The 60,948-nt window shown below is 45.8% G+C and overlaps 2 protein-coding genes and 1 long non-coding RNA gene across 7 annotated transcripts; 1 reads left to right on the top strand and 2 right to left on the bottom strand.

Annotated features, from left to right (window-relative positions):
• Positions 1-5,710: 5,710 nt before the first annotated feature.
• On the top strand, positions 5,711-10,541 carry LOC144314798 (group IIE secretory phospholipase A2-like). The gene is made up of 4 exons (XM_077899361.1): positions 5,711-5,883; positions 6,612-6,750; positions 6,866-6,972; positions 8,603-10,541. The coding sequence occupies exons 1-4, from the start codon at positions 5,844-5,846 to the stop codon at positions 8,743-8,745; spliced, it is 429 nt and encodes a 142-aa protein (XP_077755487.1). The 5' UTR covers positions 5,711-5,843; the 3' UTR covers positions 8,746-10,541.
• Positions 10,542-14,694: 4,153 nt separating this feature from the next.
• Positions 14,695-45,954, bottom strand: OTUD3 (OTU deubiquitinase 3). 5 transcript variants are annotated; one of them, XM_077899363.1, is made up of 8 exons: positions 45,674-45,954; positions 37,297-37,445; positions 32,914-33,026; positions 28,372-28,494; positions 22,861-22,992; positions 22,264-22,360; positions 20,745-20,923; positions 14,695-19,757 (listed from the first exon to the last, which is right to left on the bottom strand). In XM_077899363.1, exons 1-8 carry the CDS (start codon positions 45,892-45,894, stop codon positions 19,581-19,583), a joined length of 1,191 nt encoding a protein of 396 aa, XP_077755489.1. In that variant the 5' UTR covers positions 45,895-45,954; the 3' UTR covers positions 14,695-19,580. The 5 variants fall into 5 exon arrangements, with proteins under 5 accessions (XP_077755489.1, XP_077755491.1, XP_077755488.1 ...); XM_077899365.1 differs by having other exon boundaries at positions 20,745-20,929; positions 45,740-45,950; XM_077899362.1 differs by having other exon boundaries at positions 20,745-20,929; positions 45,674-45,949.
• Positions 45,955-46,809: 855 nt separating this feature from the next.
• LOC144314803 (uncharacterized) lies at positions 46,810-54,919 on the bottom strand. Its single transcript, XR_013380660.1, has 4 exons — positions 54,678-54,919; positions 50,573-50,646; positions 50,071-50,143; positions 46,810-48,445 (listed from the first exon to the last, which is right to left on the bottom strand). It is a non-coding gene; the product is annotated as an uncharacterized LOC144314803 (long non-coding RNA).
• Positions 54,920-60,948: the final 6,029 nt, after the last annotated feature.

Raw genomic sequence — 60,948 nt, forward strand, 5'->3', positions numbered from 1 at the left:
CAAGATGTGATGAACTTTCAACAAAAATGCTTCCAAAGAGTCAACTTTACTCAAATCATTTTAAATTTTATATATTCATTGGCTATAATTTGTATTTTGCCTATTAATTGTTCTAGAGAGTTTAGAGTATTTTTTTAAGATTTATTTATTTATTTATTTATTTATTTATTTATGATAGATACAGACAGAGAGAGAGAGGCAGAGACGCAGGCAGAGGGAGAAGCAGCCTCCATGCCAGGAGCCCGATGGGGGACTTGATCCCGGGACTCCAGGATCGCGCCCTGAACCAAAGGCAGGCGCTAAACTGTTGAGCCACCCAGGGATCCCCAAGAGTTTAGAGTATTTTAGAAGAAAAATCTTTTTGAAAAGCATATCAAAATAATTTTTTCTCTTTAGCTTTGCTTATTTTTTGTGAAACATAGATTTTACAGACTTTGAATACAATTACACTTTAAGAATCGTGTAGATCATTACGATCATTACGGTCAGAGGAGCAGAAATCATGTAAAACTGTGATTAAAATGTAATTGGAGATTTTGCTGAAATGAAAGGAAAAGTACGGGACAAAGGTACAATCACTTATGAAAGTACATATGTCTATACTCCATAATACGTCATTCAAACATGGCCAGCCTCATCAACAGAACACCCAGACACGCACAATAATAATTAAACTCGAGCAATTTGGACATAACTTCTGACTTTCAGCCATATATGAGCTGTGGCTTTCCATACATCTTTAACCTGTTGTTAGGAAAGCATATTTAGATGGGAGGATAGAACATACTTTACTTCTCACCTTGGCATCTGGATTGATAATTTTGTAAAAAACATTTCACTTATTTATTCACGAGAGACCCAGAGAAAGAGGCAGAGACACAGGCAGAGGGAGAAGCAGGCTCCCTACAGGGGGCCGGACTCGGGACTCGATCCCAGGACCCCAGGATTACTCCCTGAGCCGGATGCAGATGCTCAACCACTGAGCCACCCAGGCGTCCCTTGATTGACAACTTTTAAATATTTAGACACACGGCATGGGGGTCCCCACGTGTACTCTTGACCCAGACCCTACAAACGTTAAAGTGTTGGGGGCGAGCCTGACCACCACCACCCAGAACAGGTTCTGGAGGCTTCCAGGAAGGAAGGGATGGGGAGGGGGAGCTCCAAGCAGGAAAGGGCTTTGCAGGGGAGGCCCGCCAGTGCTAACTGGCGCTAACTGGCGCTAACTGGCGCTAACTGGTACAGCTGCTCCTAGCAGCAACAACAGGCATAACCGCTGTGCTTTGCAGGTTCCTGGTGTAAGCACTTCACAGGCACCGTTGGGTTAACTCCCAACCATATCACTGACGGTGCCATTAACATCCCCATCGTACGGGTGGGGAAACTGAGACCACGGGAAGTGAAGTCGTTTGCCCAAGAGTATCCCGTTAGCCAAGGGTAAAGGCGGGCAGTCTGACTGCAGAGCCCAGAGTGTCCTCTCAACTGGGACACTATGGCACCTGGGAGTAAGGGGGGGGGTGTCCCTCATAGTGGGCGGGGCCTACGTGTGCCCCCGCCCCCCCAGGCTCTCAGAGACACAGGCATGGGTGCTTGTTTCCCACCAGGCACCTGCCTGCCCCTGTGCAAGCGGCCCTACTGCCCGGAGTCCCCCCTCTGCTCCCCCTCCCCTGACCTCCCGGGGTCAGCCTGGGGCAGTGGAACTCTGATGGGACGAGCGTCCACGGCACAGCCCCTCCTGTCCCCATGTGGGCCCGAGCTGTCCCGGAGCCTGCGGCACCTGCTAACTGGAGCTGCTCCTCCTGCTGGGAACCCTCCTGCGGGGCCCTCGGCAGCCAGCACCGTCCTGTCCAAACACAGGTAGGAGCAGGACACCTCCTGGCGTAAAACCCTCACCGTCGTTCCCCTGGCCCCTGAACAAAGAGCAACAAGGCGCAGCTATGCCATTTTACAAGGACGTCGGCACCTCATAAAAGATGACAGCAGCCCACACCGGGGACCCTTGTCCAGCACAAATGGGAGAACCCAGCTCTGTGATGACAGCTGCGCAAAGCCTGCTCCCAGTGGAGGGACGGGTCTCTCCCTGGCTTCCGGGTGCTCACAGCTTCTCCCCCTTGGGATGAAAATACCACAGATCTCTCTCAGAGAGGGGCCTCATTCTCACGGGGGGGCTCCGGGGCCCTCTCCAGCATTCTGCAAGCTCTAGACCACCTGCCCACCAAGGTTCAGGGAAAAGGCTCACCGTGGGGTGAGTGGGAGGTCAAGTTCCCAGGGTCAGCTTCCCAGTGAATCATGCCCTTTGAGCCCCGCCCACCAGTAGTACAGCGACCTCACCCCCTCTCATCCCTTCCCGGATGGATGCATGTCCCTCTGACCACAGGGCCTTTGCACAGGCTCTCTCTCTATGTAAACTCTCTCTGCTTCTCTCTTCACCCCGATTAACTTGTTGAGATCCCCGCTAAACCACTTCTTCCACAGATGAGCCCTCGCTGGCCCCCTGCCCGGATCAGACACCCCCATAAATGCTCCCCTAGGCCTGTGGAACAGCCTGTCAAACCACTTAGGCCTATTCGGTGTATAATTACTAAGGTCTGTCTCCCTGCTGGACTGTGGGCCCCATGCGGGCCGGGATCACAGCGTATGGCTCTTCCGTCTATGCCGCAGAGGACACGAGATCAGGCCATGAAGGGCTGTCAGCCCGGTGCCTGCAGCACGTGTGGAGCTCGGGAAATGGTAAGATGATGATGGTGATGATGATGATGACGACGACAGCTTCTCTGCTACAAGGAACAAGTCGACACCAGGAGAGAGAAGACGTTGCTTCGACATTGGGCTCTGTTCCTTCTGCTCGCCTCCCCCCGGCCACCCTCCACCAGGGAAGTTAAAATCTGCCACGCGGGGGTCCTGGCCTGGCTCAAGCGCTGGGGTCCTGGCCTGCCCGCGTGCTCCACCCCCACGAGGGGAAGTGCAGGGAGCTCCTGAGACACCAGCTGCCTCCCCAGTGACCAGGTAAGGAGCAAGGGAAGGAGGGGCCGGCATTTGTGGGAGCCTCCCGTGGGCACGGCATCCTGCAGAGAACTCTCCACCCTTCACTTCCTTTCTGTCTGGTCCCAAACTCTGAGAGGTAGTTCCAATCATGCCCCTATTATGGATGACAAAGCCCAGCCCAGAGAGGTGACAGGACTGGCCAAGGTCACACAGCCCCTAAGTGGCAGAGCAAACACTCAAGTCAGAGACCCTGGCACTGTCAAGCACATGTGTCACTGTGTGAAAACTCTAAAGCCAACCACATTTCCCGAAGGCCTGAAACTCTCCTCCAGGTCCGAGACCTCCCCAAACCCCCGCCCTCCCCGGAGCCTCAGCTGGGGACACCGCTGCCAGCCGGCCTGGCTGGATCTCCCTGCCTGGCTCTGTTCCCCCCGCCGCCCCAGTCCTCGGTTTCCTGCCCCAGGTACACATAGGCAGGATCCGCCAGGGGCCCCATCCTGGGATGGAGATGGCTCACCAAAGAAATTATCTCCGAAACCCGGCCCTTCCCGGGAAACACCCTTCTGCTGCTGCGGGAAGAGCTGGGGAATCAAAGCTCATTTCCAGTTGTTTAGACTTAGCTCCTCAGTGACTCACCGTTTGGGCTCCCATGACCCAGGCCGGGAGCCAGGGGCTGTCAGGAGGTGCCCTCGTTAAAATCAAAAGGTAGTGGTGAGCAAAGGGGAGCCCCCTCTCTGGAGACCATGACTCATGGCTGCTGGGTGATCCCAGCCAGGTGCACTCGCCGCCCCCCCAAGTCTCGTCTAGGGGGGTGAGTTCCAGGAGGAGTCAGGAGCAGGAAATGGGAGAGGCGCGAGGCAGGGCTGCAGGCGGGCTAGGTCAGTGTTCACCCGGCTTCACACTTGGGTTAAAAACCTTTCATCCCAAATCACTGGCGGTCGTCCCGCCACCCAGCATCTCTTCCCTTCCGTGGGTGGCACCTGTCCAGGGCCTGTATCCCAATCCCGATCACTGTGTCACGGAACCTGCGTGGGGTGTGCGGTGTGAGACCCAGCCTCCGCACCACGTCAGCTCCCAAGGGCCAGCTCCCAGGGTCAGTCTCGGGTGGTGACATGACTTTTGCTTTCACGAGCGCTTTCCTCCATTAAAATAGAAAAAAAATAAATAAAAAGTGAAAAGCAGATGCTAGGACCACACCGGTAGGAAAACAAATATAATCCGGGTTGGATGATAGTCATCCTGATTTTAAAGAAATGAAAACATCTTGGGAGCCCCTAAAAATAACACGCATGCTAGGCACCAGCCCTCCCGGAGGCACGAGGTGGGCCCTTTGAACTGCCTGCGCCCAAATCCTGGCTCTCCGTGGACTTAGGCGTGTGCCTCAGTTTGCCTCTCTGCAAAATAGGGATGATCAGAGCTGTGGTGTCGTGGGGCTGTTTGAAGGCTCCATGAGATCTTGCCTGAGGAGGGCTTTCGGCACCATCCTGGGGCATAGTGAACACCCCAAGGGGGACAGCCGCCAGCTGCATTTAAGCTTCCCATCCTGCCAGGAAGGAGGCAAGGTGGGATGCCTTCCAGCCTCATAATGCAGACAGGAAAACCGAGGAGACGAGCAAGGCAAAGGACCTGCCCACAGCCATGGAATAAGTGGTGGAAGCAGGATCACAAGGCTGCTGCAGGTCGCGCAGCTCCCAGGTCCCCTGCGGGTGGAAGTGGCTGGTCCAGTTATCCCAGCTGCAGACCAGGAACAAGCAGGTGGCAGGAAGCCGCAGGCCAGGACGGGGGCATCCTCTTGCTTCCACTGCTGCCTGCTTGGACTCAGGGGTGTGGGCAGCAGCCAGCAAACAAGCCACTGTGAGCCCATGACTGGTGGGACTTTGAAATTTCTGACCACGACAGAGCTGGGGCCTCTCCTGGGCAACCCCCCCCCCCCCCGACCTGTGGCCGAGCTCTGAAGTCGGGCCTCCGTGTTCTGACCCGACCTGGGCCAGGGGCTACTGTCTCCCCATCCACATCCCCTAAGAGAACATCAAAAGGATGGAAGTTTCCAGTCCATGCTGGAATGTGGGTTTTCCAGCTGACTCAGAGCCTATTTCTACGGCAGCCACACACTGCACCAGGGGATCCAGGGAGACAGTCACATCTGGGAGCATTTTCACTGCTTGTCAACAAGCAGGAACCTGCCCAGAAAAGAACAATGAAGAAAAATCCCGAAACTCAGCTGGCTGAGCTCCCAGCCTCCGACCTACTGGATCTTGGACAAATGGCCCTCCTGGATCTTGGACAAATGGCCCTCCGGGTCCCCAGGGTCCTGCCCCGCAGTCAGGCTGCTCCCCACACGCTCCCTCTGGGCAACACCGAGGCAGGGGTGGGAGACGGGGAGCAGGGCGCCGTGCTGCAGTAGCTGGCCGCATGAAAACCAACACACCTGGCCACGCGCACTTAAGTTTCTCAGCTTCTCTGGGCCTCAGTTGCTGCATCAGTAAAATGGGAATGAGGAAAAGAGGCCAAGAATGAAGAGCCCTTGGCACAGCCTCTCGCTCACAGCCCAGCCGGTGGTTTTTGGAAAGGGAGTGGGTGAAGGGAGAGGCCGGGAAAAGAGAGAGCCACACACTGGATCGTGCAAACCGCCTGGAAACTAAGTCCACGGGGCCCCAGGCTGGCCCCTCCCCTGGCGACTTGACCAAAGGCCGGGAAGTGTAGTTGCATCACTGGGCTTTCAGGGGTTAATGATGGGGAGTGGACAGGGCCCAGTATTTAACTAACTGGGGAGGTGCCCTGAGATCAGAGCACCCCACTCACTTCCTTCTCCTGCAGCCCAGCTCCTCTGCCCCCTGCTCACCTCCCCCTCCCCCAGGATGAAGCCTCCCCCTCTCCTGACCTTCCTTTGCCTCCTGGGTAAGTGACCTATGTGACCTTCCCTCTTCCTCCTCCCCAGCTGGAAACCCAGAGCTCCCTGGAGGCCCCAGAGGGCCTGGACCCAGGTTCTAGGGAAGGTGTGGTGGGTCATGGCGAGGTCATGCCCGAGCCAGCACTGATGGGGGTTCGGGAGGCGGGGATGCAGGCTGGGTGGCCTGGGAGGGCACGGGAAAGGGGCCAGTGGGGACCCCAGATAGCACCCATGAGGCTCCTGCCACCTGTGCTCCACCCGCTGCTCCCCATTAGCATCCATTTTTGGTCCTTACCTGCCCTGGGTGGGCAGCGCCCCCCATTGCTGTAGCAGCAGGGTCTGGGGGCATCCGGGGAGCCCCAGGTGGTCATGAAGCCCACCCCCTGGCTTCTGGTGGGATCGGTGGGGACAGAGTGCTCTGGGGGCACCGAGCTGACGTCTGGGGTCTGAGGAGCAGTGGGGAGCAAGTGGGAGGATGAGTGGAGATGAGGGAGGGGACCCGGGGGGAGGGCACTGCGTGCGACGTCACGATGGGGTGAGCACTGAGGATCAGGGTGGGTGGACGTCGTGGGAATATTATTACTGCTTAGCATCGCTGTTATTGGGGGCCAGGTGCTTGGTGAGGTGGGGTTAACTGCACGGTCCAGGAGGGGAGGCGTCTGGCTCAGGTGTGAGGGGACCTGAGGGTGGGGCCCTGACGTCGCTGCCGGCCCGGCCCCCCCCCCCCCCCCCGCAGTGGCCCCGGCTGGCGGGAACCTGGTGCAGTTTGGGGTGATGATCGAGCGGATGACGGGGAAGCCGGCGCTGCAGTACAACGACTACGGCTGCTACTGCGGCGTCGGGGGCTCCCACTGGCCCGTGGACCCCACCGACTGGTGAGCGGCCGGCCCAGCAGGGGGGCCCGGGGGCGGGGAGGGGCTGGGCGCCCGGCAGCCCCTGGCCCGGCGCAGCCGCTCACAGGCCCCTCCAGGTCGCCCATGACCCTTCCAGGTGCTGCCATGCCCACGACTGCTGCTACGGGCGTCTGGAGAAGCTGGGCTGCGAACCCAAGCTGGAAAGGTATCTCTTCTCCGCCAGCAGGCACAGCATCTTCTGCGGTACGTGAACAGCCCTGGGGTGCCCCAGACCCGGGGGCGGAGGGGGGGGTCCAGGCAGGAAGCCCTCCTGATGGTGGCCCCTGGTTCGTCATCAGGCCCGGCCCTGGGCTAGAGAGACGGGAAGGTGGGTCTTCCTCCGTCACCGAACCGTAGAGAGGACTGTCCATCCACCCAGACGCTCACGGGCACCCAAGGGCTCCTGCCCCAGCCCCGGGTGCTTCTCTCCACCAGGGGGGCCTCCCAGCTCCAGCCTCAGGGCAGAAGAGCCAAGGGGCAGAGCTGGAGCAGGCCCAGAGGAGCTGGACTCACACGTCCTCTCCAGGGCGAGGTCCCCGAGCTGGAGCTGCCACTTGGGACAGCAGACCCTGTTCCCAAAGGCTGACTCCGCCCAGTGGGGCTGTCAGGCTGGACCTGTTTGCTCAGCTTTGCCAGATCCAAGGCCCCCTCGGACCCATCAGGTGTCCCCTGGTCCCTGGACCACGTGACAGCGTGGAGGCCTCCGCGCTGCCGGGCCCAGTGGAGAGAGCACCGAGCTTCTGCGCTGCAAAGGCAGGAGCAGCCTGGAGGGAGGGCAGGGCCGAGTGAGGCAGAAGGACCCAGGAGGGTCAGACAGCTCAGGTCTCTAAGGTCTGACCTGGGGGCGGGGCTGGGCCAGGACCAGAACCGCTGGAGGCAGACTGGACTCAGTCTCCAGCTCCTGCAGCCTCTATGGACTCAGCAAGGTGGCTTTGACAGGTAGTGAGCTCCCCGGCACTGGAGGTTTATACGTAGGAACAGGTCACCTGTCAGGGATGGCCGTGAGGGGATGACTGAGGACAGGTGTCCAGAGAATAGGGTCAGAGGCTCAGGGCTTCACCTTCTACCCACTGTGTGACCTTGGGCAAGAGAGGTAACCTCCCGAAAGCCTCTGTTTCTTCATCTCCCTCCCCCAGCTTAATCCAGGCGCTCTGCTGGCAGAGCAGATGGGAGCAGAACCCTGGTGGCAAGTGGAGGCTGACCTTTGAGGGGGAGCCCTGGGCATTTCCGAGACATGTATTCTTGGGAACAAGGAGGAGCCACCAGAGCCACTGAGGGCAGACAGAGGCCGTGGAGGGTTGGGGAGGCTCTGGGGCCCCGGCGCCCACAGAGCGGTGCCCGGCTGGGTGTGAGCCCATAAGCCAAGAGGGGGCCCTAAGATAAAGGCCAGAGAAACGGGCTCTGCCTCCCCGGGTGGAGGCAGGCCCAAGGCCCAGGCAGGCCCCAAGCTTCCTTCCCAACGGGCTCCGGCCGGGGTGCACGGGCCACCTGGGACTGAGCCGCCATCATTTCCTAGTTGCCCTGTCACCTTGGTGGCTGCACTCTACCCCCAGCCACGTGTCACACAGGGAAGGGGCTGCCTGGAGGTGCCCCCGGCGCTGGAGCAGATGCCCTAGAGAACCAGCCGGTCTCGGGGCCGGCCAGAGGGCCGAGGGGCGTGCGTGGGCTCGGGAGACGAAGGGCCAACGGCTCCAGGCTTCCCAGCGCCCTGCCCCGGCTCCCACCCACACCCCAACGTCCCCCGTGGCACTGGGCTTCCAGCAGAATAGGACAGAGGCCCCCGAGGGCGGGAGGCCTGAGCCACAAGGTCCCTGACTCACCTTGTCCCCATCAGCCGGGAAAACCGCCTGCCAGCGTCAGACCTGCGAGTGTGACCGGAAGGCCGCCCTCTGCTTCCGCCACCACCTGGGCACCTACAACCGCAACTTCGCCCGTTACCCCAACAAGCTGTGCAGCGGCCCCACGCCGCCCTGCTAGGGCCGGGCCCACCCGCCCCACACCCCGCCCCCAGCGGCCCTGGGCAACGCAGACACCAAAGGCCCTCCCTCCAGAAGGTTCCTTTCCCGCAAACCCATCCTTCCCCGAGAGCTCGTGGACTGCGGCCTGGACCATCGCTGGCCTCCCAGGCCGCACGCTGCCCCGAGGAAGAGCCAAGGGACCCTTCAGCACCCAGAAGATTCTATCACCCGGCCCTGAGATCTCAGCTCCCTCTTCTGAATAAGTGAATAAGGTTGTCCCATAATTCTAATATTCTCTGATTCTCAAACTCTACTATTATAGGATTTCATTAGTTTATGGTTTCATACACTCAGTTTTGTTTTGGTTTTTGTTTTTTTTTTTTTTGAGCCTCTACCATGTGCCAGCCACGTGCTGAGCACTGGGAATACAGCAGGAACCCGTCTGACACGGTGGCCCCTGCCCTGTGTGTGATCCTAATATCCTCTCCTTTTCATTTCCCCTTATAGTAAGTTTCTGTGACTCTTTTTTTCTAACATTCTACAATCTTATGCAAGACAATAATGGCAATCTCCAGAAGGAATGTATCTGCCCATATGGTGGAATCTGAGAAGCATGAAAAATACCAACCTAAAAATATTGTCCCCACCATGTCATCGGGCCCCAAATCCCTCCCATTAGCAGCCTGGCTGAGTATGAAAAGAAGCTCTAGAATCATTTTATCCAAACCCCTCCTTTGATGGACAGGCGACGGCCAGGGGTCCGAGGGGGGAAGTTCTCCCCAAGGGGGATGTCCTCACTCCCAGCCCGTGTGCCTCTGTTTCTCCACGAGCTGGTATCAGCCAGTGATGCTCTGGTACGGCCAGGTGGACCCGACCCTCTGGCTGTCACCTTGGACAGCCCAGCGCTCTGAGAAGGTCCCCTGCGAGGGCGCCCAGGCTGGATCGGGCTCCTGACACAGGGAGGGGAAGAGAAACGATTTCAGCCTCCCAACGTTTGCCTCTGGGGACATGAAGAATTTGATGCACCAGAGGATTCCCTCCCCCCTCCAGCGCCCCACCGAGTGGGATGCAGCCTATCCTGGAAGCTGTGTACTTCCAGCAGATTCTACTAACCATGGACGTGGTATCTCCACCGTCTACAATAAGCTGGTAAAACGGGAAAAGGTGCTACGCGGGGAGGGGACAAAGCTCCCAGCAGACACGCAATAAACATTCACTCTCTTTGTCCTTTTCACGACTTGTGTGCAACTTTCAGGACTTTGAGGGCAGGAAAGAGTGGGAAGAAATCAAAGGGACGATCATCATAAACTTTGAAAGGTGAAGAGGTTCTGTGTTAGCATAAACCAAGGGGTGGGGGTGCGGGGGTCAGGTGTGCACGCTCTGCCGCTGTGACTGATGCCAATCCTTGGGAAAGAGTCACCCACCGAAGACCAGGTCTTAAAGCACCTTAAAGCACGAGTGGGGCTGGGGAAGAGAGGGGGTGCGTTTGTGGGAACCGCGGTCCTGAGGCGCCCTCTGGTGTCTGTTTAGCTCAGGCTATGGGGGGAAGCCAAAATTCTGCTGAAACCTGGATTGGCCTTCATGGGGTGGGGGAAAGCAGCTTCTGGGCTAGTGAACTGGGTCCTTTGGCATTGTCGATAATAAATACGCGGAGAGGGGCCCCTGGGTGACGCAGTCGGTTAAGCGTCTGCCTTCAGCTGGAATCGTGAGCCCAGGATCCTGGGATTGAGCCCCACGTCAGGCTCCTGGCTCAGCAGGGAGCCTGCTTCTCCCTCTCCCTCTGCCGCTCTCCCCACCCCTCCTGCATTCTCTCTCACTTACTTTCTCTCTGTGTCAAATAAATAAATGAAGTCTTTAAAAAACATATGCTGAGAAATAATCACGAAGCCCTTACGAACATCTTAGAGTGACAGGTGCCCCTGCATCAGTGAGCAGCACAGGAAAGGGGAAGGGACTTGGAGAGGGGTCCTGCGGTGAGCGTGATGGGTGTAAGGCAGCAAGGGCACCGACACCTGCTCACCTGGCAGGTGCGCGGCCATCGGGCACTTAGGAACTAGACCTGGCCTGCAGCCTGTTCTCCCAGTGATCAATAAACGTTCGGTGAATGAATCAGTAGGTCTAAATTCCACAGATGTGTCTGTGGTTGCACACGCGTCATCGCCAGCTGCAGCACCAGACTTGTAGAAAGGACTAAAACATCCCCGAACCTGAGGTCACAGCTTCCAGGCCGAGACCCCTCCGCTCAGCCAGTCAGCAACAGTGCATCCGTCCCGGGCCTGCGGGTCCGTGTAGCCCGGGGTCACCGGGAGCATCATCTGGGAGCTTGTCAGAAATGCAGAGTCTCGGACCTGACCCCAGGCCCCCTGAGGCTGAGCCTGTGGGTGAATGAGACCCCCCCCCACATTAAAATCCAAAAAGCGCTGACAAGTGGCCCGAATTGGAACAATGACGCTCCCCTGGGAACCGTACCCACCTGCGCCTCATTAGGCCTTGGCTTTCACCAGGCACCGTTCTAAGTACTGTCGGCTTATTACTTCCCTGAGTGAACCCTGAAATGAATGAGGCCTGGGGCCCCAGCAGGGCTTACCTGAGCGGTCATGGGCTGCCTCTTCCCAACGTGGACCACGCGACTCGGATTGATTTGCTTTGTTCCCACCACCCCCTAACAAGCCACTAACGAAATGTTTGATTAAATACCTCGCTGAGTGATCAGAAATCAAATCACGTTGGAATTTCCAATTATGATTTCTTCGCGGACATCCGTCGGCTTCTTTGGGGTGCTTGGCAGCCTCACTGCTGGAGAACTGAACCCTGCATTCGTGTTCATTCTTTCCTGCAGTGAACTCGTATGCAGACTCCGCGGCCGGTCCTTGCTGAACGCTGCAGGTGGAGACACATCAGATGCGGCCAACCGGCCAACAGGCGCTACTTACTCTACACTAGTCAGTGCGTCCACAGAGCAAGACTAGACTATCAGGACCTCCATCCTGCACCCTGTCCCCGTCCTGTCCACCGAGGCCAGCTTTATCTTCGCCCAGTTGGACTGTCGCTCCCTCCTCTGTTCCCGAACCGTCAGTAGCTCCCATTGTCCACTAACCCCTGGCGTTCAAGCATGGTGCCATCTGCTTTTCCGGCCTCCTTGAGCCACCCATATATATTTCTTTATATGGTCCACACACACACACTGACCCTATCCCCCTGCCTTCCAGCCTTCACAGCTCTGTACGAAGCTGCCTTCGGCCTGGAAGCTTCCCTGTCCACATGTGAAAATCCACACACATTAAGTACATCTCAAATGCCCCCTTTTCCATACTTTGCCCGCTAAAGATTTCGCCCTCCTCTGAACTCTCAGGCAACGTGTTTATACCTTTCCTGGTCCACTTACCCCCGTCACTGGGGTCCTTGTTGAGGGTTCCCATGTGTTAGAGGCAGATTGCTGTAGATTCCAAGCCTGCTACCAATCTGTGATCTTGGGCCAGTTATCTATTCCCTTGGGTGTAAAATGGGGCTAGAACCACCAGCCTCACGAGATGTTTGAATGGTTTAAGTGAGACAACACATTCAGAGTGCCTGGAGCATTATGGAAGCTCTCTCTCTGCCAGGTCACTGGGTATTTTTGCTTCCCCTACTTCATCCATCACAGTACATGCAAGATAAGTAGCTATTCAGTTGAATCCATGGACACATGATAATCGGAATTATTTTAGGGAAGTGGCATCATGCATATGATAAAGACTATGCTCATTTATTCAAGTAGCCCCTGGGCTCGCTACTCTGAGTGTTCATTTGTCTTAAGCAGACACACATTTGAAAATCATTGACCTTCAGTGCCCCGGGCTGATGTCCTGTGAAGGAAATGGGACAAAGCTGGCTGGAGAGAGCGTGCGCAGCACTGTTCCTGGAGGGCCGCTACCTGTGCTGAGTTCCAAAGTCAGGGCACATCCAGGGGTCAACTCCTGACACCGTGAAGCAGTCAGGAGGGGCGAAGTCTGCCTCGGCTCAGGGATTCGCTCAGCAGGCATTGGCCTTCTGGGAACAAAAGCCGCAGGACACATGTTTGAAGAAGTTCCCGGTCTTTCCCCAAACTAATGGTATATCCCTAATAAACCTTGTCTTTAGCACATGGGACACCCCACTCTAGGGTTTCCTCCCTATGCCCGTCCAAATGTTGCTTCCTCCACCAAACTTCCCATGATTTCCCTCTGACTTTACAGCCCTCCTAGCAGTACTCCTACATGGTGTGTGTGTGTGTGTGTGTGTGTGTGTGTGTGTGTGTGTGTTTCCTCCTTCACTCCTGGAAACTTGGAGGATACCTCTATGCCCAGAAATAAGAACCCCTGGACCATGCAGGTTCAGTAAATGTTGGATGGACTCCTGGATGGGTGAATACAAACAGAGTACCTTGGGGGACTACTAAGTCCCTCTGACACAGGCAGGTTCAGACAAGTTTCTCCAAGCCGGGAAAGTGTTCCTTCTGCCAAGCCAGAACCTATGAAGTGGCAGGACTGGTCTCGGCCCCTTACAAACAAACAAGTTCTAAATCTTGATCCTTTACAACCAGACAGGTCCTCAGTCGCTGAGTCACCACGATCTGAGCGCCCACTTTGTCCAGCGACCCAGCCGGAACGCACACTGGTGCAGAGCATCTATGACAAATTTTTATCATTATCTCAGGGCACACATACTTTCCGTGCATTGGAGGTAATGGCTTGTGGGGTGTCTAGTAAATGGGAGACTGTAAACCTAGGCTTCCAACCCAACTTTCTCCTAGGCCACCATGAAGTTACCAAAAAGGGACACAACAGCCACTTTCCCCTTATGTTATCTCGATCTTTGGCATCATATTGTCATTCACCCCAAGTAAGCACTGCTGGAGCCTGAAGGAAAATGTAGTCGTACTCTGTTCATCCCCTGCTTGGTCTGAGAATGCTTCTCGGCCCTCGCAGCCTCATCCTGTCTCACAGACAGGACCATACAGGTCACCTGGGCCCCGGCAGGAAGCCCCCTGACCACTGCCCAACCTAGCAGGGTGCCCTGGCCCCCAGGGAATCGCTGCAGGGATGGAACTGAGGCCATGGGAGGTTTCCAGCTGAGGGAGCTCTGAAACTGGGACATCACTTTGGTTCCAGTAGGATCTTACAGGAAGATCACCCATTGGGTTATCAGGGTCCAAAACCCAGGCCTTGTGGGCTCAGGAATTGGACAGGATTCACACATCCAGGGATCCTTCAGTTGTGGACAGAGGTGAAAATCACACAAGGACACTGACCGAGGAGAAACGTCCTCACCAATAGCCACATCTTTCATCCAGGTGGTACTGGATACCTTCTGGTACTGTGGAGCCAATTCAAAGGCTGCTTGGGGACTATAAAATTAGAACAAGAGAGAGTGGGAGTCCCAAGGCCAAAATCCCAAGCATCCCACAAGCCGCAGTGAGACCGCACACCGGCCTGGACCTTGTGACCGGCCAGAGCCCTTGTGTGGGCTGGGCCCTGGGAGCACAAAGAACACCCCACCGGCTGGTTTTCTGCGGCTGCCCTTCTCGCTGCCCTGTCCCCTTCTGAGGACCTCTCCCAGGTGTCTGCACTCTGCTCACAGCTGTCTATGTGTGGCTGGAGGGCTGTGCCTCCTCCTAGAATGGGGTCAAACCAACCCTGAGTTCTAGGAAAACTTCCAGGCGGCAACTGACAGACAGCTGCTCCACATCTAGACAACTCCAAATTCTCAGAGATGTTCCTAGTATCAGCAGAAATCTTCGGTGTTCCGTCTCGAGGGCGCCTCTACCAGCGAGCCTGGTGGCAGCGCTCAGCTGTACCAAAGCTCCTCGGCTCCTCCACGCCAGGTGAGACCCCTCATGGCCACACCCTCCCGTCTCCCACACAAGGCCTCTAAAAAGACCACTTCCTGACATGCTCTCTCAGGCTCATGCACTCGAATGGCAGTCACACTGGCAAAAACAATGTGAAGCTTTGTCTTTAAACTAGAATTTATTGGTATACAAAACTCCATTTCATAGATAAAGTGGCACATCTTTGCAGCTTCTATTGCACCAAGTATGGAAGATTAAAAACACAAAAAAAAGAAACATTTGGTTTTGAAAACACTGCAAATAGCCAAGTACAGTACTTTGGTAAATAAAAAATAAAATGGTTCAGATGAACACAATCTGTGAAAGAAACAACTGAGAGGAAATGAACTATGGACGTCAGACAATGGTCACATTTCTCCCCGTCGAGCTCCAGCAATAAGGCAAGACTTGCTAAGTCTATGGATCGTGACCCCACGGAGGTCTTAAATATCTCCAGACTGAAGCTAGAACAAGCATAGTGCAATTAGAAAAAAGAGAAGGTTCCTGAGCCTGCAAAGGCCCGTGCTCTCCACAGACACACCTGCCCTCCTGCACAAGGGGTTCACGCCCACCTGTACTCCTATGTCCACAAGAGGAACACGCGGGGCTCAAGTCTAACTCCCGGCTCCTCCCTTCCTTCTCACTGAGCTCGGTGCTCCTGGAGGTTGCTGGAAGGGTGGCAGGGGAGGCCAAGGGCCCTTCCCGCCATGGAAAATGAACAAGGAGAGTGAGAAGATGTGGGCAGCCCACCAACCTTCTTCAGGTTTTGGTCAAGGGACCTGCCAGGGGATCAAACTGCAGGCTGAGGCTTCTGGCTGAGTTCTAATGACGGTCCCAGACGGCTGGTCACGGTGACCTGGGAGCTGCTGACATGCACAGGGGCGGAGGCGGACCTCAGATGTTTCGTCCAGGGGTCATCGCCCTGCCTGACGACCAGCACAGTGAGTGGCAGCAGTTCTGTGGCACGGGCCTGCCCTGCTGAAAATAAAGCCACTGTACAGAAGTTCATGCTTTTACCGAAACATTCTTTGTGATGGCAGCCCCTTCTCCAGCAGCTTTGCAAGGATGCTAACCGTTTTAACCAAGCCAGAAAGTACTCCTAACCAGGAGAGAGACTAGGAAGCTTAGAAGATGTGTCTAAGGGCCTGAGGTCACCGGGAGTGAAACCCGGGGCCGGGGCAGGGCAGGGCAGCCCGCAGGCCCAGCTCCTCACCGTGGGCTGGTCCCTGGGGTGCAGGCGGAGTGCCCCATGCCGTGCAAGCACTTTGTGACTGGGGTCACCACTTCCACTTCACACCAGTCACTCATGCCCCCTCTAATAGGGGACAGCGGGAGATGTCCCTCAACACGCCACCTAGAAGATCTTTGCTTCAACATCAGCGGAAAAATACAATTTGCTTTAGAGTCAGGAAAACACACCTTGTAAAAAAAAGTGCCATTGTTAAATCACCTCAGAACAACAGCCAGAAGGCCCCAGAGATTTAGCAGTGCCTGTTCTGAAAGCAGAGGTGAACGAACGGTGACTAGTGAAGACGACCCAACAGGAAAACAGCAGCAGACTCTGAATCTAGGCATTTGCTACAGACATACAGAGCCTTGAGGTAAAAAGGTGAAGAGCCACGTGTCTGCCCAAAATGGGGGTCAGAGAGGGTCCCAGAGGTGACCCATGGAGAGCAAGAGCTCCATTTTCATCCCTTCACTCAGGGTGACCGGTCGTCAGCATGGACTAGAAATGCCAGTTTCCAGTGACCGACCGCATGCTCGAGCTGACCACTTCAGAGGTAAACTGACAGCATTCTATGTTGACCTGGTAAAACCCAGGCAGAGTCTAGAGTTTCTCAGAATGAGAGAAATTGCACACTGACAACAGGGCCTCACCACCAGGACGGTGCAGTGCCCAAGTCCATCAGATGCCCACCTACTCAACATGCAAGCGGCCCTCCCCCACGTCGCACACCCCTGCCCCCAGGACCGCATCACTTCACTCTGTACACCCCCGGGAGCCAGGACAGCACGCTATCCATGACTTGTTCGAAGGTTCCCGGGATGCCCACTCGAGCCGCCCCTCAGGGGAGACCCCAATTCACCAGCCCTCGGGATCAAAATAGATTTGCAAGTGTTTGCAGAGGTTATAAAAGAAACTACAGATGACAACCTCAGCCGATGTTCAAGATCCTTCTCTCTGCCACAATCCCTCCACCGGGCTCTGCTCCTAAAAAATGTGTGCACACTACTAAAAAACTAAATATATATATGTGTTCTCTCTCTCTACTATCTCCCGATGGCAACTGTGTTATTTAGAAGGTTCTACGTTGTTTTACTACATCTACCTCTCTAATACAAAGCTGTTGCCACTAAAATTTTATTTATTTTGACCTTTAAAAAATCTTGTTTTAAAATCCATAAAACCTTTATATACAGTTTATAAGACTACTAAGCAGCTACAGACCACAGCCCCATCCCCTTTCTCCTGACCTCACAAAAAGCTACCGAGACAATTCCATGTAACATAAACCTCTAATGGTCATGACACAGCACAGAAGCACCTCCTAACAGGTAGTGCACGTAAGACTACGGTACGGACACTAGTCACTGACAGTAGTCATCCCAGAACCACACACACTGGACCTCTGTGCTAGCTGCCAATAAAGTAATTTCCAAGTGTCTACAAGGCAACTAAGTATATGTCTCCCATCTAACTCATACTTCAGTGAGACAGAGGCAGTGAAATCTAAATTCACACCCTTAAGCAGAAGAGATCATGAAGTTGGGTACACGTATCCCATTCCTAATAATTATCATATTAAATGCAGACCAATTTTAACTGGAAAACTATGAAATGATAATAAGAGAAAATTACCGAAGCCATATGATTAGTTTTTAAAACCACTATTATTTTACCTCAGAAATGTTGAACTCTATTATCAGAATTTGCTCATTTGTTAATAAATGTGCCCAATATTCTGTAATAACTTTTTAGCAGCTTCTAGTTAAACTTTAAATCCCAACAGGCCCAAGACCACCTTAATCAACCACTTAAATAAAGCAAGTCTACTGCTCCTGACAAGGGGTACCCCTATGCTATTTTGGACTCCAAATTCTGCTGAGTTTCTGGCACACAATCCTGACCTACCCAAGAGGATCTGGTCACCTGCACTCTCACGCTACCAGACAGACAAGAAAGAGTATCTGCTCAGGAAAGATCGGCCACAGTCAGGAAAGTGTCCAGAGGAGAAAGCCAAGAGAACGATCAACCTCGAGCCCTAGATCTCACTCCCTTAGACACAATAAGGCAATGGAGATTCTGCCCCTGCAGGGACTGATTCCTACAGCCTCAGACTCAGGACTCCACAACGTGCAAAGGAAACATACTCTGCACTTTCCAAATCTGCTAACATTACAAAGCACTATACCAGGAAGAAGCCCAAACTGCAATGGCCTGAGAGCAGCTTCAAGAAACCAGAAAAAAGTCACTGAAGTCAACGAACAAAAAATTAAAACACGTCATTAAAACTAAAGAAAGCAAATCATCTGCTGATAAGAGCAATTCAATGAATCCAGGGCCAGCCCAGACAATGATTCACCCATTCTCTCAACACTTCTTTATGCTTCTTCCTTCCCCTTAGAACTGTTATAATTCTGAAATCTGAGATGGAGAAGTAACTAATTTACCTTTTGATTCAGCAGATTTTATTTGTCCAAGTACTGGATCCCCAAAAGGCCAAGACTGTCCATGACTGTCCACTTCATACATTCCAGGTTCAAAGTCCACACCCACTGATCAGTCTTAGGACTGACTTCTCTCCAACTCCCAAATCCGTGTTAGAATTGTGGAGTCACACAGCCTCTGCCCTGGTGGTCTAACCTAAGTCGCTGACAACTGCTAGAGTGCACAAGACTTTTTCCAACATCAAAATCCCAGATAGGGCTGGAACAGAAAGAAAGAAATGCAGCATTTTATGGGATTCCATTTTCACAACAGTAAGAAAACTGAGCAACAGGTCAAACTACTTCTCTGAAGGCATTTAAGTCTCGAACAGCAAGGAAGAAAACACAATTACTTAAAACATGAACCTGAAAAGCCTTAGATATTCCTCTGCCCCTACAGCATCAAGTAACTCTTTAGACACTCCCTGTACAAAGATTCAGGAATCTCTTCATTTCTCCCTTTACGACTAGAGGTTCTGCTCTCACACGATCAGAATTACATCATAAGCAGTAACATACTACCTTCTCTGTGTCAAGAAACCAGTACCAAAATCTCAACAACACTACCGATTTTCCAGCAAAGTCCAGGCCTAATTAACAGTCGTCAGGCATATTTATCATATGGCTTGAGCACAGGCAAACCTCACAGCACCTGCATCCCATCTGAAATAGCATCAGAATCAGGATGGAGAAAAACGTAGGTGTTGAATTTCCACTCTGACTACAGGCCACAACCCCCATATCCTATTATTTTGGGAAAAATACTTCCTGAATTAATTTCTGATTAACTTGAATTCGTAGAAAATTAAATCTAAACATGTTCCTGAGTTGGAGACCGTTTATAAACTATCCTGTATGTGAATATCTGCTTGAAAGTCAAAGAGAAACAAAGGAAACTTGACATTCTGAATTTCTAGCAATTAATCTAAACTACTTCGTGAACAATTACAGCAAAACTCACCCCAAGTGTTACAGAAAAATCCAAGGGTCACTGAACTGATTTTCAGGACAAATAAAACCACACTTAAAAGGTTTTGCCTGAACTATCCAACCCTAGAACTCAATATTTTAATTACAGAACATGAATGGCTTCAGTGAACTTTCATAAAATAAAACACATCACTAACAAAAGTCTGAGCAAAACAGAGGCAGCTTGAAGTAGACTAACTCAGTGTGTGAGCTTGAGTGTGAGTTTTGTGGGTTGTGTGTCTTTGGGGAGAGGACGGCCTCACTGGAGAGCCTAGTACATAGAGCTCCATTTTCCACTGGCTTCGTGCAGCTCCCAAAAGGCCAGAGAGTCAGATGTTGAGAGCAGCAAAGGTCTTCACCAAGGTGACCTGCGTGTTGGCCTCCGCTTCACTGCGGCTGCTGTCCCTATGGCCACTCCGGCTCTCCAGGGCTTTGTGGCGGTGCCTCTCCTCCTGTCGCTTCTTTTTCTCCAGGCGCTGCTGCTCCCGCCTCTGTTTGTTGGTGACCTGGAAAAGAAAGCTGCGGGGTGAGCTATTGGCACAGGGGACTCAGATGCCGCCTGCTGAAGGGAGCTGCAGGGCTAATGGTTACCAGGGGCACAGACTGCCTCTCAGCAAGAACAGAGAAAAGCCACCTAACAGACCAGAAGTGGTGATTTCCCACCATGGCTCAAATTTACACTTACGTTTCTATCCCCTTGCTGAGCTAGTAAATGAAATCAATTCATTCTCCTCATAATCCAATACACAATGACCTGAGAAACATTAACCCTGGTTCTGCAAGAGATAATGCTCCAACATGCCACAGGACACCTTTCTCTACATAATTTAATGCCCCAGGTAATCCTAACAAAATCCTCAGAAGCTTATTGCATCTTTACCTCTGCCTGTGGCTTTTTACATTATGCTGCATGTTGGGCTTAGAACTGCTTGGTGAAAGTCTTTAAAATGAATTCCAAAGTCAGTAAAAAGAATGGTGTCATATACCTACTTGCAGGAGTCAGGGGCAGGGAGGGAGACAGATAACCCTTCTGGGAACCATCTGACAATTTACCAAAAAGCCTTAAAAAGATTCAAATATCCATACCCTTTAATTTGTCCATTCCTCTTCTGGGACTCTAGCCACAAAAAAAAAAATAGTAACAACAATGCAAAATACAAAGATTCATACACAAAGTTTCTCAATGGAGATTACTTATGGGGATTGTGTAACAGATTAACACCGAAGCACCCAGACACACAGTGACACTGAGCAGGAAAGGGAGGCTGTGTGTGTGTACATAGAGGAGGATTTCAGGGCATAGTTCTATTCAGCACCGCACATAGCAAAACAGACAAGCAAGGACCTCCTTCTGCTTCTTGACATCCCCATATGCACTCTCGTATTTTTTTCTACAGTAACTTCTTCTTAGAACTCAGGAAAAAAAGAGGCACTAATATGAGCTCCAAGTTCCCCACCACTGCCAGTGAATTACAGCAGCCCACCTTTCATACCTTTGGGAGCTGGTTTTTATTTGCTTTGTTTTCTTCACTAGGGCTGGCCCGCTCCTTATTGTTTTCAGTTCTGCCTTCATTTACACCCTGATTTCCAAAGAGTCTGGTGCCACTGCCACCCTCCTCCCATAAAGGGCCACATTGCTTCAGAACTCGGCCGCCGGACTCAAGGTTCTCCTCTGTATCTTCCAAAGAAAGGTATTTAATTAAAATTGAGAATGTAACAACACACACTGTTAAGTGACTCCAATATCACCTGTCATGTGGAGAACAAGTTTCCTTGAAGCAAAACTCTAACACCCAGACCATACAGTAGGGAACCTAGTGGGGAAATAACCAGTAGTATCTGGAAGATAAATTTAAAAATAACCTGCTGACCAGCCTAATCATCAGCTTCCCACCTACAGAGTGTTTTTATTAAACTATTTTTTAACATGTATTTTTAGGAGGAAATCCTTCATTTGCACCTAAAGCCCAGAAAGGAAACAGGCTTCAAACCTGTACTGCTCAAAACAGCAGCTACCAGCCACAGTGGCCATTTAAGTTAAAATTAATTAGTTAAATGATATTTAAACTTTAGTTCCTTACTCACTGAGCCACACATGTCCAATACACACTATACTGAATGACAGAGACACTAGACAGTGGTGTTTTACTGTCACAAAAACCGAGTCCCTGACAGCTTTCTAAGAAAGCACAGCAGAAATATAAAGAGGATAATAAAATACTCAAACACACAGGAAACTATAATGCCAGGAACAGTATCTGACACATACTGGCAATATGTATTTTGTATGTGGCAATACTGTACCATTTTAATAAGTAACTTGTAAAAACAGTTAAGACTCTACATCTTTTTTCCCATCTCCTGAGGCACAGAATTTAACCCAATTCAAGTAAAAAAAAATCCGGGATGCCTGGGTGGCTCAGGGGTTGAGCGTCTGCCTTTGGCTCAGGGTCTGATCCTGGGATCCAGGTTCGAGTCCCATATCAGGCTCCTTGCAGGAGGCCTGCTCCCTCTGCCTGTGTGTGTGTCATGAATAAATAAATAAAAATCTTAAAAAAAAAAAAAGTTTAAAAAAATCTTGATTTATCACCAGCTGATAGATGCTAGTATCTAAATATTTCCATTAGAAAAATAAGTTATTTCTCTCTCTATTCTATTTCAGTTATCATTTTGGTTTTCTAAGGGATTTTTCTTTTGAAAAGAATAAAGTCTTCCCTGACACTCTCCATCCCTCCAAGACTGGTTAGGTGGCCTATCCATCCATTTCCCCAGTTCCCTATACCCCCAACTCCAGTAGGTATTATTATACCAGTTTATTATCTCCCCTCTGCCCCCCTCAACTCCAGATTATCTTCTCCTTAAGGCAGGGCTAGGATCTCATACAACATGCCCACATGCAGAAAGTGATAAATGACAGTGTAATCACTACCTATGCCTTGATTAAAAACAAATGTTTGGAAAATCACCAATACAACCATTTTGAAAGCTTATAAATATCAATCATGGACTTACTATTTCTTTTCCCCTGGTTCATCTGAAGCATGGCAATTATTGCAGATTCAATATTATAATTTTCAGCTTCCAGGTTCTGGACTATCAAATTAAAATCCTATCCAAGAAACAAAGGAACACTTCAAGACTGGGTATACTCTTCTACCTGCCTCTACGTCAACAGCCTGATACACAAGAAGAGGTAACAGTGAGAACTGAGGCATAGTTTCAAGACCTTTTCCATTTAGAAAATGTCTTAATTTTCAATAAGGCTGGTCATCTGAAATAACTAACCATTTAATATAAATGAATTCCTTTACAAGACTGCACTTTTACTAGGGTAAATGTTTAGCTAGTCAGGAAAAAAAATTAAAAATAAAAAAATAAACCCCACATACTTCCTTAGGATTTTGAGCAGCACTGGGTAAAGTCTAACAAACAAGAGATAAATGAATAAACAGCTCTCATTTAAGTCTTCTAATCAAACCACAGACATCATGAACCTATTCTGGCCCATTGGGTGTGAGCAGCTAGACTGGTACTATGAAACTGGCAGGTAAACTAGGGATAGCAATAGTTGTTCATCCACTGTCATTACTACAGGACAGAAATACTCACTGAACAACCAGTTGCATTGCAAACTTTCTGGACAGCATCTTCTACTTCATCTCTCAGGTCATCTTCAAAGTCAATGCCCTTCGTCTTGATCTTTTCCCTTTTATTGGATTCATCTTGATGAAGCATCTGAAACTAAAGGAAATATAAAGAGTAATAATCATGGAACATACAAATTATGTTCAGCATCTTCAACACAAGAAGACATTCAAATTTCAAAATTATTCTAATATATATTTATGTGGAAAAGATTCCAGGAACAATCTTAAGGACTAGTAATGACTAGGCTAAATTTCATCCAGACATGGAGATTCCAAAACCACAACAGAAGTATGAAAAAGAAAGAATCAAGAAATAGGATAAACTGTAAGAATAGCATTAGCATTCCTATGTAGTTCCTAGATACCAACATTCTGCAATGACCACTGACTTGAAGCAGCACACATTTGTGTCAGCTGATTTCTAGAGCTGGGAGCTTAGTAACAGAAGCTCACCCAGTGACTTCTGCAGCAAGACAAGATGTCTTGAAGAAGCATTCATACATCTCTCATCTGGGTCCCTAGGCCCTACCTGACTATCAGCAAGCTTCAGTGTGCTGAAGCTCCTGTCCCAGCTGGACAGTCTCAGGTGAGTATGACTCATCTAACCTCACCCGACGTCATCTAACCACATGCATACCACCACATGCAAGGGAACCTGGCCATCCAAATTCTAAAAACACAAAGAACAGTTCACATGGTATCCATAAGGCCTTTCCCAACCTAAGCTTATTAAGAATAGCTAAAATCATCCTTCTGGGGCTGATCAGCCACCTTCTCCCTTCCTTTCCCACTAACATGGGTAGATGGAAAATAGGCAAGGACAAATTCCTATTCATTTGCATGCAAAAGTATAAGCGGAATCCAGCAGTGTACAGTCCATTCCTTACAATCAAAGCCATCCATTATAAAATTATACCCAAACAACCTGGCCATGTGTATCAAGTCTTTAAAATTTATCCAAAGGAAATAATGTCAAATCATGTCAACTATAGAAAGGATTCATGTAAAAGTGCTCACCACAGCGCTTCTAATAGTGGTGAATACCTGCAAACAACCTGAGGATTTCACGGTGTGTGGATGGTTAAATAACCATGGAAAATCCACACAATGATGCTTCATTTCCATTAAAGTAAGGAGCTCAATAAACATTTTCACTACCATTATTATTTAACAATGTTTTGGAGGTAACAGCCGATGCAACTGGCCCTCCTGGCCCCCAAAAAACAAAAGTATGAAACTGAAAAGGAAGAAGAAAGATTACCATTATTTGTAGATGATATAATTCTACACCTAAAAAAAAAAAAAAAAAAACAAGAGAATCAACCAAAAACCTACCACAAACAAAAAGGATTCTGGCAAATCATATACAAGAATCTAGTATACAAAATATATAAAGAACTCTCATAATGGAACAACAAAAGCACAAATACCACAATTAAAACATGGGCAAAAGACTTGAACAGACATTTCTCCAAAGACATACAAATGGCCAACAAACACATGAAAAGATGTTCAACATCATTAGTCATTAAAGAAATGCAAATCAAAACCATGAGATTACACTTCATACCTAGTAGGATACCCATAATTTTAAAAAGATGGAAGGAAAAAATACCAAGTGTTGGTAAGAGTGTGAAGAAAGTGGAACCCTGAATACAGTGCTGGTGGCAATGTCAGATGGCACAGCTACTATGGAAAACAATGTGGCAGTTCCTCAAGAAGTTAATAAACACATGACCTAGCAATTCTACTCCTGGGTACGTATCCAGAAGACTGAAGAAAGGGACCTTAATACTACACCCAAATATTCATAACTGCACTATTCACAAGAGCCTAAAGTGGAAATGACCCAAATGCTTATCAAGAGATGAAAGGATGATGGAATGGACTCTATCTACACTATGGAATAGGATTCACTCTTAGAACGGAATGAAATACGGACACCTGCTTCAACATGGACGACCCTTGAAAACATGATGCTAAGTGACATAAGCTAGTCACAAAAGCTCACATACTATATGATCCCATTTATGGAAAATATCCAGAACTGGCAAATCCACACAGACATAAAGCAGACTGGTGGCAGCTCAGGGAGAAAAGGAATGGGGAGTGACTGCTTTATTGGCACATGGTTTCCTACTGGGTAAGGAAAATGTTCTGGAACTGGGTGGAGGAAGGAGCTGCACAGCTTTGTGGGTGTACGCAGTGACACTACATCGTACATTTTAAAATTATGTGGGTGGCACCTGGGTGGCTCAGTCAATTAAAGGTCTGACTTTTGATCTCAGGTCTTGATCTCAGGCTCCTGAGTTCAAGCCCTGCAATGGGCTCTATGCTGAGCATGGAGCCTACTTAAATATACATATTTAATTAATTTATTTATATTTAATTTAATTTATATATATATATAGTTAATTTTATGTTACATGAATTTTACCTGAATTTATTTTTTTTTAAAGATTTTATTTACTTATTCATGAGACACACAGAGAGAGGCAGAGAGACAGACAGAGGGAGAAACAGGCTCTATGCAGGGAGCCCGATGTGGGACTCAATTCCAGGACTCCAGGATCACGCTCTGGGCCAAAGGCAGGTGCTAAACCGCTGAGCCACCCAGGCATCCCAGTTTTACCTGAATTAAAAAAAAAAAAAAAGAATTCTGCAGGATAGCTGGGCGTGCACAAAATTAACATTTTATTAACTCTCATATACACAAATGATAAGCAGCTAGGAAATAAAAAGGAAAGATTCTTTCCTTACAATAGAAACAAAAACACAAAACACCTAAGAACAAACTCTGCAAAAAATGGGCAAGATCCATAGGAAGCAAATGCTCCTCAGATCACCAAAAAAGTCAATTAAACAAAACAAAACAAAAAAGGCTTATCAGTCTCTTGGCTAGGAAGATTCAACATCATAAAGATGTCACTTTTTCCTTAAGTTAATCTATCCATTTAATGAGATCCCAATAAAAACAAAATCAAGAGGACTTCCTTTTAACTTGACAACCTTATTCTAATATCTATACATAACACACAAGAAAAGGAAGAATATGCAGGAAATTATAAAGAAAGAAAAGTAATGATAAGTGAAAAATTCTACCAGATTTTTTTTCAAGATTTCACTTCTTTGAGACACACACACACACACACACACACACACAGAGGGAGAAGCAAATTCCCAGCCGAACAGGGAGCCCGATGCGGGGAGCCTGACATGGGACTCGATCCCAGGATCCAGATCACCACCTGAGCTGAAGGCAGATGCTTAACTAACTGAGCCACCAGGTGTAAATCTCTATCAGATTTTAAAATATGCTCTTAATCAAAACAACAAACACATTAACACATGAACAGAGAAACCAGTGAAATAGAACCAACATCTAGAAATAGACCCAACTACATATGGGAATTTTATATGCAAAAAAAGTGGTATTTTAAATCAGTGGAGAAGATATGTAATAATTAAATGGCTTGGATACAACTAGGTAAGTAACCACAAGGAAAAATATAAAGTTGGATCCATACACTCACATACTTATGGGAATATAAATTCCAAAGAGGTACAAGATACATAATTTTCTTTGAAAAAAACAAAACCACAAAAGTGGTTTTTTCTTTGAAAAAAAACAAAACCGCATAAACTATAGGAGAATTCTTTTTAACCTCAGAGTATGAAAGACCTTCCTAATTATGACCCAAAACTCAGAAGACATATGTAAAAAAATAAATAAATAAAATAAAATAAAATAAATAAAATTTAAAAACCTGATATTTACCCTCATAAAAACCTAAAACACCACAGCAAAGATTGTTGGAGAAGGAATAAAAAGACAAATGGACAGACTGCAAAAAAATATTGGCAGATCCTACCACAGACAGGGCTTAATATGTAAAGGCTCCTGAAAAATCACTTAAAAAAACAAACAAGGGCAGCCCCAGTGGCTTAGCAGTTTAGCACCACCTTCAGCCCAGGGCGTGGTCCTGGAGACCTGGGATCCAGTCCCAAGTTGTGCTCCTTGCATGGAGCCTGCTTCTTCCTCTGCCTGTGTGTGTCTCTGTCTCTCTATCTCTATCTCTCTGTCATGAATGAATGAATGAATAAAAGAAATCTTTAAAAAAAAGGGGGTAAAGAAAATGAACACAGCTCACAAAGAAAGGAAATACAAATAGGTTGTAAACCCAGGAAAAGATGCATACACTCACTAATAAGAAAACCACAAATTAAAACCGTTAAGGAAACGATCTTTCCACAGCACTGACAAAGGTTGGAAAATGTGGCGCCACGCTGCACCAGCAAAGATGCAGGAAGAGATGTGTGACAAGAGTGGGAGTGCAAACCGGTAAAGCCTCCACAGACAGCAGTTTGGCAATACCTGTCACAATTATAGATGCACATGTCCTTTGATGCAGGAAGGACTTTCTAGGAATCCATCCCACAGGCCCACTCACACAAGTGTGAGAACATGTGTATATATAAGGGCACCACATGTTGTTTCTAAAAGCAAAAGCATGAAAATGGCCTCAAAGTTCATCAGGGAGACTGGTCAAACACATTATAACACTACGTAGCCTTACAGACCGCCATGAGCAAAACTCCAGGCTAGGAGCAATGTGAAAGGCACAGTACACAAGAGTGCATGCAGGATGCTACAACCGGGGGCAGGCAGTGTGTAAAGACAGCAAAAGTGGAATACACATGCAGACACGCACACATTGGCTCGAGATGGGAAGTATCCCCAGGAGATTTTATGGCATGCTGATAATACTGGTTGCATTCAGGCAGGGGAACAAGGTTGGAAGAGCAATTTCATTTTATTTTTGAAATTATAAAGAAAGTTTATAATAAAGTTAGAAGAGGCTCATGAAATCATGTTAGCTGAACACAGCAGGAAACACAGCTACATAAGAATCAAACGATAACAAAAACTGCGGTTGACTCTGTGTAATTTTTATTTTCTCCCCTTTTTCTGTGCTTTCTGAACTTCAGATATGAAGCATGGATTAATTTTAAAACACAGAAGTAATTTCAGAATTTTATATAAATTCTATTCATGCAATCAGTCATCAGCTATTCGGAAGAGCAAAAGAATGACAATTTTATCTATCATTGAGGTTAATAAAAGTATTTTCAAAATCAAGCCTACAGATTCTTAAAGACAACTTTCCCTAAAAATATCACTGGTTTGGGGGCACCTGGGCAGCTCAGCAACTCTTGCTTTTGGCGCATGCTATGATCTCAGGGTCGTGGGATCAAGCCCTGCATAGGGCTCCACACTCAGCGGGGTATTGGTTTTAGATTCTTTCCCTCCTGCTCCCTCTGCCCTTTCCCCCACTCACACATGAGCTCATGCTCTCTAATAAATAAATAAAATCTTTAAAAAAAAAATCACTAGTTTTTAGCTCCAGGGCATACAGCTCTTGACCTGGTTCCTCCAGGACTGAAAAGGGAAGAAAATAGGGGCCTCACTCACATCAGTCTGGAGGTGTGCGGGGGCTTCCGAGTTGTCATTGAGCCTCCGAACGCTGTCATAGTGCTCTCCGCACCGATATGCAATATGTAACTCCCGCACACTGCTTTTCTCCGTGCCACGAATCTGCAGGCAAAAGAAGGGAAGACAGATGCCAGCGAGGATCTAGACAGTGTCAACTGAGGGAGGGAAATGCCCCCTGAGTTGTCCGGGAAGCCCAGTCAGCAGGCTCTATGAAGACACGAATTCAGGATAGGCCTGGATGTGCCAGAGGGCTGGGCCAGAAGAACAGGTATTAGACAAGCATCTGCTACGAGATTTGGTGCTACACACCTGGACTCTGGGCCCTGTTTTTAGCCTCTGATTTAATTTGTGGGGAAAAAAATAAAGACTTTCTCTTAAAAAAAAAAAAAAATGCTTAGGCAACTTCTGAATTCTTTCTCCCACCCATGTTATGTATGCTTCAATATGCTTAACATGTAACTATACAGAAATTCATCCACATGAAAACACATAGTCAAAAGCTGGGACAGACAGACAAGGAAGTTAAAGAAGCTTATGTTTCAGAGGCATCTGCACCCCTCAGCCCCTCTACACCCAGACCCTTTCTAGGATGGAAGGGCCAGAGGCAGATTTGTTCAGCTTGAATCTCAAACAACTTGCCGCCCTCTTTCAGAAAAAGAATACAAAATTACAAATATTACATTGCTGGAACCCCTCCCAAGACCTTGAAAGGCGACTATAAAAATGGGGGACCTGACACTCATGTTTTACTGGCTTCACAGTAAACCCACTCATCATTAAAACAAAAATGGCATTTTCCATCAACTACATACTAAGAAACATTAACAAGAACAAACTCAAAAATCTCCCACTTATTCCAATTTCAAAACAATATTAGACAGTACTACCACAGTACACAACTCTGAAGGCACTGCTCCCAAGGTAGTCTATGTGAATGGTACCCACGGAGCACAGCCCAACAAGAATGGTGTCCCCTGGAGTCGAGCCGTACAGAAGCCCTAATGGCCAGCCTGGGTTTGCCCCTAAGAAACCACCACCTCCACAGAAACTCTGAAGCAATTCCCAATCTCTGCCTTTAAAAGCCCAGTAACTGTTTCTTTGTTACAGCTCCAAAACATCAGCACCTCCTTCTTGTTTCTACTCAAAGTCCTAGGAAGATACTGCCCTTATAATTCAAACAGTATCTGCTCTAAAGACACAGCAAAAGCCATGGAACAGGCAAGAACCAAGCAAGTCTAGCGGTCAGAACCACAGAAATTTCCTCCAGGTAGAATGCTTAGGTCTCAAAGTACAGAGAGTCTGGTTTTGACACATAATAGAGCGAGTACCATTTACCTCCCAGGAAGAGTACTAGAAAAGGAAAACTAGAATCAATTAGAAAACTAGTTGATTAGAATCTTTGAATGACATTATCCCTAAAGCACGCACTTATTTAAATAATAGTACTATATACACATTACGAATAGGGAAAAAAAAAAAAAAAGCCTGAAAAATAGTCACCAAATTGTTAACTGTGATGTTACAGGGAAAGAGATTACAGGGAACTTTTACTTTCTACACTACAGGAGTCTACACTATTCACAGAAGCATATACTCCATGCGTAACCAGGAAACGATGCTTCAGTATCCCCATGTTGCTAGTGCAAGCCTACTCATTATTCATGCAAGAGCTCTTACCCAAAACAGTAGCAACCAATGTAGTTTCAATTCTTAAATTTTAGAAAATGCTTCAATGGGGAGTGGGAAGATGGAGGAGATCCAGTGCACAGTTCCATTGTACAGGAAGTATATTTATTTTAAAAACATATACTTTCAATGTTTTGCAATGCATGAAAAAACACTACAGAAATGTATTTGGGAAAAAAAAATTTAACTATGAAGAAATTATCTTCCACAACTACCTAGATAACCAAAAAACCTTAAACAACAGTTATGGGGGCCCTTAGATGGCTCAGACAGTTAAGCATCCAACTCTTGATTTCAGCTCAGGTTGTGATCTCAGGGTTGTGGGATCGAACCCTGCATTCAGTGCAGAGTCTGTTTGTCCCTCTCCCTCTGCTCCTTCCCCACAGTCTTTCTCTTTCTCTCAAATAATTAAATAAAATCTGTAAAAAAAAAATAATTATCAGTGGAGGGAAAGGCAGGCTGTGGTTACTAAGTTGGCACAGAATATTTCTCTTCAAGAATAGGGTCATTATGCTATATATTCAAATGATCGCGATGACTTCTGCTAAACAATAAAACATTAATGACAAAAAATTGGGACAATGACAAATTGGCTCTAAGAACATCCCTAGAAAGAGAGTATCTCACAAAATATTACAGTGTTCTCTAGTGTCAGTACATCTGACAACACTGCCCCAAAAAACAACACACATACAATCACTGTCTCCCTATATCTTGCACCAACCCACGGAGTATCTAATTTATTCTGTGTAATATAATTTTGTTAAAGGATATTATGATAGGTGCAAAAGACTGTATACTTCCATTTATATGAACATTCTGAAAAGGCAAAACTGTTAAGAGATAAATCATACATTATATTAGTGGTTACAAGAAACTAGGGATGGGGAGAGGGAACTGTGACACAAAGGGGCATGAGGTGACTTTTTGTAGTAGTGGAAATATTATGTGTGTTGACAGCGGTGGTAGTTATGTGACGGACAAAAACACAGAAGTTTATAAGGGTGAATTTTACTATCTGCAAATTGTCTCTATAAACTTTACTTTTAATGAGCAAAGGCTAGAAATAAACAATTTACAAAGGAATATTATATGCAGGTGGTATATTTAAAAATGAGGGAAAAAGGGGCACCTGGGTGGCTCAGTGGTTGAGCATCTGCCTTTGGCTCAGGTCGTGATTCCAGGATCCTGAGATCGAGTCTCACATCAGGGTCTCTGCATAGTGCCTGCTCCTCCCTCTGCGTATGTTTCTGCCTCTGTATCTGTGTCTCTCATGAATAAATCAATAAAATCTTTTTTAAAAAAATGAAAAGTCATCATTGCCTTTATGATAACAGAAATACATAAGTATCTACACATATACATGGATGTGTCTACATATGTGTAGATGTGCTTCAAGTATGTAAGAAACCACTTACATGTGATTTACAAGTGATACATCCCTTCCCGGTTGTGTATGAATGTTTCTAGCTAACAGTATATGTGAATGCCAGGAATGGCATAACTAAAATGTTAACAGTAATAATCTGTGGGCAATGAGACTCCGGGTGATTTTTATTTGCTTTTATGGGCTTTTCTGAATTTTCAAATTTTTCTATGATTAATGTGTTTTAGCTAATTTAAAAGAAAACTTAGAAATGGAAGAATGATGGGAAGAAGGGATGGAGGGCTGATAGAAATCCTACGCACAGTCTTTAGGAGCTGAGCCACAACATGAGAAGCAGTGCTCTGAATGCAAAGATGGAGAGTAGGGGCTGGTAGCCTGCAGAACACTTTCCCCCTGACCTGTGGCCCTCCACACTCCAGAATGCCTGGTTTGATGGACTTTCGGGGGAGATAAGGTTAATTTAGGATACCAAAGGTAAAGAAAGGCAAAAACTGTTGGATGGACCTGTATTTCACGACAGGGGTTAAGGAACCATCCTGAACGTATGTTGTAAAATCTAACTTGCCATAGAGAAACCACTAAAGCCATTCTGTATGGCTAGACAGAGCACAGAAAAAGAGCCTGACATCCAAGGCTGTGAAATAAATTTTGTTATTCAGAACACGCTTTTTAGCAATGCTTACTAAAAGTGCATTTGGTTCTTGTCTCCCTCCACCTAAAATAACAAAACATACACATGGGATAGACGTACCTACAACCAGAATTCGTAGGCATTAATTCTCTAGATTTCCACTGTACTTTTTCACAAAATTATCTAAAGTATTTCCATATTAGGCTCTCTGCCCTCAAATTACCCAGTTAACTGACTTGGGGTGTGTATGTGAATTTTTTTTTTTTTTAATTTTTAATTTAATTTTTAAATTTTTTTTAAGATTTTATTTATTCATGAGACACACAGAGAGAGAGAAGCAGAGACACAGGCAGAGGGAAAAGCAGGCTCCCTGTGGGAGCCCGATACAGGACTCAATCCCAGGACTCTGGGATCATGCCCTGAACCAAAAGCAGATGCTCAACCACTGAGCCACCCAGGAGTCCCTACAGTTTTTATTTAAAGTCAAGTTAGTTAACATAGAGTGTAATATTAGCTTCAAGTGTACAATTTAATGATTCAACACTTCCGTAAGATACCTAGTAGTCACCTCAAGTGCCCTCCTATATCCGCATCACCTTGCTGAATAATACTGCTAACCTTTTAAGGTCTCTGACTTCTACTTCAGACTCCATATTACATAGCACAGGGTTTAATTCCAAGCCCCCAGCAGCCTCCTGGCTGTGGTTAGGCCTGCAGTTCAAGTGACCCTATACAGTTCAATATCACCATCTTAGGACACTCCCAATGCTTATTTGTAAATAAGAGCTTAAGATAAGTCCCTCAGTAGGTGACCTACCTGCCACAAAGGGGCATTAAGTTGATGAATCACCACATTCAACTGATGATTTCTTGCAAAGGCTACGATTGCATCATTGCCAGCAAAGGTGCCAGGCTTTGCCAAACTGGCCACTGCACAGAAATAGGAGAGAGAGAAATGAACTCTTTATAATGGAAAAACCCAAATGTAAACATGCTTTGGTATCTGCTTAGTTCTAAATGATAAGAAATGGAAGGATACATCTGAGAAGTCCATTAGCTTAGTCAGAACTAGGAATTCAGCTGGTTCAACAGTACATCAACTGCTACTCAGAGTACCAATTATTCATAAAGAAAGGAGTCATTTCTTCCTTCATTAAATAGTTACTGACTGCTTCCTATATTCTTAATTCTGTAAGAGACATGGAAACGGGACAATAACCAGAGTAACTTTCAGTTTGCTTGATGAGTGTTATCATGTATTAAATAAGCATGGCCCTATTCACTTCTAGATGATTACTTTTAATCCTCAAAACTCTGAAAGAGACATCATCATGCATACCACCTAATAGATAAGGAAAGCAAGGAACAGAGTAGTTTATAATAGTACCCAAGGTCACAGAGCCAGTACACAGCAGAGCTGAGATTGCATCCCAGGCAGCCTGACTCCAAGACCTGGCTCTTGGCCACTCCATTACGCAGCCAGTCACAGTTTGAGTTCAAGGAGTCTACAACCAACAGGGGACAAACAGCAAGAAAATAGGCACCAGTGATGCATAAGTGCTGCAGGAAAGGGATATACAGTAAAGACCTTAACCTTGCCCAGAGAGGTCAAGCCTTTGTCCCTGGCTCCTGATTAAGAACTCCTAAGCCCTTGAAATTTCCCAAGTGAAAGGATGATGGGCCCCTTGGCCACATTTGACAGTTTATGCAAAGGAGGTAACTCAGAGGGGGCCTCTCTGGCCATGTGATGTTAGGAAAACCTAGGGGATTAGGAGCTAGATACTGAGTGTAACCACTTAGGCAATCAATAATATTAACAACTAATCCATAATGAAACCCCAATAATCCAAACAAGAAGTTTGTGTATGACAATATTCTGTGACTGTGTAACCTGCCTAGACCTACCCCTTGTTAATTTTGATCTGTGTTCTTTCCTTGTAACAAACTATAACTGTGAGTCTAATAGCCATCAGTGAGTTCCAAGTCCTACTAACAAATTATTGAACCTGAGAGTGGTTTTGGGAAACCCCAAATTTGCAGTTGGTATCAGAAGAGACGGAAGTTTTGTGGAACACTGCTCTCAGACCCTGTCACTTGGCTAACTTCAGATCAGGACCACAACCCAGTCTGGTAGTGGGAGAGGGAGGTACGGTAAATCAGACGAGCTTCTCAGCTGAGACAATTGCACTGACACCCAAAGGGCAAGTAGGAGACAGACAGAAGAGTAAGAGATGACATTCAAAGCAGAGAATGAGCTTGAGTGCTGTACAGTACATGGGAACTTGGGACTGCTGAGAGCTGCGGGGGAGTGGGCAGGGAAAGGGGGGAGCAGAACAGAGCGGGAAGCAGCAAGAGACAAGGGTGGGGAAATAAGAAGAGCTGAAGAGTTTGGACTTTATCCTCAGGTCAGTAGGGAGCTGCCAACAGATTTTACATAGGGGAGGGATGTCTTAGATGTACATTTAGATCACCACTCTGGCTGCAACTTGGAAACCAAACTCTAGGGGGTCAAGAGGCGATGGAATCAGTCCAAAACGTATCGAAGAAATCTAGGCAAATGGCCACCGAAGCTGGATATTACGAGGGAGCAATGAAAGAAAAAACATTGAGGTAGAAGTGACAAGACTTAATGAACAATGGGGCAGGAGCAGGGACTTCAAAGAGCTGAATGTGCCAGGGTCTAAAGGAAAGGAAGAATTCTAAACAATACAGCCATATGCCAGGGCATCCAGGCCCTAAAGAGCTAAATGAGCCATTCATTTGTTCACTTTACAAATATCTTCTGAGTGCCTATCATGTGTCAGGCATTAAACATACATTAACTAGAAGAGTAATAATAGTAAGTCTAGGCTTCCACTGACCTGCAAATGGAACATAGAGACTTCACGGTTTCCTTTCATTCTCATTCTGCGATGGCAGTCAGAGCCACCTCTCAGGCTTTTGATGCTCAAATTCTTACAGAGAACCAACCAACCATCAGGCAAACACAGTGGCATTTCAAAAAAACACCTTCCCGCCATACATCTATAGTGACTCTCACACTAGCAACTGCCAGCTTGGGTCCCTTGTCCTGCCACACCCCCAAATCTGCCATGCGACCTCCACCGCAGAGATTCACAGCAGAATTTCCAGTCACAAACTGAAAACTCTCAACATCCATAATGGTATTTTAATTGGACCAATGACACAATTCATTTTATATAGCACTAAACTGCAAAACTTGGCCTATAGACCCACACTTGTAAACAGCTGACCATCTGGTAACCTGGTACCTGCTCAAAAAGTGAGCCAGAGGAACCATTGAGAACAGAACTCAGTGACTGGGTGGGTGGGGTGCTGCTGTGTCCCTTTGCCTCTGGCACCTAAGGAATAAGTCCTTTCCTACTGAGGAATGAGGAAGGCTTTGGGGTCATAGACAGTTTCCTTCCCAAAGGTCTTCCTCCTGTGGCCCTCCATCTTGATAGAGGGTACAAGGATACAGCTACCTAGCCATTCTCCAGAACTTTCAGATTCACCTTTGTCTCCTCTTCCCCCTCCCCTCCTCCCCATCTCCAATGAGGCCTATCAATTACACTGTCAACTGTGTCTTGGTTTGCACCCTACTCGTCACCCCCGGGAGCTGATAGAGACCCTCTTATTCTTTCATCTGGCCAATGTGGAGAGCCTTCTAACTCATCCTCCTTCTCAGTCTCTCTCTGCCCATTCTTTAAAAAAAAAAAAAAAAGATTTTATTTATTTATTCATGAGAGACACAGAGAGAGAGAGAGAAAGAGAGAGAGGCAGAGACACAGGCAGAGAGAGAAGCAGGCTCCATGCAGGGAGCCCGACGTGGGACTCGATCCCGGGTCTCCAGGATCATGCCCTGGGCTGAAGGCGGCGCTAAACCACTGAACCACCCAGGCTGCCCTCTCTGCCCATTCTTGACAGGATTTCCAGAGTTAGTTCTCTAAACACACAATTCTGCCGCTTTTTAATAAGGGTATTATGTGAGCCCTATGATGAAAATGTTAGCTATAGGGCACAAATATATCAACACCTCATTTACTAGATCCTTAAAGTTTTTTTTTTTTAAGGTTTTAATTATTTGAGAGAGAGAGAGAGAGAGAGAGCACACACATGAGCAGGAGGAGAGACAGAAGGAGAAGATACCCTGCTGAGTAGAGAGCCCGATGCAGGGCTCGATCCCAGGACCCTACGATTATGACCTGTGCCAAAGGCAGATGCTAAACCAACTGAGCCACCCAGACGCCCCAATCCTTAAAGTTTAAAAGCTCAAATGTACTAGGGCACCTAGATGGCTCAGTCAGTTAAGTGTCCAACTCTTGATTTCAACTCAGGGTCATGATCTTGGGGTCCTGGGAATAAGCCCCGCGCCAGGCTCTGCATTCAGCAGGGAATCTGCTTGTTCCTCTCTCTCTGCTCATCCATCTTTGTGCTCTTTTTTTCTCTCTCCCTAAAATAAATAAATAAAGATATTTTAAATAGATTTGAGCTAATTTAAATCATTAATTGACTTGCCTCAAAGAAAAGTGGTTGTGTTTGTGTTTCTGATGAGAAATTAAAATGACTATTGCTTTTTCTGATTATAAAAGCAATAAGTGGTCATTTTAAAAATCAGAAAGATATGCAGAAGATCATTTAAAACCATCATATTCCGCCATCCCCAGATGGCTGATATTTATTAGGAATTTAATTGTATTATCTAATTTAGTCTGTACCAAAAACCCTATAAATTAGGTGTTATTATTATCTCCAAGTTAGGTGCTATTACTATCCCCAATTTCATACCAAAGTGAGTGGTTTCTGAAAAATAAGCGGAGCCAAGAATTAACAACCATAAAATGTTAGTACCTATCCACTTTCCCCTTGTGTGTTTCTGTGTACGTATACCTTTCAAAATGAAGATCAGTCTATGTAACATTTTATAGGCTGCTTTTACCCCTCACTGAATAAAGAAGTCCATAAACAGCTTTTCAGGTTAATTAACATCATCATTTTTATTAAGGGTACAGACACCTAAAACTATTGATTCCCAATTGCCTAGCATGCTGCCTATTACAGAGCAAATAAATAGTTGTTGAATAAATGAATGCCATAATTTATGCAATCAAACCCCTGGCTGGGAGGGTGGGGAATGCTGATGGATTTAATTACCCAATGCATTACTCCTGGAGGATCCAGTGTCCCACGGTGAACCTACCATGTTTCTCAAAAGGAATGTCATCTTCTACAAAGGGTTCAAAATCTTCCCGCTGCTTTATCATGTAATCCACTGTCTCTTGTCGGTGCTTGAGATGATTTCGTGAGTGTCCCTCCAACTGATCACCAAGTGCTCTGAATAGGCAATTGCTATCAAAACAAAAATGTTGGTCAAGACCTTTTAGAAATGAACTTAGTTCATCTGAAGCAATGATGCTTCGTGTAAGGCCACCCATGGAAATCCTTCATGTGGAGATAAAGCCTCAACTCTGACAGTCCAGGATTCTTCTCAAACACTGTGGGGAGAGCACTAGGGAAGACATTTAACCACATCACCTTCCTGAGAGGCAACAAACTAGGACCTTATTCCCCACTTACCAGCTGGCTGGCTGAAGAAAGACATTAAATTCCCAGGCCTCAGCTGCTTCAATACACGGAGGTGGTAATACACTAACTGCCTGAAGGGTCCAGACATTACAGGCCGTTCCACACGTGAGGACTGTGATTCCCAGAGCCCCTTCCAAAGTAATAAATCCTATCAACTGCTTCTTCTCTGAAACAAGCTCCATTAGGGCTGCCCAGCTAACTAATCATTCATCTGACAAAGAGTACCAGAAAGACAGCAACTTGCTAAGCTCCTAGTAGAAGAAAGTGAACCTACATCCTGTTTGAGTCCTCCAAACATACTGGAGAAGACTATGAGAAGGAAAAGTCCATAGACAACACATAGTTGTACTATGCAATGACACTCTCCCTCCTTGGCTCCTCTCCTCCCACCCAGGGAGCCACAACGCCGTTGTTTTTCCTGCCAAATGAGAATTTTAAATACCATTTTTTGTTTCTCAAATTAAAATGCTGGTAATAAACTTCAAGAGCTATCTTTCCTTGGAAACTCCTCAAAGGCTTCTAAAATTCCAAACTGTATCACAGAGCCCAGATACACAGAAACTGAACAAGACAAACACAATCTAGTATCCTTAAAACTAAGGGAAAAAGCCATTCTGAAGCCTAACAGCTGCCCAGTTTCATACCAAACTGTTCACTTTTCCAAATGAAGAGTAAACTCATTGCAAAACATAAATTCACCACTTTCAGAACTTCAGACCTAACTGTGTAGGAGAAAAAAGTTTGTTTTTTTTTTTTCCAACTCAGAAAAGTGAGTTTTCAACAGAAAATTATGAAGAAACAGGAATCTCTTCAAACCTATAAGGATGTATACCTTTTGGGTTTTTTTCGTTTTGTTTGCTTTTGCAAAGGAGGAGGAGAGAATTTAAAGAATGCAGATTCTATAAACTAGAAACAAACTATGCATCAATTTGGGGTAAAATTCTAGAACTGACTGGAATATAGCATTTCTATATACAACATTGAGGTGTCTTTTGCTAAAATTTAACAATAGCTGCCTTTTCTCACCCACAGGGAAAAAAGCAAACTAATGGATAAGATGTTCTCAATTTTAAGCTTTTTTCTCAAACTTCTCTAAACCCTTAGTACTTGCCACAACTAATCAGTCTATTCTTGAATCTAGTTTAAGGGGTGTGATTGATTGATTGATTTTAAGAGGTATGATTTAGAGGCACCTGGGTGGCTCAGTCGGTTGAGCATCAACGGTGGCTAAGGTCATGATCTCAGGGTTATGGGATCAAGCCCACGTTGGGCTCTGTGCTCAGCACAGAGTCTGCTTGTCCCTCTCCCCCACTCTCCCCGCTAGTGGGCACCAGTGCTCTTGCTTTCCCTCTCATAAATAAATTAAATAAATAAATATATAAAAAAATTTTTAAGGTGTGATTTAGCACAAAATTATGTATTTAGTTATCCTTACATTAAATTCATAGTATTCTACAGAAAGTAACATGCTTTCTTAGAATGTTCAGTAACATGGGCAAATGTCCTCCATATAAGCCAAAACAGGAATAAAATTAAGTATGTTGCATGAGCTTGACCGTATATGTCTGCACATCACATACACAGACACAGAAATACACACAAATGCATGCAAAGCAAAACACTACAACCATCCCTGACACAGCTCTTACAATGTGCCAGGGACTGTTCTAAACATTTTATACATATTAAATATGTTCAGTCCTCACAACTCTATGGGACAGGTACTATTATTATCCCCCTTGGTTAACTTAACCCACGGTCACAAAACCAACAGATGGTGGGCCCAGGATTCAGACCCAGGCACCAAAAGGTTAGCTGTAGTTATCCCTAGACAGTGGAATTAGGAGTAACTCTTAAGTGTATTTTAATATATTTTTCTATATTTACCAAGCTTTTCGGAGCTTACTAAAAATTAGTCAAAATGAAAAATCAAGATATACAAATTGCTTTCTTTTCTGACAGAGTTACAAGACAGTGACACAGGAAAAGTGAACACATACTACATGCTTAGTGCAGTGGGCACCCTTAGGGAGCCCAGCAGAAGCACTCATAACACCCACAAGAACATATGACCAGTGCCCAAAGGCCCTCAAGGTGAACCCAACTGTTTCCTGAGCCCACACCTTCACCCATTAAACTACAGCAGGGCTTCTTGACATCCATACTACTGACATTTGGGGATGATTCTTTGTTGTGGGGGCTGCCCTGTACACTGCAGGATGTTCAGGAGCATCCTTGGCCTCTACCCACTAGATGCCAATGGCACCTCCACCACCTCCTTCCCTATCAGTTGGGACAACCAATACTGTCTCCAGACATGGCCAAATGTCCCCTGGGGGCGACAAAATCATCTCCACTTGGGAACCACTGCACTACCAAGTTATATGTAAGGTCTTGTATTTGAGTTCACAAAAATAAGCAACTACGTAAATAGCGTGGAAGAGTTCTGGGTGCTCAATAATAGTTTAGTAGGAGACAATATCGTAACAGCCACCGAAAGGACTAATGGCCACCAAGGCTGCAATAATAGTAGTAAATGTGCAGAAAGGGCAGGGTGGGGGGAGGGACAGGTTTTGTCCTCTTTGAGGTCAGACCACAGCTAGAGCACTAGATGTGATTCTGGTTACCACATTTTACGAGAGATGTGTTCAGATGAGAAGTGGCTTTAAACTACATAATATGAAGAGCATGAGCAACTAGTGTTTAACCTAAAGCAGGCTCAGTGGGACATGAGAGCTACGTCCAACTATGTGTCACAGTGAAAGGGATGCTGTATTTGTACAATAAAACTAAAACTAAACTAAAACATGGGAGCTCCAGAGACACAGATTTGAGCAAATGAAAGGAAATTTTAGCTCTATGGAATGAGATTATAAACTAAGGATCTTGTAAACTTCTATCTATTGGCAATCCCCTGTAATTGTCTACATATGTGTTGTACACAACGGTAGCCAATAGCCACATGTGACTACTGAGCATGTAAAACGTGTTTAATCAAAACTGAGGTGTGAAGAAAAAAAAAAAACTGAGGTGTGTTTTAAGAATAAGATACTGGATTTTGAACAGTATTTTTAAAAATGTAAAATATCTCATTAAAAATGTTTATATTGATTGTATGTCAAATGATAGTATTTTAACATATAACGGCTTACATATATATTAAAATTAGTTTCACCTGTTTCTTTTTTTTTTTTTTTTTTAAAGATTCTACATATTTGAGAGAGAGAGAGAAGCAAGAGAGAGCACAAGCGGGGAGGAGAGGGAGTAGCAGGCTCCCTGCTGAGCAGGCACCTCAATGCGGGGCTCGATTCCAGGACCCTGGGATCAAGACCTGAACTAAAGGTAGACATCTACCCAACTGAGCTACCCAGGCACCCCTCTTTTTCAATGTGGCTAATGGAAAAAAAATTAATTACATTAAATTACATACTGCCTCCTGTTTTATTTCTATTGGACCAGCAATGGTCTAGACCACTGATTCTCAAAGTATGATCCCTGACTACTTGAAAACTTTGAAATGAAAATTCTCAGGCCTCACCCCAGGCCTACTGAGTCAGACATTCTGGGGTTAAAGCCAAGCAACTAGTTCCTCCAAACTATTCTGATGCATTCTAAAGTTTGAGAAACACTAGCCTAGAATCTAGACTCTAACTCGGTAGCTTGCCAGTATGGCTGCTACATACAGTGGACGTTTTAAAGATTATCAATAACCAAGTCCCACTGCCTGAGATTCTAGTATAGCTGATCTAGGAAAGGCCAGATACTATTTTTCCCAAAGTCCCTAAATGATTCTACTGTGCCAGCAAGGTTGAATACCACTGAGCTAGACACAACGCTGCTGTACACAGGATGCAGGTACTAATGGATAATTACACAAGATGATGTGTGAATACCCTTCCAGCACTAAAATTCTATGATTCTAAAGTCAAAATATAAATAACTTGTTTAGCATAGAGATAAATGGTTAAAATTAGTGATTCTTTAATGTTTTTAGTAATGTAATTAGCAATGTAACTTAGGGCAACATTTAGTAAGATGCAACTGGATACAGTTCAGAGAGATGCTGATATTGTACTGCGCGATCCAATTAGAGATTCTTTTCACGCTATAGCCAATCATGTTTTTAAGGACGACACCAAGGTTAGAATGTTTATTTCTTAAAAAAAAAAAAAAAAAAAAAAAAAAGAATGTTTCTTTCTTGTTTTGAACCTGAATCTAATTTATGTATGGGTCCACCTCCAGTCAACATGACAAACACGAAGGTGGCCCATGACACATGACAAAAGCCCGTAAGTAGCTCTGTGATTAATCTATGCTAAATTGACTCAACTCATGTAAAGGCTACATTAGAGGATACCAGCTAATTTATCCCCAAGCGCCCAGAGGTTCCAGGATGCTACGAGTACCATACCGCCTACAATCAATATGCCTCCATAGCGAGATGCTATGTCAGGCTACTCAGTATTGTAATCAGACCAGAATGGAAAGACAAGAGTGGAGGCTGTCAACTTTTCGGCATTACCAAAACTTTATCATATTTCACCAAGAGTACACAATAAATATTAATAAAGAATCTGTTGATACTTACTAAGTAAACAATCACATACACAGGAAACACCATCCACTGCACAGTAACAAAGCCTGTCATCATCATATCCAAAAGCGCCACAGTACTAGAGGGCTGGGCCACAGCCCATCTCATGGTACCCATGGGAAGAATGTGTGAACAGAGAGAGGTGAGCTTCATGGAACCCAAAGAGAAGGAATTATCATCATTTTATCTAACATTGTCTCAAGAATAAGAACCTCAGAAGGGAGAGAGATGAACATTCTGGCCTCTGGCCTCTGCACGGTCACTGCCACTGGTCTACCCTTGTACCGATACTCCTGTCATCCTAAACAACTCGTGGCTCTCTCAAAAATAATGCACTCCTACGCCTCTACATATATTACTCCTCGGCCTGGAACGTTCTCTTGGCATATTCCTACTGGTCCTTTATGACCTAGTCTGGGTATGACTTCCTCTGAAAGGCACCTGGCACAGTGTAAGTTTCACTGAACGCTGGCTGAACGAACGAGGCCTCCTTGATCGCGTCAGGGGGTACTGGCTGCTTCCTTCTCAATAGGACTATAATCAGTCACTAATTGTTATATATACCAAACTATAATTATTTACATCATCCATTTTCAAAGTGTGGCCCAGTTTTGGGGAGGGAGAGGTAGCTCTGAGACCCTTTCAGAGTATTCTTGAGCTCAAAATGAAGATGTTACCTATGTTTTGCACTTTTACTCTCTCACGAGTGTACAGTGGAAACTTTCAAAGCCCACCTGATACATAAGGGCTATCACTCTGACAGTTAATGGAATGTGTGCTCCTGTATTATCGTGTTTTTAATTTTTCTGTTTTAATTCCAAATACAGTAACTATTGGTAGCCATAACCCACATAAACAAAAGCTCTGGGCAGCCCCGGTGGCCCAGTGGTTTAGCGCCACCTTCGGCTCGGGGTGTGATCCTGGAGTCCCGGGATCGAGTCCCACATCGGGCTCCCTGCATGAAGCCTGCTTCTTCCTCTGCCTGTGTCTCTGCCTCTCTCTCTCTGTGTGTTTCTCATGAATAAATAAATAAAATCTTAAAAAAAAAAAAAAGCTCTTTGGAGTTATCAGTAATTTTTAAGAGTATAAAGGGCCCCCAGGCCAAAACGTCTGAGCCTGCTTATACATTTGTCTCTTCCTAGGCTGTGAACTCCTTAAGTACCTTAGTCATCAATGGATTCCCAGCTCTTGTTCAACCAATGTCTGCTGAATTAACTAAAGAAGTATGTTCCTTTGGGGGTAGGGCAGAGTAGAGGCAGTACACACCCAAAATGAAAGCTCCTGCAAGATTTTACAGTCCCCTGCGCTGCAATTCCTGCTCAGAAGCAACCTTCTGTTGAGTACTCCGGTTTCCTGGACACCCTGACATTGAGAATATCATATCCAGTGTAACGGACACAAGCAATCCAATCATTTGCTAGGAACAGCCCCGCTTCAACCCAAGTGTGCAGCATTCAGCTGTAAAGTATTCTGGTTTATACAGCAGTGTCTTGTGCTTATTCAGTCTGACTAGGATAAGTAAGGCCCAGAAGAGTGAATAAACTATATTTGACAGAATCAAGGTACCAGGCTAAAACTAAGACATGGCAAAGCGAGTCTCTACTTGTAGCAACTCCACTAAGAAAATCTCCCTTTCAGCAGCCTTGCTGAGGGTCTAGTTGGCCTCCACAATATTTTTTTTTTTTTTACCACTTATTCATACAACAAAAATGCACTGAATGTCCTCTATGTACTAGCCGCTATGCTAGGTGGTGGTGAGTGAAATGCAACCAAGCTCTAAGTAAGGCCATGTGTCTTAAGCACTGAAGATCTGCAGGAAAGGTGGGAAAGATAAATTAGGGCCTTAGTTCATAAATAGTCTCAATCCATAAGCTACAACCGAATGTGAAATCCAAAAAACATGTGTTTCCCCTTTCTTCCACACTTAGTAAGTAAAGCAATTAATTCTATCTGGCCTTTGACTTCATCTTATTCCTCCCTCTGCCCTTTCTGAGCCCTCAAATGGAGGGAAGAATGACGGCAGCCAGGCTGTTAACTAACACTCTCTGTTCCGGAGCAACAGGCTCTGGCAACAAGAATCCCCCCCTCTGACCTACCCTAACCCCTGCAATGAGCCCCTTTCCTCTTTTTCCTTCTGTCATCCATGCTCCTGGATCCATAACCTCTTCCCTTTCCCCATTTTTTTCTCCCTCCTACCCCACTTATTTTTTTTTTAATTTTTATTTATTTATGATAGTCACAGAGAGAGAGAGAGAGGCAGAGACACAGGCAGAGGGAGAAGCAGGCTCCATACACCGGGAGCCCAACGTGGGATTCGATCCCGGGTCTCCAGGATCGCACCCTGGCCCAAAGGCAGGCACTAAACCACTGCGCCACCCAGGGATCCCCTACCACACTTATTTAGCTTGTGTTTTCCCCCACTTCCCCACAAATAAATAAATGAATGAATGAATAAAAACTGGCCCTAGATTCCAGAATGAATGAATGAATGAATGAATGAAAAAATAAATAAAACTGGCCCTAGATTCCTGAATGAATGAATGAATAAATAAAACTGGATCTAGATTCCAGAATGAATAAATAAATAAAACTGGCCCTAGATTCCAGAATGAATGAATGAATAAATAAAACTGGCCCTAGATTCCTGAATGAATGAATGAATGAATGAATAAGTAAATAAATAAAACTGGCCCTAGATTCCTGAATGAATAAGTAAATAAATAAAACTGGCCCTAGATTCTAGAATGAATGAATGAATAAATAAATAAATAAAACTGGCCCTAGATTCCTGAATGAATGAATGAATGAATAAATAAATAAATAAAACTGGCCCTTGATTCCAGAATGAATGAAAAAACAAATAAAACTGGCCCTAGATTCCAGAATGAATGAATAAATAAATAAAACTGGCTCTAGATTCCAGAGTGAATGAATGAATGCGAGCAAACTGGGCCTAGCTTGCAGTCTAAGCCCCGGCACAAGCTCGGGGAAGCCTCGGCGGGGAAACTGAGGCCCCAGCAGGCGAGCGCTGCAGGAGTTCCCTTCAGCCCGGCGAAGACCGAGTCCCCACGAGTGAGGAGCGGGGCGGCAGCCCCCAGCGGGAGCCCGAGGCGGCAGCTCGCTCTCCGAGGGGCCCGGCGTCGGCGGCCCCGGGGCTCCCCACTCGCGGCCCCGCCCCCTCCTCCGGTCCGTCTCCGCTCGACGTCACCTCTCGGGGACGCCCTCCCGGGCACGACGTAAGGAGACCCCGGCTCCAGGGCTGCGTGTCACGCGGGGCCGCGAGCGTCCCGAGCGCCCCGAGGGCCCCGAGGGGATGGGGGCGGCCCCCGCGCCCCGCCCCCCCCCGCCCCCGCGCCGGCCGGGGGAGCGAGGGGACAGCGCGCCCGGCCCGCCTCACCCGTCCCCCGGCACCTCCCGCAGCTTCAGCCCCAGGGCCTGCAGCTGGTTGGCGAAGCTGACGCACTCCTCCTCGCAGCCGCCGCCGCCGCCGGACTCCGGCCGGTTCCGCCGCTCCTTGGCCAGGGCCCGGCGTGCCGCCCGCTCGTCGCGCTTGCGCTCGGCCTCGGCCTTCCGGCTGCCGCTGCCCGGCCGGCCCTTCGCCGCCTGCTTTCGGGACATGGCCGCGGCGAGACGCGCCGCCCGCCGCGCGCCGGACTCACGGGCCGCCGGAGCCAAGCAGCGCGGGCGACCGAGCCCGGCGACGGCGACGCGCCCACCGCGCCTGCGCGGGCGCCGGGCACCCGGGTCACGTGACGGGACCCCGCCCCGCCCCCTCCTCCGCGCGGCTCCGGCGGCAGGCACCATAGAGAGCCCGCCTCGGAGGGCTAGAGGGGCCCCGCCTCCGTTGGCTCCGCTCTGCCCCCGGCGGCGGGTGGTGCTCTGCGCGGGGAGCGGGTGGCTGCGGAGACCGGGAAGCCCGGGAAGGTCAAAGCAGAGAAACGGAGGAGGATGGAGAAGTGACCTGAGACGCAAGAGCAGCGACAGAAACGAGGGGAGAAAGGGAGCTAAAAACCGAACTCGCTTCGGGAGCCTACAGTTGGGGTGGGCGCGCTCACATGGCCCAATCTTGTTTAATTATCCCCGTATTAGGGGAAAACAGGATCGGAGAGGTTAAGGAATTGCGAGAAGAGCTTTGCGCAGGCTCCAAAGCCCATCCGCTTTGTTTGTTCAATCAGCCCCTCTCTCGACCCCTCTACCATCCTCATAACTCAAGGGAGAGGCTGTCCTCGTTCAAAACTTGTGGCAACTCTGGGAATCTGGATTCCACTCTAGGGTGACCCACCCAGGTTTGCAGTGAACTAAGGGTTCCCTGGGACGCAGGGCTTGCAGTCCTTGGTGACCCAGGGTCGTTGGGTCACTCTGCTTCACACCCGCCCGTTCTGGAACTTAACCCCAACTGTAACCCCCCTCTCTCCTGCAGTAATCCCTTAGCTCAAAGGCAGAATGAGACACATCAACATTTTCTCTTGTTTTTTTTTTTTTTTTTTAAGATTTTATTTATTTATTCATGAGAGACACAGAGAGAGAGGCAGACACAGGCAAAAGGAGAAGTAGGCTCCCACCCTGATGTGGGACTTGATCCCAAGACCCCGGATCATGACCTGAGCCAAAGGCAGATGCTCAACCACTGAGCCCCCCGGGTACCCCATCGACATTTTCAAGGGTTTATTTTGAGCATGCATCATTAGAATGGAGCAGAGCCAAACCCAAGGTGGTTGGAGATGCTCCTCCAACAGGAGCTAGGGGAGAGGATTTTATAGAGAAGACAGGAACTCAAGCAAGGAAATTATTTGATTGGCTGTAGCATGAGCAGTTGACGTACTTGGGAAACCCTATTTGACTGTGCTTGGTTCTTAAGCTTCATTTTCTGGGATTTGAGTGCACTGACTCTGGCCTAGGGTTTGGTGCGCTTCTGTAGTTACAAGGCATTCTGTAGTTACGAGCCACCTCGGTCTAATGGCCTCCTCGTTCAGTTACCTTAATATCCTCTCCTCCCTCATCTCAGTCCCTCTTTCTTAACTCCTCCCCTTCCCATAGTCATGCTACTGCTTTCTCCTCCTCATGGCCCTCTAAAGCAATCTCACCATCTCTGGAAATGTTCCTAATGTTTCTGCCTTTAATAACTATCTCCTCCCTCTACCTACAAGTTCCTCTTGGGTTATGACCAAAAGCAGCATCCGAATGCTCAGTTTCAACCAGCATCTGTATTTATCTTCGATCAGTAACTCTCATCTTGGGCTCTGTGCCAGGTAACCAGCATCACCCTGAGCCAAAGAGACAGGGGGATTGTCCTCAGGAAGCCCAGGTTCTAGTGGGACCTATAGGCAAGGACACCACCATTATAATACTGCATGAGAAATGCTATAGGAAGAGGCACAGGGTGCCACGGGGGGAAAAAGTGGAGTGAAAGATGCAAAAAGGCTTCTGGGAAGAGCTGAGTGACAAGCTGAATCTGAAAGGATGAGAAGGACTTGGGCAGATTGAAAGTTCAGAGGGAGGGGACAGTGTGTCCGTTTTGCGGACTGAAGGAAGTGCCGTCTGACGGGAATATGGGGCTTGAGCAGAAAGTGGAAGGAAAGCCCAGCTCCGGCCCAATCTCATAGGGCATATGAAGGGGCTCAGCCCAAGCCCTTAGAGCTGTGGGGGCCCATCCTGGGAACATACATGATCAGGTGTATGTCTAGAAACATGTCTTCTGCTTTGGTGAGGAGAATGGGTCTGAAGGCAGATGCCACATAGGAGGCTCCTGTAGATGTCCAAAGACAGATGATGGTGATGTGATGCTAAGTCCGGGGTGGAGGGGGAGAGAGGGAAATGGGAAAGAGAGATTAACATGCTGATACAAGTGCCTAGAAGGGAATTGGACTTGTCTTGGAATGTTGCACATGCTTCACTGAAGTTCCTGAAATTCTTCCCCTACAGATCCTTCTTTTGTTCTCAGGAAGAATGAGTGTGAATTGTTCCTGGACCTGCCTTTTCTTGCACAGACATTTTGAGGCTTTAGATGACCCCTTCTGTTATGTTTAGTAAGGGGAGGGTGCTGGGCAGTGCTGGGAGTGCAAACCCACTGGACAGCATGGCAGAGACCGAGGTTCTGGTCCGGATCTATCACCTTCAGACTCCATGATCTTGGGTTAGTTCCTCCACCTGCCAAGTTCCTGTTGTTCATCTGGAAATTAGCAATGAAAACAGCAAAGACCAAATGCAACAGTAATGACAGTAATGACAAACTTCTGTGGTGTTACTCTGTGCTAGGCACTGTTCTTATTGCTTTGCAAGTACTATCTTGTTTAATTGTTACAACAACCCAATGAAATATGTAATGTCTGGGGCACAGAGAGGTCAAGTAACTTGCCCAAAGTCACAAAGTGACAGAGCCAGGATTTGAAGCCAGGCCATTTCACTCCAGACTATATACTCTTTTTTTTTTTTTTTTTAAAGTGAGCTCCACACCTACCATGGGGCTTGAACTCACGATCCTGAGATCCAGAGTCACACACTCTACCAACTAGGCCAGCCAGGCGTCCCAGGACTATATGCTCTGAACCACTGTATCAAACTACACACATAACTTTTCATAAACTGCACAAAACTCTACATAACACCTGAATTATTTCATTTTTATTTCATTTTATTTCATTTATTTCATCATTAATTCTCCCATGCATCCCATATTATTGCTGATACAGTCTTTCTACCCCTGTTGTCACATATCACCGTTGTCTGATTTTCTATTTAACTTTTTCCGTGTTAAAGCAGATCACAATGATTTAGAGCCTGGTGGGCCTGGATTTCTATCCTGGGTTCACCTCAGGTGAGTGATTTCACTTCTGAACCTCAGTTTGCTATTCTGTCAAATGTCCATGCCAACGTAGGGACAGGAGGGAGAGTTCCAAACATTAATAGAAACACAAAGCCCCAGACCCACAGGCTTAACAAAGTTGCTTGAAACCTTCCTCTGTGGTGGAAAGCCCATGGGACGAAGGCAAAGCCTGGCGTTGCAAACTTCAGAAACCAGAAGAGGAAGACTTGTCTTCGCGAAACATGGAAATGTAGAACATGTGCAAACAGTGACAGAAATACAAACGCTTGCCTTTCTTGTAAAATTCTTTTCTTCCAAAGGCCCATGACCTTTTGGGCCATGCCTAGAATTTCGAAGGAACTCATTGCTCTTCTCTCAGCAGAGACCTCTGCTAGACAATGTCGCCCTTTGAGTGCAAACAAAGGCTGCTTATGTGTTATATCGAAAGGCCAAAGGGAAAGAGGACTTGTACACTAAGCAGTTGCTCTGCCAACTTCATCAGATCTAATTCAAAGACTCAGGAAACCTCACTGAGTGCCATGTAATACAGGAGACCCCCTTCTCTGAGGGGGGACACATTCAAAGATCCCCAGCAAATGCCTGAAACAGTAGATAGTGCCAAACCCTAAATATACTATGTTGTCCCTATACGTACATACTTAGGGTAAAGTTTAATTTTCAGATTAGGCAAGAAAGAGATTAGCACTTTCTGTGCCTAATTTGTAAATTAAACTTTACCCTAAGTATATATAGTATAAAATAGTATATATATGTATATAGTACAGCGTGTAAATATAATGTATAATACAATAGAACAATGATGACAAGATACTATAATAAAAGCTATGTGAATGTAGTTTGTCTCTCTCAGGCTATCTTGTCCTCGTCCTTCTTCTTGTGATGACCTGAGATGATAAGATGCCCTGTGATGAGATGTAGTGAGGTGCAGGCGAATGACCAGGCATAGCACGTAGCCTTAGGCTACTACCTACCTTCTGACAATCCATTAACATCATCAGGAGGATCAAGAGGATCCAGACTGGGGTTGATCACAGGTAACTGAAACTGTGAAAAATTAGTCCCCCCCCCCCAAAAAAAATGATTAGATTTTTAGTGAAGAAATGCAGCTTTAGGACTTACTTGCCAGAATGTACCATAAAGGGTGTGGGAAAATAAGGAATCTCACACGGGGCACTAGTCTGGCAGCTTTGGAGTCCGGCCACTGCAATGGGGCAGGCTCTGGTAACATTTTAAATACCTGATGGCCCAGAGATACCACATCTCACCACCCATTCTAAAACAAATCTTGCACACATGCCCCTAGAGGTATACCCAGGGATGTTTAAGGCATCATGGTAGGTAAAAAGCCAATAATTAGAAACAATATAACTATTCACAGGAAAATTTCTTCTTAAATTATAAGGCAGCCATTGAATACTTTGAAACAGTTTAAGAGGATGAGGTGGAGGGAAATGAGGTTGGTCTAGAACTCACATAAACAGCTCTCCTGAACATGTGGTCTAATGGAAAACCATGCGGCCGAGCAAGGCATTCCAAGTAACCTTTACCTAAAACACAAAAGCAACATAAAACAAAACAGAACTACGTTTTCTGCAGGTATATATATGGGCTTAAACTTGTAAGAAATGGTCTGGAAAGATAAATACCAAATTGATAAGAAATAAGGAGGGAGGGAAGAGTGAAAGAGACCTTTTCATTATATATATATATATATATATATATATAATGAATATATATACTACAATATATTATATATATTATATATTATATATATTATATATTATATTACATGTTATATATATTATCTTTATATATATAAAGACTCAGGAAACCTAATATATATTATATATATTATCTTTATATATAATATATATAGATAAAGACTCAGGAAACCTAATATATATATTAGGACAGTGTGTGTAGGATGCATATAATTACATTAATTAAATTATTCTTACTGGACTAACAAAATCTATTCTTTCCTTCAAAATGCAGCCCTATAGAATTCTTTTGGGGATCTGCTTTATTAGCTGGCATGAATTTGTAATAAGCATATTGCTTTTCCCAAGAAGTATTTCCTGTCTTTAGAGTTCTTGGCATCTTGCTGTCTTGTCTCTGTCACCAAATCACCCTCAGATCCATCTTCTTTTATTGTCTATTTGCTCTTCCAGTGATGACAGGGCTTTTAAGCTAAATGAGGTATCAACTCAACCATGTCCAAGCTGTCACCGGTTATGTAGGACTGGAATTTGAATTAATGATATGTCACTCTATTGGATGGACATAGAGGACCTACATAGACATCAAATACTCAGGACAAAGAGCGTCAGCCCACCCTGCCCCCCAGAACCACTGAGCAAGTGAACTGGGTCAGGATAGGAGCTGTGATTGGCTGAGGACGACTGATGCCAGCTGATTGACTAGCAGAGCCTCCGAGAAAGACAAAGCAGGGTGGGGAGTCTCTGGTACCAAAGGCAGGTCTTTAACTTCATCCCCTGTACAGACCCATGTGAAAATGCAACACAGTTTGTTTCCATCCTGTGGCAGTCCTGTAATAGGCCAGCGGGAAGAATGTTATTCAACAAAAGTCTTTCTTTTCTCTCGGTCATTCTTTGTTTCTGCATCTTTTATTTTATGCTGTTGTCCTTCTGTGTGTGAGTGTGTGTGTGTGTGTGTGTGTGTGTGTGTGTTTGCATGAGCATAGGTACACGCACACAGGGGGAGCTTTGTCACTCCTCTGTCTTTTTTTCTGTTCTTGGCTCCTGCCCTCAGGGGGGAGTTAGTCCCACTGCCCACCTCTGTGTGTCCTGCTTCCCCACCTGTACTTTATCATCTTTCTCCGGATTTCTGGCCCCCTTGTCTCACTCACTTAGCATATGGTGGACCAAAAGGAAAAGAGTCTGGGAGTGGTCAGATTGTTACAAATCCAAATTCCATTTTGGCTGCTTAAACCCCTGTGGCCAGGAGTATTTTCCATAATCTTTCCAAGCTCCAATGTCCTCATCTGGAAAATGAGAGCAGTCGGGGCTTCCTCGCGGTGTGGTTGTGAGACATTGAGATCATGACCCTAATGGGCTAGTACCTAGTTCAGCAAATACCGGTTTCCTTCCCCCTCTCTCCCTTATTTCTCTTTTGTCCCACCTTACCCAAGCCCAATCTCTCCACTTTCCCTGAGATGACTCTATACTACATACTATAATAGACGGAAACATCTATTCTAAATTATTTATATATGCGAAAGGAGTAGTTAATATCATCCATCACTCCTTTTTTCTAGGAACTAGATAAAACCTTCACTGCCCTCATGGGGAATGAAAGACATTGGTTTTTGTTTTCGTGTGATCCTTGCTTGACTTCTCTGTTTGATCAATGGCCCTTGTTGGGGTGGAAGAAAGTCCTGGAGAATGGGAATAGGGGCTTCTGTCCCTGGGCTAGATTTTAGATTGCTTGTACTCTCAATGACTTGGCTGGTCCTTGAGCAGCAAGATTGATCTTTATGGCTCCATAATGATTTCTTTGTTTGGTGTCTCTGTGCCAGAGATCTAATTGCTCAGAGAGTCTGAGTTACACAGAGTTACCCTGTGTCAACTACCTACACCATTAGCACCTGTGCCAGGACCCTGCCCTGTGGCCACATTAACCCTGCAGGCGAAGGGAAGAGGAGCCCTGTGCTGGAGGGCACACAAGGGGGCAGCAGAAAGACACCTTTCTCTCTCTCCTCTTAAACCATACACGCGGAAATGTTTTGGATATGAAAAATACAGCGTTTTTCATGGGAGAAAATTTTGACATCAAAGAATAACAAAGAAAAAAATCATCCATAATCCCACTCTCAGTAGTAGTAATTATAGCCGTGTTTACGCGTATTGGCTTGAACCATATGAGATTGCTGATAACTGACCATTATTAACCTACAAAAGTGATCATGTGGTTTAACCTAATATTTCCTCCCATCTTTTCTGTATGACAAACATAAATGCCCTTTTTAAAAATATATTTTATTTTATACTTATTTAACAGAGAGGGAGAGCCAAAGAGTGCAAGCAGGGGGAACAACAGAGGCAGAGGGAGAAGCAGGCTCCTTGCTGAGCAGAGAGCCCAATGTGAGGCTCAATCCCAGGACCCTGGGACCATGACCTGAGCTGAAGGTGGGCACCTAACTAACTGAGCCACCCAGGCGCCCCCATAAATGCACTTTTGAATACAAATTCAAGATGGGAGTATAGGCACATATGTGTGTACATCTTTAAAGCCTCTTTTAAAATGAAATATTAATGATAACAAACATGTGTACGCTAGTATGCCTAACATTCTCCCGTGAGAAATGAAGTATCATGTGTACAACCAAAGCCCCATGTACATCTCTCCCCAGTGGTCACCCCCTCCCTATCTCCTTGAGGTAGCCATTCTTATAGGTTTGGTATTTATCATACATAGATTTGTATCACACAGTATGCAGGCTTGTTTAGCATTTTTAACTTTATATGATTGATACCAAAGTGGATATATGTGACTTGTGTATCTTATTAAAATGTATATTTTTGAAAATTTGTCCATATTGATACAGCTTATTTTCAATTTTTTGCTATTAAATATTCAGATTCACTATCTGCCTCTCTCCACTACCCGGGGTGTCTCTGAGATAGGACTCTCCTCGCTATATGTAGCTTGAGAGGCTGCACAAATGGGTGTTGGATAAATGGATAAATATAGGAATTAAAAGAGTAAGAAGCACTGTGCTAGAAAAACCCAGACTCCTTTGTTGGGAACCCAAGGCAGAGCACCCTGATGACAAGAAGGTTCTCATATCTGGAGAGGCAGATGTCACAGCTGAACAGAACACTTCATTAGGATGTCAGATACAGGGTGCTAGGGCATCCTGTTCAGAACTGCAGGGGAGAGGCAGAGCATCAAGAAAATCTTCCAGAGGGTCCTGAGCCCACTCCTGAAAGAGAACTAGGCCCCTTCCACCATCACAACCAAAGGCCCACATTCCCAGATAAATATGCTTGGGATCGACATATTCTTGGGATTCTCTGGTTATATTTATCTCCAAGTTTTTTCAGACAGTTATAATTTATGAGTGGTAGAAAATGACACTGCTGGAGCCTGTGCCGGAACACAGGCAACCAAAACCAAAACCGAAACAAAAAAAAATTTTTTTTTGATAGTTAAAATCTTCCTGACCCCAATCAGCTTAAAATTTCCCTGTAAATGGAATGATGAAACAGAATAGCCATAAACCACAATGACAATGAGGCATCGTGGCAACAGTTTAGGTGCTCTGGAAGCAGAGCTGTGTTAGAATCCTGCCTCTTCTACTCCCTGAACACATGACCCTGGGCTGGAGAGCTAACCTCACCCCATTTCTGTCTCTTTATCTGCAAAACAAGACACACCACCTTACAAGTTGATGGGTATAAACTACCTGGTGGACTGTCTGATGCACATTCTGTAAATGGGAGTGACTTTAATTAGCAAGCTGGGTTGGGAAGGAGCTACCATTGACTATTGAAGCTGGACATGGTTGTTGAACTCCTCATTCTTATAAAATCTTTATGAAATCTCAGAATCTCACCGTGACTGCTGTTGCAAGCTGCTGCTCCTGCATTGCAGCTGGGACTAAATATCCTCAGCCCTCCTCAAGAGATGCCTGTCCTTTGAAGAAGGTACTGCTCTGGCCTCCCAGGAAGCTGCCTTCGGTTGTGGATCCACTCCTCTTCTTCGAGAAGATGGAAAGAATAAAAATGTATATATCAGCAAAGTTCAGGAGAGACCCAGACCTAGAGATAAGATCTCTGAAGTAAAATGGACTGTTTCCAAGCCCGTAAGTGTCAAATCTGCAGCTGCAAAAGGGGGACTCAGAAGTATCCTGAAAGGAGGAGACACCTGCTGGTTCCCCCACACCTACTACTCCCCAGACAAACATCTCCTTTTTTTTCGGTTAAAGGAAAAAAAACTGAGGTCAAATTGGCCCCCTTGAAGTAGATCTATTCAAAGAAGCAAGTGTCTAATTTCTGTATTTTGTATTTAGCTCATCATAACATCTTACACACACATATACACACTTTATTTAAATTAGCCTTTATTTTATTTTGCACAGCTAGAGCCACTGGGATTTCCTCACCTTGTTGCCATTTTAAATTATGCCTTAAAAATGTACCACCATTTGACTTGATGCCTAACCTCAAAAAAAAATCATTGCAACATTTATCCTGGGAAAAGTAGTAAACTTATTTCAGGGAGCTGATATGCTAACTGGGGAGATAGTCAATCCACCATGAAACAAATGTGTGTCTGCTTTCAGATGGTGACAGCACTATGACAAAATTGCAGAGGTTGTTAAGGCATATGAAACAGAATCTTGGGGTTCAAGGTGGCTGGATGGCAAGGGGAGCAGGGAGGTCCCCTCTGAGAAGATAGCATTTGAGTTTTGACTTTGGATAACTGTGAAAGTATTCATTTTTAAGTGCTTATTTAGCTTTTTTCAAAAGCTTTGTTCCTAAAAATAAAATTTCAGGGACACGTCTGACATCACCTTTCTGGTTTTTTTTTTTAAGGTTGTATTTATTTATTTGCAAGAGAAAGAAAGTAAGTGAGCAGGGACAGGGGCAGAGGAAGAGAGAGAAGCAGACTCCCCGCTGAGCAAGGAGCCCAGACCCAGGGTTCGACTCCTGGACCCTGAGATCAGGACCTGAGCCTAAGGCAGACACTTAACCAACTGAGCTACCCAAGCACCCCTGACATCATCTGTTTCTTGACAGTGGGCACTAGGCCTCCTTCATCACTGTGAGCTAGCAGGATGATGTGGCAAGCACACGGGATTTGCAACTTGCACTACCTGGGTTCAAATCCTACCTCCACTACTTCCTAGCTACAGATCCGGGATAAGTTTCCTAAGCATGGGCACCTCAGTGTCCCCATCCAAAAATGAGGATGATGATGACAGTGATGATGATTAATAATAATAACAATAACAATAATAATCATAAGACTTGTACAAAAGAGATGACTAGCCACCCACCAAAAATCCTTGATTCCTCTTCCAGAGCATGAAGTTGTTTCTTATTAGAAACAGCTGCCCAACCATGGAATGCATTTCCCAGCCCCTCTTGCACCCAGACCCAGCCAAAAACAAATTTTTGCCATTGAGATGTGAACAGAAATGATGTGTGTCACTTCCAGGCCTGGGTCCCTGAGTCACCTTAAGGAGGAAAACCACCCATTGCTCAGGAACATTCTCATGGGACTAAGTCAGGGGAAAACAAGCTTTGATTGTGTGCAACATCTGAAGTTGGAGGGTATATTCATGATGGCATCTTTCACTATGCACTTGCTACTGCAGCCTTACAGTGTTGTGAGAAGTGAATGAGTGTGTCATGCTAAACATAAGTGTGGTCACTGGCTAAACATAACTGAGGACAGGGCTTTGAGTCCTATCGAATGGGCTTCATGAGATGTTGATCCCTTGCCCCTTCTCACCCTTCCAGAAGGGGCTGGTTTTTTACTGTCCTGGATATTTATTTCTGGGAAGAGCAGTAGCTATAGGAAGAGGGATATTAGGCTCCTTGGACTTAGCAGATCTGTATTGTCCAAAAATATATATTTTTAATTGCTGAGAATACAGAAGAAAAAAGTCTTTTGCTCAGCAATGTAATCTATCTCCTCCTTGAGCTCAGACTTTGCACAGTGGAGCTTGAAAATCAAGAGCTTTACCCAGAATATAAAACATTTTTTTTTCTTTTTTACTTCCTCTTCCTCCAAGACAATTCTTCTGTGATGGGGTCTCTGCAAGGCTTTGAGCTCTCAAGCATCTAACTAGGAAGAAAAAAACTGTATGCCTCACTTTTTAATCCACTTTAAAATGAAGTAATGAATATACAGTTCCCAGCACAGGAAATGACACGCAGTAGAAATGTGACAAAGCAGCCTGGTTTCCCTTTAACTCATTTAACTCCTGTTAGTTCACTGTAAACTATGACATGATTGATAGCTTATCTCAGCAGTAATAAAAATGATTTAACTGGTATTATTTTCCCCATTGGACAAATAAGAAAACAGAGGGTCAGGAAGGTCAAATATATAGCAGTATTTTTTTTAAGATTTTATTTATTCATTCATGAGAGACACAGAGAGGCAGAGACATTGAGGAAGAAGCAGGCTCTTCACAGGGAGCCCTATGTAGGACTCAATCCCCAGACCAGGATCACGCCCTAAGCTGGAGGCAGATGTTCAACGGCTGAACCACCCAGGCATCCCTCATTATTTTTTTAAGATTTATTGATTTATTTGAGAGAGAGAGAGCACGAGCAGGAAGGGAAAAGGGAGGAGAGAGAAACTCGAGCAGACTCTGTGCTGAGCGCAGAGCCCAACACAGGGCTTAATCTCATGATCCTGAAATCATGACCTGAGCTGAAACCAAGAGTCAGGCACCCAACTGACTGTGCCTCCCAGGCACCCCAAAAATATAGCATTATTATGTCGGTAGATGTCTGGTACAGATTTTATCTAATTTAAATTCTAACAACCATATAGGAATCCATGAGATTGGTACTGTACCTGTTTTCCAGATGAGAAAAATGAGGCTCAAAGAGTACAGGCAACGTTCCTTTGAGAATTTTTAGTACTTTTCTGTGTGCCAGGCTCTGTGCTGGGATACTAGGAATCAACAAAAAGCAATAAAGACACATTCCTTGCTCTCATAGAGCTCATAGTCTGATGTGAGATATTGCTAGATAAAAAGGCAATTTCTAATATGGTAAGTTTAAAAATCTGAATAAGCTTGGAATGCTATAGGAGCACAGAGGAGGAGCCACCTAACTCTGCATTGAGGAGAGGAGGTGAGACATAAAGCATTTTAATTTAGGTTAGATGTAAATCAAGATGTGACTTGTGGATAGGATTTAGCTAGAATAGGCACTGTGGAAGAATGTTCCAGAAACAGGGAACCACTGGGGCAGTTTCACCATTAGGTGTCCAGAGTCTGATTTCTTTCTATTTATTCTGTCTGGGAATTTCTGGGCTTCAAGTGTCTGTAGAGAGATGTGCCCTCACTTCTGGAAAATTTTTAATCATTTTCTTCATATACAACCTCCATAGCATTCCGTTTTTCCTTTTGGGGCTCTAATTAATCCTAAATTGGGCATTTTATGTCATTTACCTCTTCTGTACTTCATATCTTTTTGATTCCCTATCCTTTTTTTCTGGAGATTTTCTTTACCTGTCTTATAGTATATGCTGTTAATCCTTTCTTTACCTGTGCCTAATCTGATATTAAACCTATCCATTGTACTCCTAGTTTTGGTTCTTATATTTTTAGTTTTAGAATTTCTATTTGGTTCTTTCTAAAATCTGCTATGTTTCTTTTAATCACTTCCTGTATCCTAACCAAATTTTCTAGCTTAGGTTGTATCTCTCAGAACATAATGCATGTTGTTGTTTTATTGTTGGTTTCTGATCAGTCTTACAATGGTAGTCCATATGGGTCTGTTTCTGTTGTTCTGTGTCTGTAGACACTCAGGGTGTCTTGTCTTTTAGTGCACCTAGTTATCTTTAATTACTTTGTATTTTTAAACATATTTGTTAAAATAATTTAAGACCTAGAATAATGGTATGTTCTTCCAAAAAAATTTTATTAGCTCATTAGCTTCTATCAAATACCTGAGGGTACTAACTGGTCCAGGACAATTTAATCAAATTAAAAGATTGAAGTTTTCTGGGCCATTCTAATGACTCAGAGACTAGTTAGCTGTAGTCTGAACTAGAGCTGGTTAGGTCCACTTCACATTTTCACCTAGGGCACAGCACTTTTGAGTCTCAGGTGAAAATGGAAATTGTTTACCAGGATCACTACTCTTGATAGGATTCAAAATCCTACTTTAATTCTCCTAGCTCTGAGAGGCTGCCAAAAGGTAGCTCAATATTCCAGCTGTTTATCTGATATCAGCAAGTATTCCCGAGCAAAAGCAGCCCTGAGTACATGGCTCACCTCTCTGGGATCCGATCTGTTCCCAAATCTCCGCCAGTACTCTTCACTATCTTTTTAGGTCTTTGATGCTTTTAAGATATTTTTGTACTTTATACAGTTCATTTAAGTATCTTCAGCTTTCATCCATTACCAAATACAAAAATTCAAGAATAGTAAGTGCCCAGATGTCTCAAATCTTCTAAGTAGTACAGGCAGAATTGGAAAGATCTGTTTCAAATCCTAGATTCTTTCTACACTGCACTGCTCAATGTAGATGATGATGCTATAGACAGATGATAGATAAGATAGATGATAGATGATAGATAGATAGATAGATAGATAGATAGATAGATAGATAGATAAAAGCTAGCACTTACTAAGCCTCTACTCTGTCGGGCACTCTGTTCTAAAAGCTTTAGATTCTTTAACTCATTCAATCTTCAAAACAATCTTATGATGAGTTAAGTACTACCATTACTCCCATTTTACAGATGAGGAAATTAAAGCACAACGAGATTAAGTAAACTCATCCAAATTCACACAGCTAGCAAGAATTGAGCTGGAATTCAACACTGAGTCCAACTCCAGAGCCTGTGCTCCTAACTACAAAGTTTTAAACAAAACTATCCTGTTGCCAAACTCCTGAGAATAATTTAGTCTACTGCATAGATTTAGGCACAAATATCAATTATAGGACTGTTGGTTCTCCAAGGTTGTGTTTCATACTATTCCCACCTACACCTGCCTAACTCCACATAGAACAAAGTCTTCACTTCTAGGTATCAGGAAGGGTTGCTTTGAAAACAAATCTTCAATTCTATAAATCACAACCATTGTCATCACCTCCAATAGATGGAGACCATGAGTTCACAGGCTAATCAGTGTTCCCACAAGCCTCATATGTTGAAAAAGGGGTTGGGGAGTGAAGGGGAAAGCGTTTTATTGCCTCCATTTTGCAAAGGTAGATTCCAAGCCAAAGCAGGTGAGTCATTCACAGAGATCAGAATCCAACATCTCGTCTGTTCCACTCCTCTGAATTCCCTTCTAGAGCAGGAGACTTCACCCCATAAAGAATGCCACTTCTCTTCCAAGAAATATGCAAAGTATATTTTGTGTCATCAGGAAAAAGGCACTGGGAGACAGATGCATGCAAGATTCACGAGTCTCCCTAGAGATTAAGTGATCCCATATCTTGAATTTTTAGGACATTAATAATCATTCAAATTACTACTGATTGAGCATTACCACTTTGCTAAAGCACCTTTATACATTTTTTTTAAATCCTTGGACAACCCTCTAATGAAGATTCTATCATTATTTTCACTTTTGGATTAGGAAACTGAAGCCCAGAAAGGTCCTTAAGACAACTTGCCATGGCCACCTAGGTAGGAAGAAGCAATCCTTTGGTTCGACACTCTGAAGTCAGTGATCTTTTATTGCCTTTCCTTCCCCTCCTACAGACAGGATTTCTAGATACTGAGAGACAGAGTAGAGACATAGGGTTCCTTGGGGCCTTGGTTCATTCGGAGTCACAGCTGAGGGAGCTGAACCCCAGAGCAAAGGACACCAGGAAGAAAAGAGAATTTCTCTGAAAACAGCAGGGTAGGTGCAGACTGACGTGTTTGTCAACATGACAACCTGGACACACCTGGAAACACGTACTCCACCACCCAGATGGCCACTAATGGGGCAAGTGCCACCAGGTCATCCTCTTCCAGTTATTCTCTTCTCATTTCTTCAGAGCTGTAGAAAGGCCAACTCCCATCAAAAAAGTCCCAAGAATCCCTATCCCACCTTATCTAAGAATGAAGCTTCAAATATATTTTGGCACTGAAGCCCATCTACTGGGAAGGCCCCTGCCATGACAAGGAAAGTGCTGCCA

This window comes from Canis aureus, chromosome 5 (genome assembly GCF_053574225.1).
Source record: "Canis aureus isolate CA01 chromosome 5, VMU_Caureus_v.1.0, whole genome shotgun sequence".
NCBI classification, from domain to species: Eukaryota; Metazoa; Chordata; class Mammalia; order Carnivora; family Canidae; genus Canis; species Canis aureus.

Coding starts and splice junctions, on each gene's coding strand:
- LOC144314798 (XM_077899361.1), top strand. CDS start 5,844: ATGAAGCCTCCCCCTCTCCTGACCTTCCTTTGCCTCCTGG. Junction 5,884..6,611: donor GACCTTCCTTTGCCTCCTGG/GTAAGTGACCTA, acceptor CCCCCCCCGCAG/TGGCCCCGGCTGGCGGGAAC. Junction 6,751..6,865: donor CCCGTGGACCCCACCGACTG/GTGAGCGGCCGG, acceptor TGACCCTTCCAG/GTGCTGCCATGCCCACGACT.
- OTUD3 (XM_077899362.1), bottom strand. CDS start 45,894: ATGTCCCGAAAGCAGGCGGCGAAGGGCCGGCCGGGCAGCGGCAGCCGG. Junction 22,993..28,371: donor CCGCACACCTCCAGACTGAT/GTGAGTGAGGCC, acceptor TATTTCCTTTAG/TTTCAGATGCTTCATCAAGA. Junction 19,758..20,744: donor ATAAAAACCAGCTCCCAAAG/GTATGAAAGGTG, acceptor TTTCTTTTCCAG/GTCACCAACAAACAGAGGCG.